At 34.6% G+C, this 72,089-nt stretch overlaps 3 protein-coding genes and 1 long non-coding RNA gene across 6 annotated transcripts in view; 2 read left to right on the top strand and 2 right to left on the bottom strand.

The window, feature by feature from the left end:
* Positions 1–4,075: 4,075 nt before the first annotated feature.
* On the top strand, positions 4,076–5,904 carry LOC128217633 (ADP-ribosylation factor-like protein 6). The gene has a single exon (XM_052924900.1). It carries the CDS (start codon positions 4,327–4,329, stop codon positions 4,897–4,899), a length of 573 nt encoding a protein of 190 aa, XP_052780860.1. The 5' UTR covers positions 4,076–4,326; the 3' UTR covers positions 4,900–5,904.
* Positions 5,905–7,599: 1,695 nt separating this feature from the next.
* Positions 7,600–29,741, bottom strand: LOC128217243 (mitogen-activated protein kinase 14-like). 2 transcript variants are annotated; one of them, XM_052924246.1, is made up of 12 exons: positions 29,513–29,741; positions 28,038–28,167; positions 27,499–27,557; positions 26,791–26,902; positions 26,224–26,253; positions 25,260–25,307; positions 24,775–24,889; positions 23,568–23,639; positions 21,257–21,336; positions 17,462–17,540; positions 16,722–16,895; positions 7,600–15,122 (listed from the first exon to the last, which is right to left on the bottom strand). In XM_052924246.1, exons 1-12 carry the CDS (start codon positions 29,635–29,637, stop codon positions 15,058–15,060), a joined length of 1,089 nt encoding a protein of 362 aa, XP_052780206.1. In that variant the 5' UTR covers positions 29,638–29,741; the 3' UTR covers positions 7,600–15,057. The 2 variants fall into 2 exon arrangements, with proteins under 2 accessions (XP_052780206.1, XP_052780205.1); XM_052924245.1 differs by lacking the exon at positions 21,257–21,336 and adding an exon at positions 22,959–23,038.
* Positions 29,742–33,446: 3,705 nt separating this feature from the next.
* On the bottom strand, positions 33,447–51,591 carry LOC128217829 (transcription initiation factor TFIID subunit 3-like). Of its 2 annotated transcripts, none has more exons than XM_052925234.1 (12): positions 51,514–51,591; positions 48,987–49,152; positions 48,597–48,685; positions 47,237–47,396; positions 46,144–46,312; positions 42,933–44,641; positions 42,231–42,607; positions 41,821–41,922; positions 41,299–41,501; positions 39,497–40,532; positions 38,657–38,757; positions 33,447–37,156 (listed from the first exon to the last, which is right to left on the bottom strand). In XM_052925234.1, the coding sequence occupies exons 2-12, from the start codon at positions 49,150–49,152 to the stop codon at positions 37,036–37,038; spliced, it is 4,233 nt and encodes a 1,410-aa protein (XP_052781194.1). In that variant the 5' UTR covers positions 51,514–51,591; the 3' UTR covers positions 33,447–37,035. The 2 variants fall into 2 exon arrangements, with proteins under 2 accessions (XP_052781194.1, XP_052781193.1); XM_052925233.1 differs by having other exon boundaries at positions 42,231–42,610.
* Positions 51,592–69,102: 17,511 nt separating this feature from the next.
* LOC128216481 (uncharacterized) overlaps positions 69,103–72,089 on the top strand; it is a 4,164-nt gene continuing 1,177 nt past the window's right edge. The window contains exon 1 of the long non-coding RNA XR_008258078.1: positions 69,103–69,242. This is a non-coding gene — a long non-coding RNA (uncharacterized LOC128216481). The remainder of the gene's footprint in view (positions 69,243–72,089) is intronic.

Consider the following 72,089-nt stretch of genomic DNA (forward strand, 5'->3'; position numbering starts at 1 on the left):
GTGAATTGGCCGATTTGCACGACAAATAACACTATTTTTCAGTGTTTCACGATCCTAGACAGATTATATTTCGGAAGAAAGGTCCACTTGTATACTAATCATTAACAACATGAGTGTACCAATCAACCTCATGTACACAAAGTGACCTCATGAATAACATGTAGCCTCGTGTGCACAAAGGAACCTCAGTACACCAAGTTACCTTATGTGAGTCAACTTACCGCATGAACACCAAACAACCTCATGTGTACCAAGTAACCTCATGCGATTCAAGTAACCCCATGTGAGTCAAGTAACCTCATGTGTACCAACACACTTCGTGTGTACCAAGTTACCTCATGTGAGTCAAATAACCTCATGTGAGTCAAATAATATCATGTGTACCAAGTAACCTCATGTGAGTCGAGTAACATCATGTGAGTCAACTACCTCGTGTGTACGATGTAACCATATGTGTACCAAAACACCTAATGTGTACCAAGTAACCTCATCTCCGACGTCGTTGCGTCACCGTTTCCATTCGCCAACAAGGCTATTTTCTACTCTAAAATGCAGCGAAAAATGCCTAACCTGGGGTGGGCGGTGTCGAAGATATCTCAGCATCCCTGCACTTGCCTCGGCTGGGACCAAATTTGCAATTTAGGGGACGCTCTACCCTACAAGATGCACCTGTCGGGGTGCCAGGGATGATATTTGGTCACCGGATTCCAGCGCGTCAGAGTATGACCAAATTCGCGATATTTCGTACTTTTCAACGTGCCCCAAACCTACCTGGTACGGGGACGCAAATCACGACGATATCTCCGCAACCACAAATGATAGGAGGTCCGTATTGGTCCTGAAATTAAGCACTCTCGATTTCCTACGTTACGCCACCGTCGGAGCATCTCTGACGTCATTGCGTCACCGTTTCAATTCGCCAACAAGGATATTGTATACTCTAAAATGCAGCGAAAAATGCCTAAAACTGGGTTGGGCGGTGTCGAAGATATCTTAGCATCCCTGCACTTGCCGCGGCTGGGACCAATTTTGCCATTTAGGGGACGCTCTAGGATACAAGATGCACCTGTCGGGGTGCTCGGGATAATATTTGGTCACCGGTTTCCAACGCGTCAGAGTATGACCAAATTCGCGACATTTCGTACTTTTCAACGTGCCCCAAACCTACCCGGTACGGGGACACAAACCACGACATTATCTCCGCAATCACAAATGATTGGAGGTCCGTACTGGTCTTGAATTTTAGCACTCTCAATCGCCTACGTTACGCCACCGTCGGCGCATCTCTGACGTCATTGCGTCACCGTTTCCATTCGCCAACAATACTCTTTTATACTCTAAAATGCAGCAAAAAATGCCTAAATTGGGGTGGGCGTTATCGAAGATATCTCAGCATCCCTGCACTTGCCGCGGCTGGGACCAATTTTGCCATTTAGGGGACGCTCTACCCTACCAGATGCACCTGTCGGGGTGCCCGGGATGATATTTGGTCAGCGGTTTCCAACGCGTCAAAGTATGACCAAATTCGCGACATTTCGTACTTTTCAACGTGCCCCAAACCTACCCAGTGCGGGGACGCAAACACGACGATATCTCCGCAACCACAAATGATAGGAGGTCGGTACTGGTCTTTAATTTAGCACTCTCGATTTCCTTCGTTACGCCACCGTCGGTGCATCTCTGACGTCATTGCGTCACCGTTTCAATTCGCCAACAAGGCTATTTTATACTCTAAAATGCAGCGAAAAATGCCTAAAACATTTGAAAAAGGAAGTATTTAGTGCCAACAAAATGAACAAAATGTAAACAAGAATCACCGCATCGTCGGGTTGAGAAGCTTCGCTCTGTCGTGTGGTATTTCTCGTTTTCTTCTTGGCAGGCCCAGTTGAGACCTGAAACCGACAAGGAATCAGGATAAAGGATTACTTACATTATGTAACCAATGAACTTAGTTACGGATGCGTGGCGTATCCGGCTATTTACACATTTCCAAGCAAAATTATAAATAAAATCGTATATAAGTCACCACCCCATTAAGCGAAATACTTAATGAATTACATATCATTAAATAATAAACAGTGCCCCCTTTAGTAGTGGTAGTGTTAAAAGGCTTATCATCAAGGGTGACGTCAAAGGCCACACCGCCTGTGGCCACTTTGGCATCCTGATCTAAATGGAAAAGTATGACGTCCAACTTGAACAAATCTTCTCAGTCAATATCAGTTACAGATATTTTAAAACAGGTTTACAGTGTGTTTTACTGCATGTCGTGTTGCTGTTTATTCAACCAATTTTAAAGGAACTACTGACTATATAGATATGATATAAATGTGTATAGGTAAAATCCAATCACATGACCAGCTCAGTTATCATAAAAGTGTCCCGGGTCATGGGTTCGAACCCGGGACGCAGGTTATGTCCATGGTTAAGTTTAATATATGCATTGGTATCTAGCATCGGATGAAGGAAAACATATATTTCTGACAAACTTTGCAGAAATTATATCATTTTGGATAACTTATTTTTCATTGGCGTTTTGTTAACATACATAAAGTAAGTTATATGGACTATACAAATATATATATTTTGTTCAATATTTAAGATATGATTTTATTTTGATACACACCTTTGTCAATGTCGCCAACCATTTCTTCGCCCTTCTTCAACTCCTCTTCCATGTCGCGATAGTTAACCAATGTGGACGACGGACGGAACTGAGTATTTGACAAAATAATGACAGAAACGTCATCGTTACGTTGCCTCGGATCAGGACCAACTTTGTTACTCTTTTTTTCCAAAACAATTTCCCATATTTTCGCTAGAAATTGATTTTATTGACGAAAATCAAGCAAAAGACAAACTGTCAACAAACAATTGCTACGCGTCTTTTTGGAAATGACGTTGTTCACATCTCGCGTTAGCTGTATACCTTTGCGTTTTTTTTTTTCTGATGTTTTACCAGTATCTTAGTCATTTTCATTAACCATTATTTATTTTTATATCATTCTGTAAATAACGAATCGATTGGTGTTGTACAATTTGCTGTATTAGTTTTCACGATTCACCATACGTCACATTTGACATCAGGCGATGTGACGTCTATTAAGCTGTCGTGCGTTTTATTTGCTTCAAAATCTATTGTCGAGACCGTTATTTGTATACCCAAAACTTACTATGCTGTTGTTTTAGTATGCACGGCACCGTGATGTCCCCAAATATGGTCAGTTATGTCTGGTCCGTAATGTCCATGGCCTATAATGGTCTAAAATGTCCTTAGAACCTGTAAGTTTGGGGTCACACAACACAAAAGCGTTTTCTTAAATTGACCCATTTGCACGACAAATCACACTGAATTGTAGTGTTTCACGAACCCAGACATAATATATTTCGGAAGAAAGTTCCACTTGTCACGGTACTAATCATTAACACCATTAGTGTACCAATCAACCTCATGTACGCCAAGTTACCTCATGTATATAAACCAAGTAGCATCATGAACACCAAGGAACCTCAGTGTACCCAGTAACCCTTATCCGTTATGTCCTGACAACGTTTGGGAAAAGCCCTAATTATAGTTTTACCAATACAATCCAAAACGGTGCATTTTGGGCGTATTTTATTTCATTTTTCTTCGATATTGACATAACAAGTAAACTTGGACGGGTTTAGGTGGGGGGGGGGGGGTGCGCACGCTGGGTTACCCCCTTACCCCCTTCCCACATTGGATCAGCAATGCAATCGCTGAATGTGCACTACTTAACTTTGTTGTTTTTAGCAATATATGTACCTATTATATGTTTCCTTCGAAAGGGGTGACATATATGTACAGGAACGTGAAATCAGCTGTGTAAATGTAATAATAATGTTTTCACAACAGTACGAGATGTGCAGTTGAATGTTCTTTTTAATTTCTTTTTAATTGTATCTGTAAAAAACTCAATCTTGATGTTTTTATTCCCTTAAGAATAAAGTTCTTGCAACTGAAGTTACATGACAATATAAAACTGAAATAGTTCTAGTTAGCCTACACTGGTAGTGCGGCGCCATATTTATTTTTTCGGTTGCCTTTTGTTTTCACCGTTGATGACATAAAATTCTTCTGTCAACGTCAAAACTAAACAAAATAAGAAGCTTTTTGGATCAAACAAAGACCATTTTTAAAAAAAAAAACGATTGTATGGGACATTATAATTTCCTTATTCGCTGTTAACTGTTATTGTTTAATTAAAATCAACGGTACAGAAATGTTACCTTTAGAGGTTTGAACTTTTCACACCTGGCCTGAACTTGTTTACACTGGATACCTGAGTCTATTGGAGTGAAATCATGGGCTTTCTCGACAAATTAGCCAGACTGTTCGGTTTAAGGAACGAGGAGGCAAATATTTTAGTGGTTGGACTTGACAACAGTGGAAAGACAACTATTCTGAACCAGATGAAGGGCGAAGATTCACGTGCAATGGACATTGTACCAACTATTGGGTTTTCGGTAGAGAAGTTTAAGGCGAAATCATTGACAATTACTGCATTTGATATGTCAGGTCAAGGGAGATATCGAACCTTGTGGGAGCAGTATTACAGAGACTGTCAAGGAATCATTTTTGTCATTGACAGCAGCGACAAAATCCGAATGGTAGTAGCCAAGGATGAACTTGATAGTCTTATGAAGCATGGAGAACTTGCGCACAAGCGTGTGCCAATTCTGTTCTTTGCAAACAAATCTGATTTGCGAGATGCAGTGTCCAGTGTTAAGGTATCAACACTGATGAAGCTAGAAGAAATTAGAGACAAGCCGTGGCATATATGTGCCAGTAATGGTTTAACAGGAGAAGGTTTACACGAAGGCATTGATTGGTTAACAGAACAATTGAAAAGTTCAATTTCTGCTAAGAAAAGGTGATTGACAAATGTAGAGCAAGCGAAGAGCAGTTTAATACCATCCATTTAACATATCTGATCTATAACAACATTCCAAGAAGAACAATGATTTGAAACAATTGTTAATTAGCTACATCATGACATGTATACAAGTCATGTACATTGTACTTGTTTTAAAAGTAAAATTATGTTTAACTTAAATGTCTATTAATGTTTTAATTTAATTAACTTGCTAAGAAATATCAGCATACATAAACGTAACGAACAGACAAGAGTAAGTTTGTGTGATATTCATTGTTATAAATGCCTTTTAGTTTCTTAATGTTGTATTCCGTCCACTTTGCATCTGATTCTGTGAAATGTGTTGCTTTATTTTACTGTATGAAAAACAAGTGTTCCAGCATGATCTGTATTACACATTATCACAAAATGTTATGAAGAGCGTATTTCTTTTAATATTGGTACTTGTATATCTGTTGTGTCATCTCATTTGTGTTTATTATATTATTTACGATCATTCATTCTCTTTTTGATATGAATGTTGCGGGCTTAGCACAAAACTGTTGTGATACTTTCTATTTCTTTATTAAGTAATAAACTTTTTTCACTAAGCGCACAATGTCTACTGTATTAGCCTTTAAAATTGATGAATATAATGTCTAAATGAAGGAGTTAGTACTGAAACATTTTAGCTGTAGGTAGGTCAATGTAATAAAGTATTCATTTTTTTCAAAGCAGTAGCTGGCTATTTTCTTTTCTAGATTAGTTTTGTATCAATACTGTTTAAAGTGCTAATTAGTAATAATTTTGCATATAGCTTCTCAAAAAATAATACCAAAAAGAATAAGTGTTATCATACTTTACTGATTCTCAGAAATCCATGTATAAATAAGTCAAATGATTGTAATTCTTATGAGATCTGTGTCTTTTTCTTACTGTTAATTTAGACAAAAAAAATCTGGATCATTGATTTTTACTCAGTACAGAATAAAAAATTGTAAGATATAAGAAGTCTTTTTATTTATGCATTATCATTGTGATCAATATGTACCAAATATAAGGTTTATATTATAAACATGTTTTGAGCGCTGACCAACATTCAAGTTCTTGCATAACATCCCTGCTGTAGTCCATTCGGAGCTCCTCGGCCTTTATTATCGAAAACAACCTTGGATGTATGCCGGTACATCAGTAGAAGTAGTTCATAATTTTTTTAATAATATTATTAATTAAATGTTGTGTTTAAGGTTGTATTTGTAGTTTAAGTTTAAATCCGTTGCCAGTGAAGAGTTTTATTTCAAACATAATTAAGAGTTCCAAGGCATTAATAAAGTTATTTTAAACTTATTTTACAATTGTGAAACAAGCTATTGCAACTTATATTAATAACTCTTGTTGGCACAATGTTGTGGGAGAGTGTGGTCTTGTGTTGTGGGGGAAACCGGAGTACCCGGGGAAAACCCACTTGTCTGACTTGATGACCACTAACCAAACTTACATGTACCCAGACTGGGAATCAAACCCGGGTCACCTTGTTGAGAAGAGAATGCGCTAACCGGACAACCAGTTGATTAAGTTGAACTGCTAAATTGAAAGAACTACGCGATCTACTTGCAGTGTAGTTAAAGTGAACCGATTTCTGACATAGCAAACCGTCCATTTACATCCGAGGTTGTTTTCATTAATAATGTCTGAGGAGTTCCGAATGGCTATAGTCATGTATCATCGCAAGTTATATTAAAAGAATTAACTTTCTTCAAAAGGTCTGACAAGCAGGAAATCAACGTCATAAGAATAAGATGTACCTAACTGCACAAGTTTCTGGTTAAAGCAGAAAAAAAAACTGAAATGAACATGTTCAATAAATGTTGCTATGTATTCACTTAGCTTGTTTGTCTGGGTTTTTCAGTCAAACAAAGGGCAAATCTTAACAATTATTGAAAGAAGTTGTGGGCTTTGCTTTACATAGGGAGCATGTTTACCATGTTTTATTTGAATATCTTGTACCTTTTTTAAGTTGTATGGCCACATTGAAGATTTTGCAGTATAATGCCGCTAACATATATAATAATGTGTATAATGACACAGAGGCTATCAAAATACCAATCCTTTTGAAAAACAATTGAATAAAAACAAGAGGCTCACAATGGTCTATGCTTTATTGGTAAGGATTTTTTGGATTAAGCTGGTTTTTCAAAGGAACCATGATTTAGTCAGTATCTAACAATTCTATAAGTTTAGCAAACATCTGGTAATAATTGAGTTGTCATAAAAAATAAACAGCTCTTTATGACAAGGAAAGGGAGAAAACCAACTGCACTCTCTAAGTACAGGTTGTCTCTTTTAGGCTGTAATTTTCATCTCTGACAGTGGCAAGGGAGTATATAAGAAAAACAACTGCACTTTCTGAGTACATGTTCTCTTAGACTGGAATTTTCATCTCTTAGAATGGCAAGAGTGAATAACAAAAAAGAAACTGCACTTTCTGAGTATAGGTTGTCTCTCTTAGATTGTAATTTTGCACTTGGCTAATAGCAGTTTTGATAATTTCAAGGGCCATAATCCAGCAGTGCTTGGGCAGATCTGGCTGGTTAAAGACAGGGATAGGGGTCTCATGGATATCTTTATACTGTAGGAGTTTGATCAAGATACATTGTACAATAGAAACTGAAGACTTTATCACCTTAGGTCAGTAAAGCTAATAGAAATAAGAATCAGAAAATTACATTTAAATGTTTATTTACTTATGCATGGAATTTACATTGAATGAAGATACATTATAATTGCATAACATGGATTATTTACCTAAGTTATATAAATCTACACTAAATTGGTAACAACAAATAAACTATTGCTTTTATACAAAACATACAACATTGAATGATTTGGAAATACAAATAGAGATATTAATAAATCACTACATATGAATAGTCTTTAACATGTGCTAACTGATTTCAAAGACTTGTATGATTAAGGTGACTTCGAGTTGTGATGTAGATGCACTATGACTGCAAATGCAATCGACTTTTTTTAAACTTCAAAGACAGATGAATTAATTGCCTATCAAATTAAAATGTACACAACCAATCTACATATCACGGATGATGTCAGTTGCTGCATTTACAAAACTAAATTTTGACTGATGAAAACAAAAATAATTTTTCGAAATGGCAACCTTCATACAATATGTCGCTAAAAAAAGTATCCGCAATAATCTTATACCATTTATTAGATGAAAGTGTTTATAGTCATATGTTTCAACATTTAATACCCTCCAGTTTTCCAAACCAGGAAATATTGACAAACTACAGATTTTTTTTTGGACAAATCACTAGAGCATGGTGTGAATAAGTAATGAACAGCATCTTTCAGATATAGCTCTATGATTCATTCCAAACTAAGGCCTTACAAACATAATTTTTAGTTTTTCAGGCACGCTTCTTTTGTTTTAAAATACTTCTACTGGAGCTATCATTATTTTTCATTCTAAAAATAAAATTTTCCATTATTTTTAATTCTTAAAAATTAAATTTTCCATTATTCTTAATTCTTAAAATAAAATTTTACAACAGTTTTACTCCAAAGTTATTAACTTAAGACAAAATATTTAGAAATGTTTATACTTGATGAACGACTATTATTATATATAGAATAACTTACAAAAGTCACCTTTACTTATATTCAACATTCAAAAATGAATAAGTAAAAAAATCAATACCTAATGAAAACAATAAGTGAAGTTGAATAAAATCCATGCTTATTTAAAAAAGAATTTGCCTGACAAACTAGATATTATCTCAAATTAGCCTAACTAACAAAGCAAACATGTACATACCAAAACAAAATCATGCATCATTAAATGATATTTTCCTGAAGCAGAAATGCAAACTTTACTACAAGATGATGAACTAACAGATTGATGAGATGAGATATGTGATACACCTAGCACGAAACACAGCGCTACGTGTGACATAATTTTATCTGATCATAATCTCTTTAAACAATGCCTTTAGATTGTTTCACATAAACACATGTAGATTATATTGTGAAGATGAATTACCAATTCTTGGTTACAAACATGTAAAATTCAAAATTAAGAGGCTGGAGCCAACCATGAGGGCCTACTGGCATGACATTTTTGATATTTTTTATCTTTAGCATGTACATACTACTAATAGGCAATTTACTGAACCTGCTTTCAATGTTAAGTTATCAGTGAACAAAATGGTTTACAAGGGCCAAAGGGAGATAAAAACTAGAAAACACAACTCTGTAAAAGTTGCCTCCCTTAGAGTATACTTTCGCTAGGGCTGCAACATTTTGAGGGCCATAATCCAGTCATGCATGGGCAAATCTGGCTGGTTTAACAAATGGAACCAAGCACATATGGATATCTACCTACTGTATAAGTTTAAATGAGATGCAATCAAAATTGAAGAGTGTATCCCATTCACAAGCAACTGTTTACTGACGCTGGACAACATGCCATTGTAGAAACTCTTCTGGCCTGAGGCCAGTGAAGCTAAGAATATATGTTATATATACATTAATTGCTTTTGTGTGTACAGTGATATTTTCTTTTAGTCAATTACAGTAACCAAATATGGATATATTCCGTACCACTTACAAAACTGGACATGAGTGGCAACCCGCAGAAATAAGTCTTACCGTAAAAATGATATAAGTAACAAATATCAAGTTTTTTATCTTAAAAAGAATGGCATTGCCTATGGCGCAATGTTGCTCTTTTTTTCCAGGCAACAGTATTATGTTTCTTTCTTCTGTAAAACATATTTGATTGGATGCCAAGGATAGCCGACTCATTTCTGCTTGACGCTGTACACATTGTCATACTACTTGCTCTGACAAATAAGATATGTAATATATGATTTTATATTGATGATTTGGTAAGTTTTGAAAAAAATGTGATTATTTTTATCATAAAATGTCATACATCAGTGTGCTACCACATCATTAAGTAATGTTGGCACCAGTTTGGTAAACCTATACTGTATAATACAGTCAGAGCTACATAAAGGGACATAATGGGTAAATTGGCTTTAAAATGAACCAATTACAATCCAAAGTCAAAACAATTGTTCACATCAGTATGAATACCAATTGTTACAAGGGTGTATCATTACTACAGTCAATTTACAACCATTTCAGGATCCACTGTTCTGACCAAATCAAAGGTGAACTATCATTTCGAATTTTGGAAAATGCTACTACTTTTGATTTTGTTTGGAGTGTTGTGGTTTATTGTGCAAATGTAAATCTGTAATGTCCAGTGTTTTTAAATAAGAAAAGTTCTACGATCAGAATCTAGCCTATGGTATAGGAAAAATACATGTATGTTTCAACTTTAATGTGCCAGTCAAATTAACAATCGTCATTACACTTGATTGATCGAAGCCAATGTAAACATTACACATTACAAAAATACTTATGTACTTACGATTAACTTTAAACAAATAGCTATCTGCAGCTGAGTATTACACAGAATTTTACAATCGGACAGGCACATTTAAAGTCTGTTTACCTAATGATTAATCATAAAGTCTTTATCATTTTATACATTATTTTATTCTTAGCTGCCAGATTTTTCACAACTAGTTTAGCACTACATGTATCAATAAGACTGATCTTACACACCAAAAATTGAATGTATCAAAACGTTTTGCATAAAACCCAAAAAACATATCATCATTTAAATACCAGGTACACTATCACATGGAAAGAGGAATGATATTGTCCTCTAAGAACTTCTATTATATAAAACTTGATAAAGTAAAGTCAAAATAAGCTACCTGCAGTTGAGTTAATTAACCAAATATTTGAAATATATGTACTTAGGCTAATTTCTTGATAAATCTTAAATAAATCAGGCTTGAACAGTTAGAACCCTTAAGGCATAATCTTCATAACCAGATTTAACTAAATATAAAACATAAATGATTACATTATCATTTTTGTTATAATGCTAAACATTAATTATTCAGTTGAGCTGTCTTAAACAGACTTAACATTGTATGATAAATTATTCGCAGGTATACGAGAAGAAACCATATAGCCTAATGCCATTGAAAAACAAATGATACAAAAAATACAAATGATACAAAAAATCATAAAAAATCAACATGTCATAAAATGTTAAAACCCTTTCTACAAGCATTTACACAAAGAGAAAGACATTTTTGAACAGTCAAGAAATGATATGTTAGCAAAAATGCCAAATAAACTGATAAGAATTGAAAAAATCCAAGAGAAATGAAGTACGAACAAGTGGACCCCACAGAGAACATCAACACTGGTCTGTTGTTTTAACTGTCCACCCAAGGGCGAAACTCTTCAATTATAAAAGCTTAAGTTTTTGGTCTTGCTAACCATATAAGTATTGCCTCTGGCAACATGAGTTCCAAGTTTCATTGGAATATCTAAATTGATTTATTTAGTTTTTGCCAAGGTTAGAACATTGGCTTTGAGAAGACCACACCGAGACACCAAGGCTGCAACAATAACTGAACATTTTTTCTTTGGAACACAGGTAAGCTAAAACTTAAAAAGTAAACTTAACCAACAAGGCAGTAGAAACCTTCCAGACGGCTTTAACCCTTTCTTTCATAGAGAAGTGGCCACATCAGGCACCCCTAGTTAATTCCCTTGTAATATATCTCTAAAGTAAAAATGCATCTTCATAATGCTTTGTATAGAAAAGTTAAAAGGCATATCTATGAAGAAATGGGTTTTAATACACATGAATATGCATACATCATGATAATGACACAAATATTGCTTTGTGATGAATAGATTATCCCTGAACACGGACAATAACATTCTCAACTCTTATCCTAATCTTTAATTCGGCGGAATCAAGAAAATGTTGGGTATTCCCGAAAAAAAGTCTAGACTGTTTTATTACACGATTTTGAAAAAAAAAAACACTTCTGAAAATAGAAAGACTATTTCAATTAAATTTACAAAAACTATGGGCATGTAAATATGACAGGTCAAGGTATCAAAAAAATACATATTAGAAATATTAAGATTAAAAAAATGGAAACAAAAAATTCTTTGTAAGTAATTTGTCAGAAAACCAAATAGACATGATGTTGAATCACCCTGTTATAATTATTCATAACTGTAAAACCATTTAAGAGGTAAACTGGTCATGTAATAACCCTGGTCAAACAAATGTATCTGGACTTCGATTCAATATATTCATAATTATAGAAGGTAATTATCGAGCATCTAAATTTTAAGTGCCATTTTAAGTATTTCAATAGATTGGCATGAACTAAATCCCATTACACGAATGTTCTACAGAAATATTATATACAGATTCCATTTAGAAACTATGTTGTGTACTTCAGATGGGTATGTTAACAAACTTCACAACAAGCAGTTCAAGGAACCAGAGTAAAGCCTACTAAGTGTAGCTAGTTTTGTAGGCAGAGCGCAGTACCACATGAGAGCCCTCCTTACTTAGGCAATAACTTCACATCATGTGTTTTAAAAAGCACCTTTGGTGACAAAATTGACAAACAAACAAAAAAGACTTAAAGATTAGGCTACACCTCCTGAAAATCCATGAATGTGGTTTTTAAAGTTCATTTTAGATGCAGATTTTTAATGCAAAGATTAGAATTAAAAAAAAGCGCTTTCCGTGATGCAGCAAAATTCTAGACAAGGAAAGCTCTCTGCAAACAGTCCATCAATGTAATAATTTGTTTTAAAGCACTTGAAAGCTAAAAGTTAAAGCAATGAACCTTGAGGTCCAAATTTCTGGAACACACTCAAGTCCCTTGTTACAGGATCAAGCTAAGCTCACTATGTTCGTTTCTGTTTACCAAAATACCCTGGGTCTAGAACGCTACGTTTATTAGGACACAGACAAAACAAAACAGGTAAAAAACTTAATACCATAGATTGGACGCAGTGAAAAAATGTGAAAATCAGTTTTTTGTCTTGACTTGTGAATTTTATTGAATCATGAAAAAGGCAAAGGTTATTGTAAACCATGGAATATTAATTACACGAGCATTATGTGCCAACACCTTTAGCTAACTATTACAATCATGTGTCACAGTGTAAACAAACAACACTGCCTTAATCGTAGAAATTTCCCATTTAAAAGAATTTTGAGATTTTTAAAGAAACTTATATGAGAAGTTTCGATAACCGTAACTGGTTTTTGTTATGTAAGATCCAGCATTAGGAAGTAATTTCGCTCAATAATATAAGATACTTAAACCTGTTATGCTTAAGTAGTTTCGAATCTGGTGCCAGATTAAACTAGTATAAAAAATGAAATAACAGTAAAGTGAGGTAATCCTTAACAAGTGTCCAAACAAATAATTTGTCAAATTATGCGAATGTCAAATGAAAATACAAAACAAAGTTATGATTTGTATATAGCATCGGATGTAAGGAAATATATAATTCTGACAAACTTTGCAGAAATTATATCATAATGTCATAATGATCATTGATCAGTATTCAAGACGTGATCAAATTACAGATGATATCAAGAAAATAGTCATAGAAGTGTGAGATAATTTTGTAAGTATTTTATATTTTGACAGTAAGAAATGACGTCCTAAATCTCAATGATTTTTTTTAGGATGAAAAAATTACATTCTACACATTTATGTAATAATGTAATTTTTATACATTTTCATAATAGTTGACACCAGAGTGTCTGAAACAAGAGTGTTAGAAACTCAATTATGGCTGCTATCTAAATCAATAAGAGTGGAGAATTACACCTGTAAATGATGCCATCAAAATCAATTACAGACAATTCGAAGATGACGATATCAAACTTAACTGAGATAAAATGTCAGCACACTTTGTTATCAATTTCTATTCAAGATTTGGAACATTATATAGGTGAATTTTGTCCGATATTATGCTTATAAAAAATTTCCACCAAGTTTGGTAATCATTAAATGAAATAATGGATGTGTAAGCGGACAACTTTACGGACTCTGTCTGACCAAAATGGGTATTTCCATAATAAGTCCAATTTGTTAAACAGGTGTATAAAATATATTTAAAAAATGATGCAGAATTTAAATGAACAAAATAAGTTTTCTATTTCTACAAACAATAGTAAAAAAATAGCACAATACAATTTTATTTTTTTAAGAAATCAAATGTTTTAACCATATTGTAATCTACAATGAATAGTGAAAAACATTGGCTTTTTCATAAATATCTCAAACATAATGACTTTGTACAGCTTGATCTATCATTAACAACTTCATTACAAGAACAACTATATTTAATAATTGGAACATTTACCTCGCAATCTCACTAACACAAAATGAAAGAATGTATCTTTTTTTTAAATTTCATAATTTTTAGCACCTTTATGTTGAAACTAACATATACTACGAACATTCCAGTATTCCATTTGATGATAATTCCCTATCAATGAAAAACTATACAATTATGCATATGTTGTTCTAAAAATTATGTGGCACTCTTTAAAGCTAAGTAACAGAACTTGTACTCCTCTACCATCAACCATTTTCACAGTAGAAATCATTCTCACAGTTAGAATCAATTTTCATTGAGGTATAGCACTCTGACAACAGTGTTATAGCCTGTTTATACATTTTCATAGATATTGACTTAAGGTATCTGATGCACAATGCGAGTTTTGTTTGATCATGTAATTGATCGTTATGTTAAATGTTTATGCCTGGTGTCCCCATATAATATTGGTATCATTTGAAAGGCGTTTTCTTACTTAATTCTAATACGGTATGTAAAAAATATTGACCGAAGAAAATTAACATAATTGATAATGATTAATGTTTTTGTTCTTTATTTCAAATGACATCAGACATCAACTGGTCAATTTTGCAATCTTTCAACATAAAAAGGTTGTTTGAAATATGTTATAGTCTAGTTTTTTTCATTTTCTTTCTTTTCATAACAAACCATTGACCAAACCAATATGTCCAGGCCGCATGCATCCAAAATTCAACTAATTGTAGAACAGATACCTTATTTTGTCAAGATATGGCATCTTACACATTTGCACAGAAAAATAACATTCAGATGAAACACTATCAGCAGCATTCTCTAGTAACTGTTGTCTGCTAATCCAGAAATTGTTGTCTGCTACTCTACTAATTGCTGACTGCTACTGTTTGAACTGAACAAAATTTTATGCAGTTTCCATGCCCTCCCCAGCAGGTTGAACAAAGGAAATCACTTCTTCGTAGACTAGCTCTGCAAAAAACAATGACAAAATTAATATTATAAGTATCTTCCATGGCCGAGAGTGTAAGATAGGTTCATTCCGACCCGAGCGTAGGGTGTTTTGCGGAAACGAGGTTTACAGAGTTTCCACAAAACACCGTGCAGGAGGGTCGGGATGAAACTATCTTACACGAGCGGCTATGGTAGATGCTTTTTCTCCCACCTCAGTTAAACAAAATTAATTAAAAATGTATTTTTTGCTGGAAATCTTTTGTGCTTAGTGAAAATAATTGCGTATGGATATGCGATACCACGTGGTTGTCATGGATACTTGCGCAGTGATCCAGTTAATGTTAATAGTCAAATCGGTCTTTTTAAATAGTTCTAAGGAAAATGAAGCATTATTTCTTGAATGGTGCGTGAAAACTGTTTTATGGTGACATTTGAAGCGAGAAATAATTAATTAGCGTTCTAAATATTACCATAAGACAAGATTTCCTTGATGCTACTGACGACTGTCTTCAACAAGGGAGATTATTATAATGTGGTGACCGTTAAAAAGGAGTTCCATACGGGCATTTTATCTTCACCCGTGGGCAAGATAAGAATATCTAGCATGGTTAAATTATTGGATCTACTTATCTGAGGTGGGAGAAAATATTTTCTTAATCCTCACCTCAAATCAATGGATTTTCGCCAAAATAAATGAGGTGAGCGGGCGCAATAAATTTCAATTTTTCATTTATGAATGTCATTTTTTAAAGTATTCTTTTATTTTCCCTTCTGGGCGTAATTGAAGCATATACCCCACATGCATTCATTTACTAACTATTTTAGTTTCCCAGGACTTGTCTGAGACAGAAAGAAAGTGGTTTTCTTGTCATTATTCGATATTTTGGTGAAAACTAGTGAGCAGTTGCTTGAAAAAAATGAAACTACTCGTACATTTTTTTTTAATTAATTAAAAAAACAAATTGTGCAATGAAAAAACAGTTTGGTGTGGCCTTAGGACAAGAAAAAATATTGTTGGTTTCCAATTTCACTTACAGATTATATTTCCATTTAAGCTTCAAAAAGTTGTTATAACATTTATTCATTCCTGCCCTTAAAGCCTCATCATTTCTTGTGAGGTGCTCTATAAAAATCATATATACATATTTCTTGCTGATAAAAGAAACTACCAAACAGGAATAAAAGATCAACAGTAAGTAAAAGACTGTCCAGTGGCAATAACATTTTTGGGGTCAGTGCTGAATTTAGGGAAGGTTGGAACCTATATTTGCTATGCCAAAAGATGAAAATTCAAGATGTCTTTTTATAGCAAAACTGTATTTCAGCTTTCATATTTTCAATCATGCTGATAACTCGGTTCAGAAATCAGATTAAGTAAACATACGACCCATTTTGCATATTTTAAAAGCCATACTTTTTGTTAAGTTATAATGTTCTCGGATAATTTTTTACATTTCCTTTTCCTTCACTCAAAATATGGGGTCACCAGGGATCCAAATTTCACACGTATGTGGGTTGTATTCCTTAAAATGACAATCAATGAACGACTAGATTTTTAAGTTTTTCTTAAACAAGCTATAGTAGCAACCTTATTCAGACATTTCAAATCACACATACTTCTCCATTCAGGTATAGAATACTCCATTGACTCGAAGGACTCGTCATATTTCGGCGCAGTGGGTTCGTCAGAAGGATCGGCATATTGGCTAAGGTACGGGTGGGCGAGTGCCTGCTCGGCTGTGATGCGCGTGTCTGCGTCCAGGTCCAGCATTCTCTCCAACAGATCTATGGCTGAAATATCAACATAATTTCAATAAAAACATGGAAACAACAGCAACATAAGCACATGCCAATGCTCGTCTGATTTTCTCAGTCAATAATGGGGCATTACTCAACAAATATATTTGACAGAGTTATGGTCCTTGTTACCAATATGCATACTCTCACTGGTAACATGTGTTATATGTTAAATGTTTATCTCTTACACTGTACACATGTCCAACATAAGATTTTTGTACTACAGAAATCCAAAAACATTTACAGGCTCAGCCCATGATGGTCATAATTTCTACTTTTATATTTTAGTTAGAGTTAGTGACCTTGCTATAAATGTGCATATTGTCACTGGTAACATGTGTTCTATTCGTCATGTTAATCTGTTACACTGTTTCATACTCGTACTTCATAAAATCTGTAACCGAGTCCCTTTAACCAGTCTGAAGACCACTCAACCAAACTTCTCATTTGTGAACATATTTTGAGATAAATGAGTTTATAGACTTGATTTATAAATATTTTTTTGTGTATTACTTACAGATAACTTGCACTTAATTTCTAGGAAGGACAGGGGAACTTACCCATTGGATTTGCTCCTTCAAAAACTTTCTTGAAATCTTTCTTTTCCCACTTTGGCAGTTGCTGAATATAATTTCTTGCCTGAAAAATAAAACACCAATTAAATGAAGAAAACAGCAAATATTATGATAAGGCATAAAAAATGTTTGTTTATGGTAACATCCCAAAAATAACTAGGAAGGGTAGGAAGAGAGTTTTTGTTCAAATAAACATTATGTCATGATCATATCCTTGCAAATAGCAATATTTCTTGCAAATATCACTCATATAATGCTGTTTTTATGGAGCTTTAATCTTTCAAAAATTAATGACAGTTGATGTTTCAAATTACATTTATGGTGGGAAGACCGTTTTTTTTTTTTTTTAATTACTAGGGACAAGGGCTTTTATAGATAGATTACCCGAAACAAACCAAAGAAATTAAAGCCTAGAAATTAAAGCCTAAGTAAAAGGAAGATCCTTAAACCTTTCACACAAGTACAATTATACTATAATATATCACTTGTTAAATTTTCTCATATAGCGGACATCAATGCTGATCTGTTTAAATTTGGTCATTCAAACATTGGTGACATGAGTATATGTCCAAAGTTTTGTTTTAATAGCTGGAACATTTGTTTACTTATAAATGTGTGTTTATATTGTGTACAGTAAATTATGTAAGTCACAAGCAGGGTTTAGAACCAATTATAGTACAATTGACAATGCATTTACTATGTTATCTTTAATAAGTAAACAACTATATGTCCGAAAGAAACCTTTGTATGTCGCCTTTATTGATTTTCAAAAGGCATTTGATTCAGTTATTAGACAAAAATTGTATGATGTTATTAGCCAGAATGGTGTAAAGGGAAATTTGTACAATGCTATTAATGCTATATATTCTTCTGTTAAAGCTTATGTTAAAACGGATGAAGGATGTTCAGATGTATTCACATGCCCTGTTGGTCTACGTCAGGGTTGCAGTCTTAGTCCTGTTTTATTCTGTATGTTCATAAATGAGTTATCTGTATTTATGTCTAATAATGATGTCAGAGGTATTCAACTTTTTCCGGATTATACAGAGATATTCTTATTGATGTTTGCTGATGACATAGCTCTACTGTCGGATACGATAAGTGGGTTACAAAAGCAAATTAATTTACTGCATAAATATTGTCTAGAAATGAAGCTAACTGTTAATATTGATAAATCAAAAGTTGTTGTTTTTAAAAATGGTGGTAGAATCGCCAGAAGTGAGAAATGGGTGTACAATAGCAGATGTATAGAAGTTGTAAATGGTTTTACGTATGTTGGTGTTTATTTTACAAGTAGATTGTCGATGTATAAAATGTCAGAATCTGTTGCCCTTAAGGCAAGACGTGTACTAAATCATATCTATGTTTCTCTGCAGAATTTGTGTTATGTGCCTTACTCGATGTACTATAAAATATTTGATACTAAAATAAGTCCTATTCTATTATATGGATCAGAGCTGTGGGGACTAAAACATATGCAATGTATTGAATCTGTACATGTTACTGCTTGTAAAAGATATTTAAAAGTCCCACCCAGTGCTTGCAATGATGCTATATTAGCTGATCTTGGGAGATTTCCTATGTTTATTATGTCTGCCAAAAGATGTTTGAAATATTGGATTAGAATCCTGAATTTAAATAATGACAGATATGTTAGGAAATGCTATAATATGCTTTTGTATTATGATAACTTGGGCATTGAATCATGGGTGACACATGTTAGAAAACATTTGTATATAAATGGTTTTGGATATATATGGGAATGCCAATCTGTTGCAAATGAGAAAGTTTTCTTGCATCAATATGTTCAAAGGCTAAAAGACCAATATGTGCAAACTTGGAGAGAAAGGATATTCTCGAATAGCAAGTTATTTCATTTTGCAAATTACAAAGATACCTTTGAAGTTGCATTATATGTACATGTTATTGATATTGTAAAGGTCAGAATCTGCTATGCAAGATTTAGAAGTTCTTGTCACAATCTTATGATTGAAAAGGGGAGGCATTATGAAATAGATAGAGACTATAGATATTGTCCATATTGTGAATGTATTGTCGAGGATGAATTTCATTTCCTTCTTGTGTGCCCCCTTTATTCTAAATTACGTGTTAAATACATATCTAGCATGTATCATGAGTTTCCAACATTGCAAAGATTTTATAATTTGATGTCAAGTAGAAATGAGCTAATTATAAGAAATACTGCTATGTTTGTATACCATGCTTTTAAACTACGAAATAATTATTTCCATGATTATTATGTATAGGCATATATTTATGTCATTGTGCATTGTGTATTAATCATGAATTGAATGTTATATCAGCATATGAGATTGATAAAACTTCTTGCCATTTTACGCATAGTATATCAATATTACCTTCATATGTGTTGAATTATAAGAAATGATGCACATTGTTAAATATGTCTAAGTACTTACACTGATATGTTTGTAAAATAGAACCAATCTATAATATCTATATTACGTTATGAATAATGAATATTGAATTGCATAATTTTCATGACCTGTCATACCTGTTGTATTGATTTATATATATATGTTTATGTAAATGATTGGGCCGGAGGCCATATATCATAATAAAATTATATATATATACTTATAGCCAACATTAAAACTTTTGCACAACAATGCCGCCACAGCTGATGCCACTAAGGCTATAACAATGCCTCAACTTTTATTCAAAAAGAAACAAGCTAAAAACATTCCTTGAACATAAAAGAATACAAAAATCTGGATAGAATGAGGAAAGTGAGGTAGAAATAAAACTCTAGCTTGTGTATTAAACAAAGGTTTTATATTAGTTTCATTAAAGATTCAATTTTTTTCCCCAAAATGAAAATTTTCATTTTTCTTAAACTTTTAGTTACCAAGGTTAACACCCCCCTAAAAAATATTACTGTAAATACAAATAGTTAAGCTTAAAAAAATGGAATTCATCACAAGACCTGTGACAAAGGTTAAAGACATGATTAAAGTTATGGAACATGGACAATGGGACCATCTTATCAACGATGGAACCCTGCGCTCACTTTTACAAATCAGTATCCCTGTAATGGCATATATTCCATAACAACTTCTAAGAATGAAAACTTAAGATAAAGATTATCTTAATTTGAAAGTAAAGCTTTCAATCAAAATTATAAACTTTCATATCACACATTCCTTGGCCCATAATAACGAATAGTCATAATAGTAATAATTCAGAGTCTACACTCAAACACAGAAAAACAGTACTAAATGATAACAAATTATTCTTTTCCCATTCCTCTTCAAATTTTTTTTGAATATTAGTAAATTTTTCACTTATGACGGTAATTCAGTAGTGTTCACAGTCGATGGTCTGCTAGGGAAAAGGTTGAAAAGTAACAATAAAATAATGATATGCAGTTTTGAGCCTTTAGTCTAAACTCAAGACTTGAGACTGTTCATATTCATAGGCCAAAGCGCCAGGATTACTAACTGTCTCTAGTCTGAATTTTCACTCAAGCGGCCAAACTGCAAATCTTTATTTTATTGTAACTCTTTCTAGTTTTCTAGTCGAGTATTGATGATGTTTATTATTTGGTAATCTTGCTCAATTAATTAACCATATTTTCATAAAAAATGAAAAAAAAAAAAAATATAATAAAAGTGCTTTTCTGAGTCCGATTTCTAGACTCCGATTAGAATGAGTCTGTAATCATGGCCTTTAATCTGACGATATTTTGCTGTACATTCATTGATAAGATGGCCCTGCAATTAACACCAATTATACAAGTACCTCCTCGCTACTGATCTTGGAAAGAAGTCGTTCATTTGGCGAGCCCGCAAGAGTTAGTATTTTTGTAAGTTGATCAATATCTTTACACAGTTAAGGTAGAAAACGAAATAAAATGTTATATAAACATATACCATACAAACCTACATTGTATATGGTATTATACATGAAAAACAGCGTATATGTACATTGAACAATTGAGTAAAAGCATGCAAAGCGAAGTCAAAAGTCATCCTTTTAATGTTTTATATGCAGTGGTCCAATCCAGGGGCCTGTTTCATTTTGGGATCTAAGTCGTAACTTCAATAATCTTAAATCTACATAAACATAACAAGATTTTCTTTTTAAATTTCCTTGACAGTGTGTTCATTTTCATTACTGTCTAAAGCTAAATATACACAAATATTTAGTAAAATAACGAAATTATGACACAAGATCTTTTCATTTTAAGACTAAAATCTTGATTGTAACAGGCCTGTACATTGTGCATCTTTTTTATTGCTTATAATAAAATGATTTCTCAAGTGTTTTTAGGAAACGTTTTAGAAAAAAATTCAGGCTCCTTGGTTGCCGATATAAAGAGATAATTTGTAAGGATGAATCAGCCAAAGAGTTAAGCACACAAAAGTGTATCGTTTAGAAAACTTTTAAGACCAACTTTAAGCATCCATTCACACTGTCATTGAATATTAAAGGTCAATACACAAAGTTTATTTAATATTTTTTCCAAATTTAGGTTGATCTAATTGAAATAAATGAATTTGACATTTGTGCCATCAAAATTATTCACATAGAGAGCCAAGTCCATATTTTGTTGTTGTTTGCGTAAAAGGGGCATAAGTTGATTATACATCAGAGTTATTGGCCTTAATAAACATATTAGTATTGACTCTGGCAGCATGTATACTAAGTTTCATTTGAATATTTGGACTGTTTTATTAAGCTAAGGCCAAGGTTGAAGTGTTTTCATAATGACAATGCCGTGACAACACCAAGGCTATGCCAGTACCTCTACTGTTTCTGAAAAACAGAGCTTATAGGTGTAAGCCAAGTAATTTAAAGCTATTTGAGTGAGGCAGAAAATGGGGAAGACTACAAGATAGGTATCTATGTGTGCAAGGTATGAGAGATGGGATGTAAAATAAGGGTTTTACTTTATAGAGCAGGATATCTGGATTAAATAAGTATATTTTCCACGAACAGAGGTGTGATTAAAAGTTGTTAGCAACAAAAATGTTAAAACCCAAAATCGCACCAACACGGTCAGTAACATCTTTCTGCTAAAAATTAACATTATTAAAGTGTGTTCTTTCACTATCAAAGCAAAACCATTTTAACTTAAATATAGATTTGGCGTTTCGGTGTTCTATCAAATAATGGAAATTTTGAGAGATAAAGAAAAGAAAAATCCTGATAAGCAATTTCCAGGAGCCTGTTTCATTGAAGAATGATTTAATGATCTTTGTCATAACTACAAAATCTTCAATCCTTTGGGGACATCACTGATGGCTGCAAGTTCGTTGTCTTTCCCTTAACAGTATTGTCAACTTTAATATTGGCCTTTTTCATACCTTCATAAAGCAAACTAATTTATGACTTGTAACACTAAGATAATTTACGACTAAGATCTAATGAATCAGGCCCCTGATTTTCAAACAAAATCACACCCCTGTTAAATTAATCAAAGCTCAAGCGTTTTAATTACCTCTTTGCTACTGATTTTGTCAAGTAAGGCATCTTGAGGAGTACCCACTAGCGATAATATTCGTGTTAACTGATCAATGTCTTATGAAACAATTAAGGAATGAAAATGATAAAAATCATTTCTCCGGAATCAAGCTAGACAGACACCGAAAGAAAAATTGTCACGCTTCCTCGTATTTTGAGGGAGTTCTTCTACCCAAAAAATCAAGATCTTCAAGAAATACCTATTACTAGTAGCAGGCTGTTATGTACAAATAAGCATTTTTTCTCACTAAACTACCCATTTCTTCATGGTAAAACCATGTTAAGTCTTTCTCATAATCTTTATTAAGTTCTTACTGCATTTATGGCCAAAAAAAATATAGATAGGCTTAGCTCAAACAAAAATGTGTAGTGTTTGTCATTTTATTTAATGGCAAATAACCAGAGACCATGTGTCATTCTTGCATACTTTTATATTATGACAGATTTCCATTGAAAAAGGCGTTAGGCCAAAACATCACTGCGTAATAAGGAACAAATATTTTAGACAGCTTATTCTCAGCTCAGATTCTTTAATCTTATCATCCCCCCCCCCACCCAACAATGATCATGAAACAATTAAGGATACGATCAGTGCCAGGAAAAAGCGGTCGTCCAGTTAGCATCTCCGCCATAATGCAGCCTATTGACCACACATCCACTGAAAAACAAGGTATAAACATGAACATATGATAGACATCGAACTTAAAGAAGACTCTGTGGAAGAAGTACAGTGTCAAACTTCTCCCTATTTTATAATTTTAACTTACTCTATACATGCATAAACTACACAAGAGCGCTGCGGAACGAACACCAACACTTCTGTTTTTGTAAGTGTTACAAGGGCATAACTCAACTATTATTGCCAGAGTGTATGGGCCTTGCTGTTCATGTGTATAGGCAACATGTGTACCAAGTTTCATCATACATCTTGGAGGTTTTCAACAGGGCCAAGGTTAAAGATTTTTTAAGGTACTGGGTATTACCGGTACTGAAACATTCTCAACTATGTGTCTCAATTTCAAGCATACAAGTACATGTATGTAAAAAAGGTTGTCTCTTTTGTATAATCCTCAAATAAAATGCATGTAATATCTAACCTTTTAAACAAGGTAGCAGGATAGAAATATCAAAAATTATTTTCTATTCAAATCTGAATTTAAAATGACTACAGTGCAAGGGGTTAGAAGGGTCCATGTGACCTGCTCAGTCACATTTACATTTGAATGAAAATAGAAATCAGACTAACCATACATAGCACTTTTTGACTTACTTATACCACGTTTGAGAGTATTTTGTTTGTTTTTACGTCTGCACAAAAAGGTACACAATAACGGCTGATGCCAAAATTATTTGTTTAATTTTAATGCATTACCATGTTAAACACATTTGACAAAAAAACATATAATTAAGGTACCGACAAATAAATATATGCAATATTTTGGCACTTTTTCAACTGGGGAATCTGTGGTTACATAGCTATCAATTAAAAGTTTCATTTATAAAGGCTAATTTGTTTTTTCATAATGTATCGGAATGATGACAAGTAAGAAGGGCGTAACAGTTCTATAATTACAGAGTGGACAAATTACAAGTCTATTCACTTATAACGCACACTTTTCATGTAACATTGCCCCTGACAACACTGCCCAATAAATTTGCATCTCTCACTACCCTTGTAATTGAATTTTTACACTGGCCCTAAAGTGCTGGTGCATAAATTCAATAACTCAGTAGTGGGTTCTGTAACTATGACAAGTCTCAGGCAATACTGATGACTACAAAATTGTACAAACCTGTTTGATTATAATGCATCCAGTTCAACATAATCTCCGGAGCGCGGTACCATCTTGTGGCCACGTAACCTGTCATTTGGTCATCTGTGTGTCGCGCCAGGCCAAAGTCTAATATCTGGAAGATTACGGCAAAATAAATACATGGAATTCTATATAAATGAAAGAGAACTCAAGTGTACATAGTTTAAAAGACTCAATCATGTTTGATGGGATCAGACAGGAGTGTGGTTGTGGGTACGATACCAACAGGGACACAGTTTCTGCCCAGGAAACAGACTCAAGAGTGATTCATATTAACTTTCGACTGTCTTCACAAACGCAAAATAAATTCTTATCAATCAAAACTTTTTATACTAAGCAGACACCAAAGCCACCAAGGCTATATCTTGGCTTCTGCCATCAAAAACAATGATTTAGTATATCAGTTATATCAAAAGCACTTCAAATAAACCCATAAATTAAGTATGACGTATGTTAAAACAAACCTTCAGTTCACAGTCTTCATTCACTGCTATATTGCTTGGTTTTAAATCCTGTAAAATAAAGGTAAACAAAAAGATCAGATTTATAATTATGAATGAACAGATTTCATACACATTAGCATATAACATACATGTACTGTACCAAATTTCTATCATGTATGTGACTTGTAACTTAGTGAAATTTTCATTGACCCAAGTACATTTTGTATATTTACAAATTATTTTCTGGCTTCATCAATGTTCTTATATAAAAAAAATTATTACTTTCCAGCGACTGGAAAACCCATGTGATATGAATAGGTTCACTTTCAGGGACTCATTGTGCCAACTGTATTCAAAGAGGTAAATAAAATCTTTGTTAAAGCTGCACTCTCACAGATTTACCATTTTTACAACTTCTTTATATTTTGTCTTGGAAAGAGCAATTTTTGGCATAAATACCTGCAAATCAATGATAAATGACTGATGACAAAAGATCAGATCGCATATTTTTATATTTCCTCTACAAAATTGATGTTTTATGCAGTTTTTCCTAAACTGTTAGTAAGTTACTGTTTAAGCCATAAAGAATTATATTTGGAATGGAAATATGAAAATCTGCGATTTGATCTTTTGTCAACAGTCTTTCATCACTGGTTTGCAGATATTTACGCAAAAAATTGCTAATTCCAAGACAAAAATTAAAAAAGTTGGAAAAACATTCAATCTGTGAGAGTGCAGCTTTAATATTTGCATGTAATTGATACAAATTTTGTCCCTGGCCATTTCTAAGAATGGCTCCTAGTTTGTATCTGATGGAAAATCCCGCCCCATTCCTTGCCCAAACACCGTGAGATAATTTCTCACCAAAAAAATCCTTTCCCAGGCATTTAACGTGAAAATGTTCTTTTTTGAAGAACATGGTACAAGTTACACAAATATAAAATATTCATATTTGACTGAATGGAAGAAATACAAGCCAACTTACTCTATGAATAATGCCAGCAGAATGGATATACTGAAATAGAAATAAGAAAACATAACCAATATTGACTACAAATTTTCATTGTAGATAGTATGCTACAAGAGATAATAAATAATTATGTCTGGGAAATATTGTGAGAAAAATTCAATAAAATCTGATTTCATTTTCAAAACATGATTTTCAACATCATTCTGAAACAGAATTGGAAAAAAGTCATCAAAAACAGAATTCATTCTATAGTACCCTTGCACTTCGAATTTTATTTCAAATTTGGAAAAAATAGAAGTTTTTGCTTTGGGAATAGCCAGAATTTTGGCTTGAATCGACCTCATTTCACTCTTTAAATTCAGCGTAAAAAAAAAATCCTGAAAAATAAATTAAATCCTCATTTTTAAAAACTACAAAATGTAATGTGTCAAATAAAGCATACATTTGGTTGCCAGTTCATATAATTCTAAGGAAATTTGTAACAGAAAAGTTATATAAGGCTTACTTTTTAAAAAATTGAAAATTTGTGAAATAAAAGGTTTTCTTAAATGGCAACTCAGGTAAGATGGTATATGTACAAACCTTCATTGCACGTAGAACCTGATATATTAGAAACTGTACATGATCATCACTGAGTCTCTGTGTTTTGATTATATTGTTCATATCCGCGCCCATCAGAGCTGTGGCCAGGTAACTGAGATACAAAGAATGTTATGTAACAAAATTGTACATGACGTACAAATAACACATATGATATCGGCCTAATTGTTTAGAATTTGCTTAAATTAACAAAATAGTCATTTTTGTTACTTTGAAATCTTTATTTCTCTGGAAGTTTCACAGATACACATATGCTCACCAGTGTTCCTAACAAGATTACAGACAATGTTTCAGTTGTAGTTGTTTTATTGAAATAAATGAGCACATCATAAAATATTTCACCTTTGAAACTGCCTCATTGAACCAAATTTTGATAAGTTGTATCTGGATATTTGTCATATCAGCCCCTATCAGAGCTATGATCTTTTGTCAATATTTTTTACAAAAAACATTGATCAAAACTTTTGTCAGCCAGTATTATTACCAAAATGTGTAGAATTGGTGCAAACTTCATGTAGGTTTCTTTTTAAGTTGAATGAAAAAAACATCAGTACCTTCAATTACATCAATTAAAAATACTGAAAATCCAAACAGTTCAATTTCCCATCATCAGATCTTTACGTTGGCAAGAAAGATCAGTAGTCTGATTGAGTACATGTTATATAAATATGCTTCAAAATATAAACTTACACTTCATCGAACTCATCAAATGTTTCTGTAGGTGTAAACACATCTAGAAGGCCGATTACCTTGAAATGAAAAGTGATAGGATGTTCATTTTCCAAAATAAAATTTCAAAAGAACGTTTTTTTTTCCATTTTCTGAGAAAAATTCTCAGAGTATTTTTTCAAACATTTTGGTAACAATGAAGATTTTTTTTAATAAAGCTGTATCAGAAGGAAACATCATTATTTTAATGAATTATGAGATTCTCAATATATAACAATAAATAACTTGGTAGTAGAGTAAAAAAAATCTTGGTAGAAGTAAAATGGGGAATTTCAGAGGCTATTTTGGGGAAAATTGTGGCCCTTGAGGAAGTAACTGGGTATCTGCTACGGCAAAGAAGGGTTAAAAGGCCCAGTATGCAATTATGAAATATTTGTTAATTGGTAGAAAATTCACTCAGTTTGGTAACTTCAACATGTACGGCATACAGCTAAATTTTTTTTAAAAAGAATGACTTTTATAGAATAGAAAGATGAAGAATATATAATCGCACAACTTACATTTTCGTGCACCATATGCTTTAACATTCTTATTTCTCTGTATGTTCTTTTGGCATGAATGGCCGACTGGAACGGCCTGGACAGTTTCTTTATTGCTACCTTCCTGTTAGTTTTTGTGTCAAGTGCAGAGCTGAAATAATATATCAAAAAGTTATTACAATTTAGTAAGATATTTTTTTCGATTTAAATGAAATAACCACCATTGGTGATACAGAAACTGTCTAACTGATTTCCAATACTTCATAAATCATTAGACAGAAATGTGCATTGTGCATAATTGTGTCAAAGAATAGATGAATAGACACAAAACATTAAACCACAAAAATACACCAAGCCAAAAAAAACCTTCATAATTTTAAACGAAACATAAAGGAACTTAAACATAAAAAGTCAATAAGAAAATATTGTGATGTGAGCGTCTATATCATTGTAAGAAACAGCCATCCAGTTAGTGGAAGTGGCCACTAATCCAAATAATTGTACGTTGACAGGAAGTTTTTTGCGAGTTTTGATATCGCAAATTCTTCACGTACAAATTGTTGTGTACCAAAAGTGGATAATTATTCCGATCGTGATTCTGGGTTAAAGCCTTAGTTAATTGCTTCAAGAAATTATCATAAAAATAAGAAATTTTACCAAATAATGTTATTTTTTATAAGTTCTGTACACAAAAAATAAATACCCAACAAATAATAATGAGTGTGATGTGTTTTTTTCATTTCATACTGTCAAAACATAACGATATATTAACAGGAAAGGCACCTGCAAATCTGCGGTTCACAGTTTTACAACAATCCGAACACCTCAGAGACGGTCGGGTTGTTATAATTGTATTTACCAGATCTATTTAGTAGTTTGTCGGAGATGGCCAAGATGTTACGATTGGCATAATTGTTGTCTGTTTAAGTCAAGTTTCGTTTTATTGGATAGGTAAATCCTGTGTTTTAATGCATGTATTAAGCTTGTTTTGTGCAAAATATCTTTGCACTTACATGGTAAAATATGAATATAAACCTTTATTTATTATTTCAAACACAAAATACTTCCCTAAATACAATTTCAATATTTTTCACCCCCCCCCCCCTGTTTTTGCACAAACTCTTTAAACGTTAGAGATTAGAAGAATCCTGTATAACATACATGTCTATTATTTTAGACTAATTTAGTGGCAACATGCTTGTGTTCATAGGATTAAGCTCCACAATAAAAAAGGCCACTCTCTTCTTAGTTTATGTCATTAATCGCAATAAACAATAATCTTTTTGTTATAATTACTTAGCAATTGTTATGCAGCCCCTGTAACAGTTCAATTAAACATGGAGGAAAGGTGTGCCTGTTACGAGGTCAAACCAATGGACACCAGACCACTATCATGGATTCTGAGTTAGCAAACCAAAGATTAGGTTCCAAGCCATTCACACACTGATACACAGTCACTATACAGTAACAAATGTGATTTAAGTCAAAGTGCATACCAAACTTGTCCATAGGCCCCAACACCAACCGGTGTTAAGCATTGGTAACGATTTGGAACCACCCAGTCGGTTTTATTCAACTCCACCCGGTAAAACCCGTCTTTAAGCGGTTTTTTGCCCGCCATTTATGCATACAAGGCTTTGATACACCGATATAACAAATAAAACAAAGGGCTTTGCAAAATTTTGCAACAACTGAGTAGAAATTTACGATTGTTTCACTTCCTGTTATTTGTCCTAGACTGGTTACCGTTATGAGGTATATTTAGACATATTTTCGCAGAAATGTGTGCATACAGTCGACTTTTGTGTCAGTGCTTTCGATTGGCTAAATATGGAAATGATAACCAATGACATTACCGTTAGCCTTTGAGGGGATTTTCTAGCTTGTAAAAAAGCTAGCACTTTAAAGGCAATCTAGTTTAAACTGTTTTATTTCCCTTTTTGTAACCCATACTGATAGATATGCATAGACATTGACGCTAGAACAATAGTCTCAGCACTATATTTCTTTTAAACCGTCCCATTCTGGAGGTCTCAAATTGATTGAAATTCTAAATATTTTTGTACAGGAATAGATCTAATTCGAAGGCAGGAATAAATAAGTTACCGGGAAGTTGAATTGTTATAAGTCCCAGGTTATCTTACCTGTCCTTCACACTGTCACAATACAGTGTTTATTAAAACTAGGTATTTTAGACTCCGATATTTATTCTTACATGTCTTGCAATAATTGCAGTACTTGACTTTCTCGATATATGCAAACATCGAATCATGCAGTAAATCAAACATATCGGGCTAAAGACAATGATTTTTACAATGCGACCCATTTATAACACAACCATCCTTTTTGACATTCTCAGGTACATGTGTGCCCACCTCCCACACCCTCCCCTTCCGCATTTTCCCAGTTACTGAATTAAAACACAATCTTCCTCACCTTTATGGAGGCTGCTACGACCCTGGCAAAGCAGATCACATCACATAACACTAGTATAAAACTCACCCAGAGCCAAACTGCCGGATGCAATCGAGACAGAGTCGTATCACAGTCGGTATACCATGCCAATTATCATGTTTGCGACATTCAATAGCGAGTGGATGAATAGGTCACGGGAGACTGAGCCATGTCGGCAGCCGATGGATCTACGACTCATGAATATCTTGGGTGGTATTCCCATGCCACTGACTCTCCTGATCCTATCGGAGTTGTGCAACAAAGGTCAGATGTGTTGTGTCCTCCGTCGGCCGATATGCTCCTATCGGAGCTGTACAACGTACCTTCGAATGTTTTTGCCCACCGTCAGCCGATGTGCTCCTATCACCGTCGGCCGATGTTCTTACATTGAAGTTCTGTAACAGTCCGTCGAATGTACAGTAAAACTGCGATCGCTCGAGGACGCCGGGTCCGAACTCAAACCTTGAGGGAACCGATGTTTCGAACGACGCGAGTTTCAATTTTCCAATCTGTTATGAAATATATTTCAATGTACTTTAAGTTGGAAGTCGTCAAACCGACTGTTTACTACGACACCGATATATTTTGCACCCTTCGTTTGCCGATGTTCTCCTATTGAAGTAGAGCAACGCATCGTCGGGTTTGTTGTGTCATCAGTCGGCCGATGTTCTCATATGGAAGTTGTGTAACGTACCGTCAGATGGCTTGTGTCCTCCGCCGGCCGTTTTATCTTCGGTCGAAGTTGTACAACGTACCGTCAGATGTGTTGTGCCCACCGCTGACCGTTGTTCTCCATCAAAGTTGTGCAACGTACCGTCAGATGTGTTTTACCCACCGCTGGCCGTTGTTCTCCATCAAAGTTGTGCAACGTACCGTCAGATGTGTTTTGCTCACCGCTGACCGTTGTTCTCTATCAAAGTTGTGCAACGCACCGTCAGATGTGTTTTGCTCACCGCTAGCCGTTGATCTCTATCAAAGTTGTGCAACGTACCGTCAGATGTGTTATGCCCAACGCTGACCGTTGCTCTCCATCAAAGTTGTGCAACGTACCGTCAGATGTGTTTCGCTCACCGCTAGCCGTTGTTCTCCATCAAAGTTGTGCAACGCACCGTCAGATGTGTTGTGCCCACCGCTAGCCGTTGTTCTCTATCAAAGTTGTGCAACATACCCTCAGATGTGTTTTACCCACCGCTGACCGTTGTTCTCCATCAAAGTTGTGCAACGTACCGTCAGATGTGTTGTGCTCACCGCTAGCCGTTGTTCTCCATCAAAGTTGTGCAACGTACCGTCAGAAGTGTTTTGCTCACCGCTAGCCGTTGTTCTCCATCAAAGTTGTGCAACGTACCGTCAGATGTGTTTTGCTCACCGCTAGCCGTTGTTCTCCATCAAAGTTGTGCAACGTGCCGTCAGATGTGTTTTGCTCACCGCTAGCCGTTGTTCTCTATCAAAGTTGTGCAACGTACCGTCAGATGTGTTTTGCCCACCGCTGACCGTTGTTCTCCATCAAAGTTGTGCAACGTACCGTCAGATGTGTTGTGCCCACCGCTGACCGTTGTTCTCCATCAAAGTTGTGCAACGCACCGTCAGATGTGTTTTACCCACCGCTGACCGTTGTTCTCCATCAAAGTTGTGCAACGTACCGTCAGATGTGTTTTGCTCACCGCTGGCCGATGTTCTCCATCAAAGTTGTGCAACGTACCGTCAGATGTCTTGTGTTCACCACTGACCGATGTTCTCTATCAAAGTTGTGCAACGTACCGTCAGATGTGTTGTGCCCACCACTGGCCGATGTTCTCCATCAAAGTTGTGCAACGTACCGTCAGATGTGTTGTGCCCACCACTGACCGATGTCCCCTCATCAAAGTTGTACAACGTACCGTCAGATGTGTTGTGCCCAATGCTAGCCGATGTTCTGCAAACGTAGTTAAGTCAAGTATCGTCGAATTCGTTGAGCCCAATGTCGGCCAATGTTCTTCCATTAAAGTTGTGCAACATACTGTCAAATGTTTTGTTACGACTGCCAAGCGATGTGCTGTTATTGAAGCACTATCGTACCGTCAGATTGTCTGTTCCCTACGTCGTTCAATGTTCTCCCATCGAAGTAGTGCCAAGTACCGTCAATGTTTTGTTTCCTCTGCCGGGCAATGTGCTCTCATCGAAGTATTACTACGTACCGTAATATGTTTTGCACCCATTTGTATTGAGGGTAAACAGGTCAGATTTGTTCTATTAGTAGAATACCAGTATAATTCAAGTATTGATGCGTCTTTGCTTCATTCATGCACTAGTATTTCATTTGACTCTAATTTGCGCTAAGTTACTATTAAAACACTGCCAGCCTTTATCTACTCTCTGGTTTTTAGCCTTTCTCAGTCCGTGTTTATTTCGCACTGTTTTATCTCGAAAAATAATTAAATTGGGTTGTACTCTAAAGTTCGGTCAGGTCACCGGGACTAGAATTTTATTTTTGCCTTACAAGGATTATTGCCACTGGTACATTCGAAACATCTACATGTGGTGGACTCTCCCGTCTAGCTGCTGGATGAACACTCAGCCATACCAGAACAATCAGATATGAATATGAAGTGGCAGTATAAGTCAAGAATGGTCAGTGTTTTAATATATAATTATAAACTAAATAAGCTTTATTTTTATACAGGGGTTCTAACAGCTGATAATTGTCAATCCTGTAAAATAGCCGGGGTTCTGTCTGTGTACGAGGGATTCTTGGTCATAGCGGGGTAAGTGTGCCCAGACCTCCTTTTGTTATCGTTTCCAATGTTATTTATATTCATTTCAAGGCACTTCCTACTATTTTTGATTTAAATGTCTGTGCAAACAACAATCTGTACAATAGTTTGAAGCTAAAATCTTTCATCCTGATTAGTATTAAGTTTATGACTTCTTTAAAATCACTACATTGATCATATAACCAATTTATCTCAATAAGCTTTCGCAAAGCATGAAAACGTTCCATTCATTTTTACATTTTTATTCACATTCTATGAATTGCACAATACACATACTTTGAAAAACATATTAAAACCGAAAAACAAATATATATTGAGCACTTGCCTTTATGTGGCCACATGTATGTACATAATCATAACAAAATAGCTACCAGCATTCAGTATTTAAAACATGATTTTTCAGTCATACAAAAGTACAAAGAGTGCAGGGGAGGGAACGCCAAAACATGTCTGTTTGAATTGAGTAAAAAAGGTGACTATAAATTAATTGCTAGATTTTTACATCCCCGACCCCTCTCTTCGCCGCCCCTTAAATGTTATTGATTCAAATAAATATGTTGAACTAGGGTCTGTATTTACGTATCGGTCCGGTCCTGTATGGAAACGGCGTTAAACTTTATTCATACCTATCTCGGACGTCCGGGACGTTATCACATGTATGCTATCATATGGTTTTGATGTTTTAAGATAGTGTTCGTGGTTCATCTAAAACACATGTATAAAGTCCCTAATGCAATAAGAAAGAGCATGAACACATACTCAATGGTGAAACAGTCATCTAAGAAAACAAAATACAATGTCACCGCCTGCCCCCATTTAAAAAAAAAAATGGATGAAAATCTAGCAATTAATTTATATGGGCCTTACAAGTAGAAAAAATAGCTTTCAGTTCTATCTGGAAACATGTAAACTTTCATCTTAAAGCTGCACTCTCACAGATTCACCATTTTTACAACTTCTTTATTAATTGTCTTGGAAAGAGCAAATTTTTGTGTAAATATCTGCAAACCATTGATAAAAGATCGCTGACAAAAGATCAGATTGCAGATTTTCATATTTCCTTTCGAAAATTAATGTTTTATGGCTTAAACTATTACTAACGGTTTAGGCAAATGCATAAAACATCAATTTTTGAACTTAAATATAAAAATCTGCGATCTCATTTTATGTCAGCAGTCATTATATAACTGGTTTCCATGAAAATTATCGTGAAAATTGGCTCATTTCAAGACAAAACATGAAAAAGTTGTCAAAACGTTCAATCTGTGAGAGTGCAGCTTTAAATGGTTTATGAGTCATGTCAAAGGTATTTTTTTGCGCTGTGATGCCAAGGACTCCATGGCTATCACAAAATGCAGACTTTTTTCTCGGAAAACTGACAAGCTGAAATGTACCCTTTTTCAATTAAACATAAATATATTTTTTGCATCTATGTTTTTGCTAGCAAAACAGTGCAGCTGTCCAACATCAACATATAAACAATGTTACTGCCCCTTGGCCTAGAGGTAAGATGCTGCCCACGAAATTTGACGAAGGTTCGAGCTCCACTAGGGGTTTGTTCTGATATGGTTGGTAGATGAAACAGCAGCTAATTCAAGAATGGCTACTCATTTTTTTCCAGGCTCCTATCATATAGATAAAGATGTTTATCAACGAAGGTGAATCACAAGTCCAGCAGATTGTCACTTAATTTAAAAGGGTGACACCATATAATAATAATAAACCAACTCAATTCTTTACAAACAAGTCCACCATGGTCCAAGGACCATACAGATAAAAAATATAAAAAATAGCACATATAATAACATATATTGCCAGTTTAAACTATTTAACATCTGTACAAGTTTCATGTAAATATCTTTAAATGTTGTAAGGTATGGTTGACTATTTAACATTTGTACAAAGTTTTATGTGAATATCTTTAACAGTTATAAAGTATGATCAATATTTGATTGACAGAACAACTACTCATTACAACATCTGATGAAAACAAAATGTAGTGTAGTGTACATTCACAAATTCCAAAAACAATACATTTTTTAAAAGTAGTAGTTCTAAGCAAAATCTCATGAATATTATTTTTCCTCCATTTCCTTCCTTGTTATATAATTATTCACACACTATTTCTAAGTCCTTCTTACAAGTGAATTATGACATAAAGCAATGATATAAGCGCCATTTATAGGACAATCATTGCTTAAAAAATCTGGCTTTTTCACAATTTAGTGTCACTTTTTTCACAAGCTGAAGAGCCCCGGCCTCATTCACAAAAGGTGAGAATAAGACACTGTCAAAATAACAAAGACTATTCGTTCCCATTAAAACTCCTTCCAATGAAACATGGGTCCATTTTAATCAAGACTTAAGTTGTAATTTTTAAGTGTATTATGTTCATTACAGGGCTACATATTTGTGTGAATTAAACTTTAATAAGTATAGAAAATAAACACAATATTCAGAAAATAAAATAAATCTTTTTGACATTTGTGACTTTTATACAATTTTAATATTTTTGATACCTTACAGGTAAGACCCTTTATATAATCATCTAAAATGGACCAAATATACATGTAGCACTAGATCTTGGTATTTTTGATGTACACAGATATAACAAATACAAACTTCATAACACTTTAGCATTGTCATTCAATTATCCAGCCTTAATAAAAGTAAAGTATATCCTCTTTATTGATTTAACTATCTCTAGTATTCCATTTTGCAATCAGAGGCATTTAAGCATGATGGTTACAAGTGTTATTAAACAGGGTTCCCACAAATCATAGAAAACAAAATTCCCTGACTTTTCCCTGACCAAACTTTTGGCACTGGAACTCGTGCTACCCGGCAACCTTAGCCTTGATACCTTCTTTCTTATTCTTTACAAATTGTTTCCACAACTCTCCATCTCATGTTCCAAATTTCTCCAACTTTTCCCGCACTTTTGCCCATTTCCCTAATTTCCCTGACCAATTTAACAATTCCCTGACCTCGAAAAACACTCATTTTTCCCCGACTTACCTAACTGTGGGAACCCTGTTCAACAAAGAAGCAGATAGTACATTTTTCGCTTCCACCTCAAAAATCCCTCTTGCTACTATTTATTCTTGGTTTGAGTTCACACTTTGACAATCTTTTATCTATTTAATAACATGCAAAATCCATGGCACCATCATCAAAGCACACTTCTTTCATTTACCTCACACTTTACTCCATTCAATAACCTGTATCAATATATTGATAAATGATACATAAATCCACTACATGTACTCCATTTCATTCAACTCACACTTCTAAATCTTGTAGCCCATTTTAAGGCCCCTCTTTCATTTCATTTAACAGTCACTGCTAGCTCTTACAGCCCTTTTTGAGGCCCCTCTTCTATTTCATTTAACCAACACTGCTAGCTCTTACAGCCGTTTTTGAGGCCCCTCTTCTATTTCATTTAACAGTCACTGCTAGCTCTTACAGCCCTTTTTGAGGCCCCTCTTCTATTTCATTTAACAGTCACTGCTAGCTCTTACAGCCCTTTTTGAGGCCCCTCTTCTATTTCATTTAACCAACACTGCTAGCTCTTACAGCCCTTTTTGAGGCCCCTCTTCTATTTCATTTAACAGTCACTGCTAGCTCTTACAGCCCTTTTTGAGGCCCCTCTTCTATTTCATTTAACCAACACTGCTAGCTCTTACAGCCCTTTTTGAGGCCCCTCTTCTATTTCATTTAACCAACACTGCTAGCTCTTACAGCCGTTTTTGCGGCCCCATTTAATAAACTATATCAATTTAAAGCTATTATCTCTATGTCATTTAACCGTCTCGCTAGCTCTTGCGACCCTTTTTTCGGCCCCTCTTGGCCCCTTTTCCCTTGCTAGGTTTCGAACACTTCGGACAGAACCAGGACGCGTCTTCGGCAGGCTCTGATTTAATACCAACACACTCCCTGAAGGAAACAAAGGTATGGAACTATAAAGACATGTCACATTTTCTGTGAAAAACTGTAACACCTAATATACAGCACAAAAGGACTACCATACATGTACTTGGACATTTTTGTGTTAAATAGTTATATGAAAACCTGAATTTATTTCTTGATAAATATCATACCCGGTAGTTGATATACTTTTCCTGTTTTATCAAATTTCGTCTCCAATTGTTACATCCTAAACTTTCATTATTTTATTCTGGTCTCAATTCACAATATACTGACTTCGACAAAGAAGGATTAAAATGCGCCACCTATAACTTTAGTGAATAGTAATAATAGTTATACAACAACTTCTAAAACATGTATTTTAATAATCGAATATTCGATCTAAAGAATTACCGAATATTAGAATATCGATTTTGCCATTCATTTGCATCCCTAATTTTTTAACTTTTTTTTTTCCAGGTTCATCTTCTTAAATGATTAAGAATGTTGAGTTGTTGTTTTTAAATTTATAGGTGTGCCCACCCCAATCAGCTGCATTACGGTTTGACCCCATCGTGTGTCCTATCACAACTCAGTGTTCATGCCCATGCCTTTGCCCATGGGATTATGAAAAAGATTCACTTTTAATCATTTAGATGAGACAGAAATCAAATTAAGCGGATTAAAACCACCAATCTTCCATTTCTAACAAAAACACTTTTATCAAATGAGTTATTTAGCAGCTTGCACACAGGCTAGAATAGAGGCATTGGATAGGAATTTTGCCATGAACACTTAAAAAGTTATTATTTATTTTTGGTCTTTTGAATGTTTAGTCTGCACCAGGCTGTGCCCAGCCTTCTGGCTTATTAAGTAAGACCAAAATCAAACTCTTACTTAGTGAATTTATATGCCAGAAATAATGTGAATTAGAAGTGAATGTGTTTCCCACTCACATTAGGATTACCAAGATAAATTTTACAACTTTTAATAATATATATATATAATCCCCTCGGAGTTAATTCAACCCAAAATGTGTTTCTATAATACATGATGAAATATTTTGAATTTCACTGACCATGGTTCATCATTGACAACAAGGTGACAAGAATCATTAGATCCATCACAGGATAAGATAATGGCCCCGAAATATATCATTTTTTGAGAGAGGGAGCAATTTGAATGCATGTCAAAAGTCAACAGAGATGATAGGCTTTTAGCTCTCTCATAAAGAGTCATGACAAAAAAGCCACACCCTGTTCTTTTCTGGAACACCCTCCAGGAATAACTATGGAATTATGGGCAAAGAAATAAAATATCTTATTTACAGAGCATAAACCTATCCTCTGAAATTTGCTATTTTGCTTGTACTATATATAAATACACATGTTCATTTATGTATTCATTATGCATAAAAAACAAAATTTACTAACATTAACCAACAGGAGATGAATATCAACCACAGACAGACAGGGTGCTAACTACAGGATATATGCAATTTTTTTGCGTAGCCCTAATTATAGCACCTACCAGTGATACCAATCATCGCAGGTGTCGCACCCAATCATAGGGCTGCCGTCGTCCTGCATTCCGCATGACGGGCAAATCCACACTTTCTCACCGGTCTCATTCTAGAAATAGATAATTTGAAATTATCATAAAAATGGCAAGTATTAACATTGTTTTGCACCAAATCATAGGGCTGCCATCGTCCTGCATTCCACATGAGTAGATTATTAACAATGTTTTGCACCCAATCATTAAGCTTCCATCAATCTGCACTTCACATGGCGGGCAAATCTACATCTTCTCGCTGGCCTCAGTCTAAAAGTAGATTACTTGAAATTATCATAAATATGGCATGTATCAGTCTGCATATGTTTCGCACCCAATAATTTAGCTGCCACTAATCTGCACTTCACATGACCTCATTCTAAAAGTGATTTAAGAGCTATTTAAATGGACCTTGGATGTTATCTTGATGAAATGTCCTATTATTGATATGAAGAGCAATTAGGCATATTCATGATAGACACTGTCTGAGGTTTTTGGGAGAATAGTATATAGAATATATATATATATATATTTGTGAGAACATTATCAATTGGCTCAGCGGTTATCTCAATGAGTAAAGTACAAATGTAGTAATTTTGACGTCTGCTTCACACCAAAAAGGTAGGTTTGTGCATAGTTGAGGCAACATATATACACCAAAATCAAGTATTTTTTTGTCTGTAGGTTTGAAAGGCCAACAATGACCATCATAAACCTTTACATAAACATTATTATATGTTCACTCTTATCTATAATGTGTCAGTACTATCATCAGACCCGTGATACAAATAAGTTGAAATATCTACAGGTACTCACCACAAAGGAGCCAACAGTCTCTGTAATAACCGTCCTCTGGGCCCTGCGCTGTGCCGCTGTAGGTGGCATGGGAGGTAAATCTGTGGGTGGCGGCATCTTCGGACGATCCGAAGAGGGTGTGTCAAATTCCTCATCTGTTGAGAACGTGCGGGAGTGCGGAGAAATTGGAGGGGTATTTGTGCGGGTGGGGAGGGCAGGAGTTGGTGGGATCTGGAAGTGGAGGGGGGAGTCTCTGGCTGGAGATGAAGCAGGAGAATACATTGGGGAGGAGTTATTGGAGAGGGGGCTCATACTTCGACGAGGAGATGGCGTACGAGGCATTGGAAAGTCTATGAATGGTTGAGATTTTGAGCTTGACGGAGATGGGGATGGAAATTTCTTTATTGGAGGTGACACTTTAGGTTGCTTCTTGGATGACTTTTTTGTGTTTGTCTTTATAGTGAGGGGTATGCTAGGTTTCAAAATGTCTTTGAACAATGGCGACTGTGGCCTCTGTTCCTTGGGTTTTGGTTTAGGTGGGGATTTTTTCAATGGGGCTGGGGGAGATGGAGGGGGTGGGGCTGCTTTAAGAGCTGGAATTGTAATTGGGGAGGGGACATTTTGGAGTGAGAAAGGAGACAATGGTGAGCCTTCTTTCCCTATGGATGAAAATGTATCTCCTTTTTCGACACCACCAAACACTCTATCTGTCAGCAATTCTTTCCTGAGTAGTGACATTTCACTCTTAGACTTCCCCTTTTTTGATGACCCTTTCTTTTTTCCTTTCTTTGATGGCTTTTTCATTATCTTTCCCTTAACAACAGAAACAGTCACTTCATCATCACCAGCTTTAGAACTACTATCACCATCATCATCGCTGTCACTGGTAAACTCTGCCTTTATCGAGGGTGAATGTACAAGCTTGGGGGAAGGTTTTGGACTCGAGAAAAGGGTGTCATGTTTAGGTGTGGGTTCTCTGGTTTCGTCCTTGATTGAAGAAACCCAAGATTGACTGTCACTTCCCTGGTCGGGCTTAGGTGGCAAAACTCGAAATTTTCTGAAAACAAAAGAATGACCATAATTCAAATTATATTACGGTATAACAACTTCTGTGAAAGCAATATCTGTGATTCAGGTTATATCAATATAAATAAAAAGAAAACAATGTCTTACAGGTTAATCCTATGTTATTTGCCAACCAGTTTTGCACAACTTTTTATAGAGCAAATTACAATAATTTTCATTATTTTTCTATTACAAATTATGTTTGAAGATACATTATTTTCAAACACCAATCTAAGACTGTGACAAGCTTTGTGACAAATGTCATTGACAAACTATCATAGTTTTATTTGCAAATCTTGGATACAGAGCATAAACATATTTTCAGAAATTTGAACAAAACCTTTGGACACCAAGCCTCTGGTTTGGGCAAAATCTTTGATACTGAAAGGGCATCGACTTGATTCAATTCCACAGCATCTTTTAAAATCTTAAAATTTTTGGGCCCCTATTTTAGAGCCCAAACCTCTGGCTGCTTGTGGGGTCATGAAACTTAACTTGGAAACTTGGGGGCATAAGTTGAAGCCACATGCTCTCTTAAACTAATACTGGACAAACTCATTTGACAGCCAAAATGTACCATCAATATTGCAATCCATGCCAACAACTAAATGATAATTTAACAGGCCCTCTGGCACTTCGTCAGGCAAGGATACTATAGACTCATGTTTGAAAGAGGCTTCAGGCTGTGATGAACTGATACTAAAAGTTTTTAAAGTCCAATCCTAGTTTAAAACAATCGGCTGCAAAACGATACTTACAATTTGGGAACACTCATCTCTGGCTGCTTATGGGGTGGTGAGACTTTGGGCTCTGGTTTGGGCGAGGCCACAGGCTTAGATGAGCTGATTCTAAATGAGCCTGGGCTTGAAGAAGAGCCTGTACCAATCTTGATTTTCAATTTCTGGAGTGGAGGGATGGAAGGTATCTCCTCTCGAGGCTCCTTCTCTGGCTTCTCTCTTGACTGTAAAAGAAATATTTTTTTTTTTGATTTTTTTACGTATGAATATGTCTTTGGTGAAACTCGAAAACCTGAAATAACTCTGAAGTGGGTACACATAGTGTAGGTTAGGGTTAGTGTAGGTTTAAGCGAGTTTTTTTAGTTTGAAACCACATATAGCGGAAAAAGATTTCAACTTTGGATACTGTAGTGAAGAGAAATTAATAACACTGTGTTTATTTTTCTTCCTTTTATGTGCAATTTTCGGTTGCAGACTATAAAAACTTACTTAAACCTATGCAGCTTCACTTTATGCGTATCCCCTGACCCTGTACATTATTACCTTATGTTTCTCCTTCCTATCCCTGTCTCCATCTTCCCGCTCTCTCTCACGATCTTTTTCCTTGTTCTTCTTTTTCTTCTTCTTTTTGTCCTTCTTGTGATCCTTGAATACAAGTATTTTTATAACAATTATTAATAGATTCAGTCATTGAAAAAAGATGTACGAAAGATTTTCAGGATTTTTTTGGAGTTTAAACATAAAATCGCCAAATGTCGTTGAAAATGGGAAGTTGGTGCAAATGGTTAATGCAATCAACATTGATGGAAGAAATATGAAGTATTTTATTAAGCACAAATACATCAAGTATACATTTGTGTTGTAATGGAAACAGGAAATTTAGATGCAGTGTTTTTTTTAATAGGCACGATTTTTTTGAGTCACTGTTACGGTCAGACGAGCATGCTAAGTACCTTAGATCTATCCCTATCCCTGCTGTGTTCTTTATCATGTCTATGCTCCTTTCTATGAGCATCACTTTCTGAACTTTTACTCCTTTCCTTTTCTTTTTCTTTGGTGTACTTTCCTCTTTCCTTTTCAAAAGATGATTCTCTTGAGTCAAAGTCATGTTTCTTCGGAGAGAAATCGCGAAATTCTTTCTTGGGGGAAAATTCTTTCTTTGGGGAGGGAGAAAAGTCTTTTTTGGGGGAGGGTGAAAAGTCTTTCTTCGGTGAGGGTGAGAAGTCTTTTCTAGGAGAAAGATGTTCTCTTTTCGGGGAAACTGTTACAGGTGAGAAACTTCTGTCCCTGTTTATTGGTGGGCTGAATGGTTCTTCTTTCACTGGAGTAGCTTCTGAAATGAATTTTTGGTTGAATTCATTTTTTTATACATAAAAGATGAAATGATTATACAATCTCTAAAACATTTTAGAATCATCGTAATCAAATATTTATGGGTATGGCGCTTTGCAAATAAGTAAATATTAAACTTATAACATAAAAGAAACAAATTAGAATTTCAACAACAAGAAACAAATTGCCTAGTTTAAAAAAAACAAATATTTATAATATGATTAATGACATCTGCGTAACTTAAAATACTATGTATTTCAGCATGTATTTAAGGAACAAAATAAAACTATAGGAAAATAACACATTATATTATTTAAAGATACCTTTAGGAGAAGAGGCCAAGTCAGAACTAGAATCTTGCTTTACAGCCGCACCATGTTCCGGAGTATTTTCCCTTGAAAGAGCCGGCTCAGTAGGCGCTGGACTAGACACCACAGATGACTTTTCATCCAGGGAGCCACTTCTACTACGACTTGGGGAATGAGGTGGTGACAATTTATCCCTCTTAGGAGTATTCTCTCTATCTGGGGACCTTGACGGGAATTCAAAAAGCGTTGCACCAGAATCGTCATTTCCGGTGTCAGACGAGAAATTCCGTGTAACACTTTCACGAGTAGCATTGGTATCCATGTTGTCTGGATTTTCAATAGTTCCAAATGGCAAGTTTGTGTAAGCTCCTCTTGGACTTCCGCCTCTTGATCTAGGGCTCTTGGAGCCTCTTGGGCGACCCCTGGGCTTTGGGCTCAGTCCTGTAGAACCTTTGGGTCTCCCTGGGCTTTTACCGCTGCCAGGTGGACGCCCTGGGCTTCTGTTTAAAGGTGGTCGCCCAGGGCTCCGATTCAAAGGTGGTCTCCCTGGGGATCTGTTCGCTAACGGTGGCCTGCCTGGGCTTCGAACCGGACTTCGGTTGGTCAATGGTGGTCTACCCGGTTTTCGACCTAGGGGCGACCTATGACCCATAGATTTGTAAAAGCCCATGCCGCTGCCTCTAGGCCTTCCCCTTGGTCTAGGCATGGGGATCCCCTGTTCAGCCTGCATCCTCATTAACATGTGAGGGGCCATAACAGTGGGATGGGGATATGATGGTACCTCTGACTCTTTGCTGGATATGTCCACTTTTTTATCATCATCAATATGATCATCAACATGATCATTAACATGATTGTCATCATCATCATCTTCTGGCCCACTGTAAGTCTCACTAATTGCACTGACAGTCCATTCATCAGACTTTGCAACTTTTTTCTTCTTCTTTTCTTTGAATCCACTGACAAAATACTCGGGATACTTCGACTCTTTTCCAGCCTCCTTCACTTTCCCAATAACCGAATCAATAGTATCCTCCATGTCTTGTTCCTGTTGTCTACTCAATGGCTTACCTTTAGGTGTATTATCAGTCGGACCACTTACAATTTCCGGTTTATTATCGCCTATTTTTACAACAGTGATATTAGGAGGTGGGGGTGGAGTAGATTTCTGGGACAAATCCAATGGTGACTGTTGTGGACTTGCTGGGGGAACTATCGGCTTCTCCCCAATTTTTGGAATTTTGAAACTTCCAGCACTTTTGTTATGAATCACTGAACCAAATGCTCTACCAGGAGACTTTGGCCTGCCAGGACCTCTTTTGATCTTAAAAGGTGGTTTTTCTAAATTTTTCTGCTTTAGGGGGAATTTTTTCTTCTTTTTCGGTCTATATTCAGGGTCACTTCTATCAAAACTCAGTAATGCTCCGCTGTCCTTCACATTCTCATCAACTTCCACAAATTTTGTTTTCTTGGATGGATCAGAGTTAAAATCTAGCTTTATGACTTGAGTCTCTCCTGGTGTCTTCATAACAGAAGCGTTTGACAACACAGGTCTCTGTTTCTTTATGATGTATGAGGTTTGTCTTATTCCGACTGGCGGCTTTTTAGTATCGGCAGCCTTGCCTTCAACAAGGGATGATAATATTCCACTGTGTGTCATAACAACCGTCTCCATCTCGTACTGTGAGGCACTTGCTTCCTCAGGCAGCTGAGATGCTATCAACCTGAAATAAGACAAAGAATTAATAAGATAATTTGATGACTAGAGAAATGAAAAGACTATGACCCTGGGTGATGATTTTTTATTTTTTTAGTCACTTTTAGTATTTTTTATCAACCATTTTGGGAATGACCTTTTGGTCGGGAATAAAGTTGGGAATTCTACTTTAACCTGGAAAAAAAAATGCTTTTTAAAAAGAAAGAAGGAATTTCTTTCTTTGTGGTAAAGTTTGCTTCTTTAAAAACGTATCAATTGTCCCACAATGGATTGGGTGTAACTTCATATTTGTTTGAAGATCAAAAATGGAAAATTGAGAATATTATTTCCACTTTTGGATAAAAGAAATAGTATCAGAAATAGGGCTGAATTCCGCCCATTAATAGTAAGATAACCCCTCACATGCTTTAAAAATACACTCTAAGGGCTTTTTCAGCAAATGTTGTGAAGTGGCCAAGCCTATAAACATGTGATTTTCAAAATTTTAGCATTTTGTCCAAAAAAAGGGATTTTTGAGTGCTGCCATATCAAAAACATTAAGTAGACTTCACTGAGGTGTTTTAAGAAATGATGAAATGTAGATGACCCTGGCCTTTCACCTACTGACCCAAAAACAGTAGGGGTTAAATACAACATACCATTGCAATTTCATGGTCTGAGGTCAAACTGTTCTCAAGTTAGTGTGCGAACAAAGTTATCATAACCATGTTGACCTTGGTGTATATTTGGTAAGACCCAAAAAAAATTGTTTAGGGTAACCTTCCCAAAATTTCTAGGTATGGTAGGTAGGGATTTTTTAAAAATATATATTTTTTTTTTTCAAAATCTGTTGTAAGTTCAGAGTGTTTTCTTGCACATGGCAGTCTTTCCTACATTACTGTCATTGCCTGACATTGTTTTATCATATAAACAATAATTCTGATTAAAATCTGCATTTATCCGCCCTTCGTAACTCTCTACTCGCTATGAATATTTCTTTTGCTCAGAAACGGAAAAAAATAGTTAGGGTCGGCACATTTTTAGAGGTAGGGTCAGGTTACCCGAAACGGATATATTTTTTTTTTAGGCCTAAGGGGTAATCAACCAATTAGTTTCATTATATTAGGTATTACCTTTCCAAATTAAAGGTAGACAAAGTATTAACAACACTGAACCTGACCTTGATCTTTGACCTGCTGACCTAAAAAAAATGAAAGGGTCTTCTTTTGGTCATGGCAACCTACCACTGAAGTTTCAAGTTCGTAGGTCAACATGTTTTCAATTTATTACACCACTAATATTTTCCAAATTACTATCACTGTGACCTTGACAACAAAAACAATAGAGGTCATCTACTCATTAATGGTATGGACCACTGAAGGGTCATATGTCAAACTGTTATCAAGCTATTGTGTGGTCAAGGAATTGTCTACTGACTGACCATCCATCCGCAAACATATATGATGCCCCATCTTAAAGTTTTAGTATAGCATATATTGATCATGTGAAAAAATCAGTGAAAAAAAATACCTTGGTCGTTTGAATGGCAGAGGTGACTCCCCAGGGCTGGGTGCGGGTCTCTTTTCCCCCTGTCCAGTGGGTGTGGGGCTAGGGCTTGACTCTGGGACAGGGGGCTCCACCTGTAACCTCTCTGGGCTGACTGGGGCAGCTGGCATACTGTTATCTTCCTCTTCCTCCTCTGAAATAAAGTCAATGTTTGTAGTTCTATTACAGCCCTTCTGGTTAAGGGATAGGGTCTGACTTTGGGACAGGGGGCTCAACTTATATCCCTGCTAGGGTTGGTCTAGGACTGGACTATCGGACAGAGGGCTCAGGTTTTATCCTATCTGGCTGGCTCGGGCCACTGGCAGAAAGCTATCTTCCTCTTTCACCACTGTTTACTGTGAAAATCATTTTATCAGAGATACATAAAATATTTACGCAAAAATTGACTCATTACAAGACAAAAAAAAAGTTGTCAAAACAGTCAATCTTAAGAGTGCAGCTTAAAAATGGTGATACTGAAATGCCTGACAAAGGTTAAACTGAGAACACTTTTACTAGTAAGTATTTCTTTTACCAAACAATCAAGGGGCATTGCTTTCAATCCTTTAAGCAAGAGTTAGCAGCCATGTCACATACTTGCATTTTGTTACTGGCTACATGAATACTTAGTTTTAACGTTTTCACACGGCCGACATTAAAAGTTTGACATCAAGAAAAAGATAATACCTGTGTGTTTTAGCCATGCATTTTGTGCTTTCTACTTTGGCTCTGTGACTCAGGTGATTCATATATAGGGCTGTGAAATCATACCTGACATCTTATATATATATATATATATATATATATATATATATAGGTCATGTATCACAAATAAAACAACCTTTTTCCAGCAGTCGCGGATGCTCCCTTGGGAATTAATTTGTTTTAATAGTAAAACGTGATCTATTACCTATGCACAAACAAACAACAAGACAGCTGTTGGTTTCCTTGGTAGATACCAGTACTTGTATCCTGTTTGAAAAGCCATGAGAAAATACCCTGCTGGTGAGGATCAACTCAATGAAACACATCTCAATTACTAGAACACCCTCCCCTCTTTACTCACCCGTTCACTCACCATTTAACTCTGGGTGCATGTACGGCAGATGTTCGGGCACAAAGTCAAACACCTTTCTCTGTTGGACTTCTTTGCTATCAGGATTCGGGAACTTCAGGTCACTGGGGCAGGGTATGGGGTAGGAGACCACTTCCTTTGCAAATGGTAGGTTGTCCACATGCTAGAATAAAAATTACAACTGTAACACAAAATCACCATTATACAAGTAAAATAATTCTTGAAATATTAAAACTCCTTGGAAAGTTCAGCTCACTGGGCCAAGCAGGGTATGATACAACCTCCTTCTTCAGAGAACGCCTCCTTTGCAAATGGTAGGTTGTCCCCATGCTAGAATAATAATTACAGATGTGACACAAAATCATCCTTATAGAAGTTACTCTAAAAGTAAGATTGAAATATTGGGAAATTCAGGTGATTGGGACAGGGTCTGGAGTAGGAGACTGCCTCTTTGGCAAATGGTAGGTTGTCCACATGCTCGAAGAATCATAACAAATGTAACACAAAATCATCATTAGACAAGTAACTAAAGCTTGAAATATTAAAAGTTGTTGCACACTACTAACAACTGAAATAAGGATAGCAAATGATGCACAAATAACAAATTATACATTAACAAGAGAAAAATAACTATGCAATGTAAACATATATACATGTAAACCGTTTCTTAAATTTTGCAGCAACAGCAACAGGTGACTTAATTTGAAGGAGCATCTCTCTGTATCATAGTTTAGACATGTTAAATAATTGAGAGTAACAGCATAAACTCAACAAAACCGTTTATGATCATTTTCGACAAATGTTTTAGAATGCAGGGTTCGAATTTAGACTCGCATACTCGCAAAATGCGAGCAACATTTGCAAATTGTGAGTGACTTTTATTCAAGCTCGCAAAATTCTGCGAGTGTTTTTTTCTAGACCACAAAATGTTAAAAGGAAAGTTGAATAACCATGATAGAGAAGACAGTACGGAGTCACGCTCTAGTAAGTTTTTAAAAATAGAACAGATACGGAAAAGGCCGAGTATTATCTCAAATCTTTCCGGGATGCTCCGAGGCGTGCCCAAAACAAAGGGAATACAAATGACGTAATCACCTAGCTCAATCATTAGCTAAATTTAGAGCTTTCGCGCACTATATGTTAACCCCATCAACTTTTTAATATATCTGCCAAACTGTCAAAGTGAATAAAAGAAAAAGCCATCAACAAGTTCTAGAAGTCGAGTCACTCCAGATTGATTTTTCATTTTGCGAGTTGCCTCAGAAAGCACTCGCAAAATTTTGCAAGTGCTCTTCAAAGTTAAATTCGAACCCTGTAATGTCCAGTTACTTTTTCCGCAAATATACCTTCCATATTTCCTTACCTTCATATAATCTTCCAGCTCCGGAACTTGGATGGCAAGATCTTCAAATGCAACAAACACATCTTCAAGCCTGGTCTCAGTTCTACCAACTGTAAACAGACAGATATCATAACTCTCCTACGCAGTTATCTCCCTTGAAGAGCAGATAAGATCTCTGCCAACAACTAAGAAAAATTGCTGGATTTTTTTTATCTCATTTATTTATTGTTTGTTGGAATATTTGGAATATTAAATGATTCATATCTAAAAGTTGAAATACACAGGATACATTGTCACATGATTTTGATTATCATCACATGATATGCGTGACAGCAATGATTACCAAATAAACTTAATAAAGATTTAGCATGATATGTATACTATTCTGTAACAGCTAATAGCTTTACTCACACTGTTCGGAGTATCTGTGTGTGTTCTTCCCCAGCTGCAGCAGGTATCTCTCTAGTACATCTGTGAGCAGCTCTAGTGGTGTGGAATGGATCGAGTTCCACCCAAGATGCTGACATATCTGGGCCACTGCCACCCTTAAGAGCGCTCGGCTGTACTCTTGGGACATCTGTAATAAGTTTGAGTAACTTAAGTTAAGAAAAGGAAGTGAATACTACTTCGATTATCTCGCATAACTTGCCCTAAATTAAGGAATTCTAATGCACACTCTACGTTAGGCCTGGATATGTGCTTTGTAAATGTTTCAACATACTGGCTCTACCATGGGTGAGCCAAAAAGTGTGGGTGTGCCAAAACTTGTGGTTGTGCCAAAACTTGTAGGTGTGCAAAAACTTGTGGGTGTGCCAAAACTAGTGGGTGTGCCTAAACTAGCCGGTGCGCCAAAACTTGTGAGTGTGCCAAAATTTGTGGTTGTGCCAAAACTTGCAATATGTTGGGAACTTGCTTCTTGGTAAACAAGGGAAAAAATGCTACTTCTTTTCTTCTTAATTTTTCTTAAATGGGCAATATTGCCCAGTCAGGCAACAGTGACGTAGAATCATCATCTTGAAATGGACTGGGACTGCTAAATATGAATATTGTTGAAAGAATTGATAAGAAACAACTTTGACTTAAGATATTAACAATGCATTGTGATGACAGGACGAGAATGCAGATATCACCTTATATATACCTTTTAAATGCATAAAAATCCATAAATTACCAATAAAATAGAAAATTGATGAATTGATTTGCCTAAGGAAAATGGTTCCAAATGTAATAACATGGACATTTTTAGACTGCACAAAAAGGGGGTGTTTTAATACTAAATCGGTCATTTTTGGAAATGAGTTTTTAATGGTGGCCGATAGCTAAATGGGAAAACCAATTATTACATCCTACCTTATCAGGCGCGTAGGAGCATGGGATGCACCAATATTCTTGCCAGCGCTGGAATTGGACCTCAAAGATTTTTTTACCAAAGCTATTTTGTATTTGAAAACTAGAGAAGCAGTCTTGACACTGGCATTCCCTTCTCAATAGAGTGGTTACGAAACTACCACCTTTGCATTTGATAGAAAATAGATTCACTATACCCAAAAACTTAGGTATGCTAACCTTGATTGACAATGTAAAGGAAGAAAACAAATCCACCAAAATGACCCAGACACATTACGTATGAGTACATAGTTCAAGTGGGTCTTGTTTTGACATTCACAGTAATAGGAATTACGATACGCTACAATTTTGTTTAGTATGCTCTGCCTTTTCTGGGACTGACTATTTTTCTTATGCCACTGTCAAGTAAAGTAAATGTCATGTAACCTCTCAATACCTTACTATATTGTTTGGTAATATCAAAAACATTTTATGTGACATCAACTAAATAATTTGGTCAATTTTGGACAAACCCAAACATATAGTTTCCTTCACTTTACTCTGTGAACTTTATCAGCCATCATGCACTGTCTCTCTTTAACAGGCACGTAGGAGCTGGGGCCGCAGGGGCCGCTGCTGCGGCCCCAATATTCTGGCTAGTAACGGCAATGGGGCCGCGAATATTTGATACCGATTTTCTTAATAATCGTATTTTAAGTAAAGCTACGCGCATATAGTTCAATACCAGTCTGACACGATATTGAATAAACAGGTCACCATGTCATAAGTAAACCTGTGACCATCTAGGCGTGTGACACAATGGCGTGAAAACAGTCGGCGGATTATTAAAGACGGGTAAGTGGAAGAAGAGGCAATTAGACAATAATTATTTGTATCATTTTTGATCTTTCAAAAACTGTAGTTTATTGTGATAATTGCAATTACTTGTTAAAATAGAATTGTCATTAAATAGCCAGCAATATGTTACTGTATTATTTCAAACTCGCCACATTAAAGTTTGACTTTAAAATGGACGTTCCAAATCAGCCTAAAAGTTTTAAATTTCCAAAGAGATCTTTTGTCACTAAAAATACTGAACACATGGCATTCAACTCACAATGGTTCCAAAGTCACTTGTGGCTTCACGATGAAGAGGTAAACTGCGCTAATTTGTTATTTAACATACATTCTGAGACTGCGCAAATATGAATAAATGCTACTAAATGATAATAGTTTTTATCTATCAACTATTTTAACAGAAAAAGGTTTAGATAAAAACATTAAAATAAAACCTGAACTCACTGGAAATCGACTCTTTCAATGCTTAAAATTGAAAAGAATATCGACGGTAGGGGACACCCCTCCCTAGCTCACCCTTTCCGCGGCCCCAATGTCAATTTCCTTTTTACGCGCCTGTTTAACCCTTAAACTTTGAGTAGATTTCTAGTATGTTGGCACTGCCAGTGTTGCACAGAATCCGGGAGGCACTGCAGTGCCGGGGCATTGTGCATGGCTATTCCCTTTTAAAATGCTTTTAAGACACCTCACTAATATTCTAAAATTTCCAAATCTATCATTGAAAGTTACACAAACAAAAATGACCGATACAAACCTTCAAATGATTGGTAAACCACTAAAAAATGGGAAACTTGCAATCCACTTCGATCACCTTCGCCATTGTTGATTGGAGAGTATTCAAAGTCATAATCTGTCAAAACGGTATAAAAACATACGGTTATTAAGACGAGTCAAAACATAATTTTTGTATCAAAATATAATTGGAAATATATGGGGCATGGCTATGTTATGTCATAATATAAGCTTGCCAAAACTCACCATGTTATATCAATTTTAATGTAATATTTTATTTATTTGCTCCGAGAGTTTATTTAATAGCTCGGTTCGCGTTAAGATTGAAAGATGAATATTTTCGAATGTTGAACCTCCACTGATAACTAATCTATACATATTATATGAAAACTAAAAAAGGTCCAGTTTGTGCAGTTGTAAGTGCTCTTGCTTCTCACCAAGGTTCGATACCCGTCCTGGGCGTATGTGAGTTTGCTTGGTGGCCACAAAGCTGGTCAGGTAGGTTTTCTCCGGGTACTCCAGAGTTCATATTCACTAACGTCTTGGGTCTGAGTTTAAGGCTTGAAACTCAAAACTTTTCATCGTACTTTAGTTGTAAAATTGCTTTTTCAAAAGCAATCATGTTTACAAAATGCTTCATATTTTTAAAGTAACATCTCCTCACACTGGTCAAAAGGGATATACTTTAAAATATGGACGATAAATTTCCTATTTTCTTGGGTGAATCTCTGGAAGGATATATTAACCAATTTTAATGGCAATAATGTCATTATTGAAACGTACCAATACATAAGCATTATTCTTATTTGACTTATTTTTATGAACAAACCAAACAGCAACTGACACATATTAATTCAATCAGAATTTTGTAAATCCATGCCTCATGCAGAATTTTGTATAACCATGCCTAAAATAATTTAATTTGCAATAGAGTAAATAACGATATTTTGCCGTATAAGAGCAGGTACAGTATGGTCGACATATCTAATGAATTCACCATGTCAGAGCCAAACACACTTGCTCTCGGACTGACACTGCTTCTTACTGTTTTAAGTCTTCTGTTAAACGTATTGGGCAAGGGCTGTATTAGTTCAATCCCATTGATATCAAAACAGTAGCGGCGTTGGATTTCTTAGTTATCACATTCCATGTTGATCGAAAACAAATCCTCTCCTTCTTTTGTTGAGAAAAGCACCAACCATGGCGGCCATTTTGAACATCAATGAACAATTTAATGTTGACTCTAACGACCAGCGTTAGAAAAGTCGTTACGTTACGATTACTTTATCACCGTCCGTCACGACTACTTTATCACCGTCCGTCAGCTGCAGTGTTTAGTTTGAACAAGTCATTTTTGTTTACGTTAAAGTTAACGTTACGTTTAACGTTGACAGAGGAACATTTAACGCCGATAGTAAACGTTCAATCCTTAACATGAGTTTTGAACAATAAGGCCTTTATGAAATGAGCTCTAACTTTGGTGATATTTCATCATGTGAAGACGTTTTTTTGTGTATCTGACCTTATAAAACGCAAACGAATCCCTTAAATCATTCTCCAAATTATTTACACATGTGTCTTAAAACGGTTTGGTTTCTAATAGATCTTGCCAGGAAAAAAAAGACTTTGTTATATATCATTTAGTATCAACATAACTTAATTATTACAGTACAAGTTTGTCGAATGATTTAACATTCACTTCACGAATAGCCGTTTCAATATGTGCGATAACATTTTTTATAATTAGTTTTCTGACCATGAACAAATGGACGAAAAATAGGTGTGTGCATTTACATTTAAATAATGTATAAATTGCGGATTAAACTAAATCACCCCAAGCTAATCCAAAGGTCACGTGGCCAATTGTTAGTCTTCCCTTGCATACACTCTCATAATCTCTTCAGGGATACTTGTTTGGAGATTTAAGCAGAATATTTCGCATTATTTTCCTCGAAACTCCCAGCCCCCCCCCCCCCCCCCCCCACATATATTATAACAATTTTAGTTTCAATTGACACCACGCCGATTACGATAAGGCTACGCCTACAGTGTCACGTGACCCTTCAGTAAAGGCCCTCCGACATGAACACAGAAGCAGACGATAATTATACAGAATTTATACTTGGCAATCAGATAAAAAAGCATGGAACATGGTAAAACATAGCATTAAAAGCTAGTATAACATTAAGTTAGTTAATTATTATAATTAATTAAATTCAATGCTTGATTCAGGTAGAAATAATTTAATGTCTAAACTTGAAATTATTAATTTCTAAAAAAACATCGAAATTTTGTTTCAGTAAAAAGGCAGTCTCTATTGTAAACCTCAAATATAGGGAAACCAAACATGTATTAATTTCCTTTACACTGAAGCATAAACTAACTTTAATAGGTCTGTGTTCAGTACTGTTTACACGGGGAAAATTGAAGATTTTAATTTGCTGTACTCTTTCCGACTTCCGAAAAACATGAGAATTTGACATTGAATTATGCTTGTTTGTCTAAACACAATATAGTTATACCAACATATCGCACACCATTTTAAAGGTAATTGACTCTTCTTTCCATGTCACTTATTTAAAAATGGATTGTTTATATGTTGGTTTAGAAATTTACATAAAACTGGACTCTACCGTGAAATCGGGTAAGTTTGAGTTACATACCTTGTTTCTTTTTTGTATATCAAAGACACTTACTATCTTCAGATGTGTTGTTTATCTCATTGTATGTACCCAAAATGGTTTTAAACAATATTTTAGTGACAAACAATGATTTAGATGCCTGTGTTACAGAACATGAAACTACAGGCTTTATTTTTGTCTAACATTGAGTATTGTATACATGTGTAAAATAAACACAAAGAAAGATATCAATTTCTTTTTAATAATCAGTCTGTAACAAGTAAAACAAGATGTTGAATATTCTATATGTTTAACAAGACCAGGAAACTGAGAAAACTAAATTTTTACATGGTAAAAAGTAAATTAACGGTAACATGTTTTAAAAATCACCTTTAAAACACAAACATGAGACGTTGAGAACCAATACTTTAACAGTTAGATGACAAAGAAAATGTGTTATGGGGTACCGTAGTGACATACTGACTTCATAAGAATATGACTAGATAACTGAACATAGTATCACTTTAAGATTTCAACATTAACTAGCATTAACCAGAAAACAAAACATATTTTCATGACATAATTATTACTGGCAGTCGGTAGCGGTTACGTCCCTTTTACCATTATCGATTGTTCAAATTTCACTTTCGATTGTCGCCGACGTAGGCCTTTCCGATCAATTGTCGATTATAATCGATCATCGGCACAACACTATGTAAAGATATATTATTTTATCCCTCCAATAATGGAGAGCATAAAATATTTATAACATATAAAACATGAATATACAGTTCAATATATGATCATATCATAGAGAAAAATAGGAAAATAGTATGGCGTATGCATGACATCAATTTCAGGGTACACAGCAATACAAATAATGCAATATGAATGACATGTCCCTACACTAAACCTAGCAGACAAATAGATGATTATTTTATTTCTGCATTTTAGGCAGACTTATAACAATGATCAAGACGTGATATTTATCGCAGTAAAGCCAGTGAAACAAATTAGTTACTTTTACAGAAGCAAACAAAATGGTGTTTGCACATGTATATCACAGGAATTTGACTCAGTGTTTGGTCTAAAATGATACAATGTACAGTATATGAAAGTCATCATATGACCAAATACTGACAAAAACAACAATTTCGGACAAAGACCTGGTCACTAATACTAGCATTAAAGATTAGTACTAGTATTTAATGATAGTATTACCAGGTCTTTGTCCGAAATTGTTGTTATATATCATTTTAGACCAAACACTGAGTCAAATTCCTGTGGCACTGCCCCCTGCGAATGCGCAAAGTAACTATCATTGACAATTAAGCAAAGGTGCCGTTTTCTGGAGGCAGTTAAAATTTACGTCATGAATCCGAATTGGAAAATAGATGTGTAATCAGCTATAAAATCGTATTGAGATATATTCAGTGCACAATTAAATTATTTATGTGACAATATTCAAATACAAATCTCATTTACGTTACGGCAATAAAAAATCTACGTACCTCTAAGAGATACACTTGAACAAGGGAAGATGTGCAACGACAGAATAAAAAAATATCACTTCTCCTATAACAAAAAACAACAACATTGGATATCATGAAATAACACAATTGGGAACATATACAGACACACAGCAGTGACGTATCTATATATAAAACTCACATCTATCCAAATGGTCGAAATTGCGCATTTTGAGAACAGATTTTTGTTTGTATCACTTTTAACAGAGACATATAATATTATTTTTTTAATTGTTTCCTATATATTCGTTCATATTCATGTTTATTGCTCTTGAAAATAAAAATATACCATATAGCCTGTATTTCAATATTTTTTATCATTAATATGGTGTTTGTTTTACGCGATTTCATAAAGATTTGGTAATAAATGTGGCCTCTTATGTTTATCCTAGCGTTTGGTATTCAGTGAATTATTACTTTTACTGAAAATAACTTGTCACCTAGATTTTCATCGCGAGGTATTGAAGGCAAACAAGTTTGGTAAATAAACTTGAACTTGAACCTAAATTTCAGCATATGCGACTTTAATTGCGTAAACAAGGCTTTGAACATTTTATCCAGTCCTTTAATTTTTGACCACACTAGATGATGATCCATACTCAGACATACAAATAGCGACAATTTCCAGATAAGTTCCAGGTCAGGCTAGAACGTGGCCTCTCTTGCTGGCAAGGGTTGTCAATGATATTTGACATAGTGAACCATTTCCTTACACTTCAAAACCCACACTCGAAACTGATCACAACCTTGTTTTCACAAGATTCACGAAAACTGGGAAGAAAATGTGGCTGCTACAGTATTAACAAGCAAATTCGTTGAATTGATATCCCACACAGGTGATGAGCAAAAAAAAGTCACTTGACCACAAATGCAAATGAATGACAATGTCTGTTTCAGTGATATCATTTGTTTGCCGCGTTTGTGGGATTGTGTTGAAAACGACATGGGGGCTGAAATTGCATGAGCGCCGCCATGACGGTGTCAAAACATTTACATGCTTACAGTTTTGCACCACGGAGAGCATGACGCGCCATATGTAAGTGTATTCTATTTTAACATTTTTTGTTTATATTATTCTTGTATTTTTCTATAATTAAGCAATTATCTACCGGTCACAAGCTTAGGCGTTTTTATTAAAGGTTACCGAAATATTGCAATTACAAGTATTTTCAATTCAAATACCAATATATATACTTTTAATGGCATATATGTATTTATACAGGGGCACCACACATGGAATCGATAAGTAGTTTCTGTGCCCGAAATGCATGCAGGAGTTCACCACAAATACGGACCTGAACAGGCATTGGTGAGGAGAAGATGGCACGACACGCTATACGTGCGACATGTGTGGAATTTCAATGAAGGAGAAAATAGTCCTGAAGGCTCATATGGACGGCCACACTGGCGAGAAATCATACAAGTGCGCTGAATGTGGGAACTGCTATCGGCATAGAAGTAGCTTGTGCAAGCAAAAGTTATAAAACACATCAAATTAAACATCATATTTTAGATTGTAAGTATCTTTCATGGCCGAGGATCATCCCAACCCGAACAAAGGGTGTATTGCGAAAACGGGGTTTACCAAGTTTCCACAGAACACCCTGCGAGAGGGTTGGGATGAAATTTGATCTCCAGAGGAGTAGAGGATTTTCTCAAAATGCGCAATTTCGACCATTTGGATAGATGTGAGTTTTATATCTAGATACGTCACTGCTGTGTGTCTGTATATGTTCCCAATTGTGTTATTTCATGATATCCAATGTTGTTGTTTTTTGTTATAGGAGAAGTGATATTTTTTTATTCTGTCGTTGCACATCTTCCCTTGTTCAAGTGTATCTCTTAGAGGTACGTAGATTTTTTATTGCCGCAAACTGAACAAATCCCCGTCGCGCGCTTTTTCTTTCCTTCTGCAAAAATTTGAAGACGTTTGGTATTTGTTTTGGTTTTGCAAACCATACACTGAATCTTCATCTTCGTTTCACCTGACATCTGCAAGAAAAAATTTGTTTTATGAATTATTAGAAATGATGTCAGGTTTCCGATCATTTACGCTCACCGACCAAAGTAGAGTAAATATTTTCAAGACGATACTACGATACCTACATTTTCTCAGCAGACCACACGTTCATTTTTACCGCAAGAGAATACGTTTATGTAAGAGTTCATTTTGGCGTCCTACTGAATATGTAGCGAATTCAGCGAGGCGGCAGGCCGAGAAAGCTCGCCCCATTTTCTGTTGATCGCCAAAATTAACTTATTTGGTGTTCTCAGTAAGTTGACCCACTAGCTCCGACCTTTGTATTGTCACGTGGTATTTAAATGTGAAAATTAAACCGCCGTGGCGTAACATGTAGTTTTATTAGGTGAGTGTCGGGCAATTGTAAATTGTCGAGATTTTGTGAATATGTTATAAAAGCAAATAAAATGGATTGATGTTTGTATGGAAAAGCACTAAAACATGAACGTTCATAACAGTTTTCATTTAAAAGTCAATAAATTGTAGATATTTAGATTATCAGAATTACCTAGGTATGTTTGCATATACAGATTTTTACTGGATGACCTCGTTAAGTTTTTTTATTCATAGTGATCAACTCAAGATTGCACATTTTGGTATTCAATTAGTTTGATTGGTTATATAATATAAAGCGCATTTTAAAGGAGAAACGTAGTCATAGTTACTTCTCGCATGCGCATAGGGCAGTGCAATCTATGAAAAATAGACGTATTACCAAATCATGTATATCGACAAAACACTCTCTACGAAAATAAATGTTTATATACACCATCAAATCTGCTCTACATGATATGTAGCCGCAGTAAATAGGTTAAATCCTCAATTGTCATTGGCCCACAAATATACATGTGTGAACACCATTTCGTTTGCTTCTGTTGGTTATTTCAGGATAAACAAAACGAAAGTTGCCTTATAATATTGAGTAATTCAACCGACTTTAAAACTATGAAAACATAGATAAAGAATTCTTATGTTAATTACTTTCATTTTTCTAAATACTAGCATAAAGATACCTTTTACAGTTGGTCCAAGTTCCTTTTTATCTGCTCAAAGAAAAGATCAACACACTTGTGATTTTTTAAAAATCTTTTTCAGAAAAACTATCGCGCAGTGCTATATGACTGATGTTTGCCTTACTCATGAATAAGTAGGCCTTGACGCTGTTACTGCGTTCGAACTAGAATCAGAGACATTTAATATTAAACCACAGTAGGTAAAAACGATGTTTTGTCTGTTCATTAAAACATTCCCGTACTGTACTGTACTCCGACTCTTTGTATCAAACGTGTGGTTCCTGGAATTTGACATTACAACAGCTGTTATAAATGTTCGAGATAATCATTTAACAAGCAGTGTTAAGTTGCATAGTTATTAGACTCTCTGTATGCCACCGGTATACCCGGATGTGAGTTTGTTCGTGAACTCTTGTTTCCCGCAACACTCCCACACAATAGCGTGCCAATGTTTGGTACGCATCATACAATTATATAACTTTCATTATAATGGATATTTAATAATAAAGCTGATGAATATCTTCAATATCTTGAACACATTTTCATTTTTAAAGGCTAACGAAATATACGTTAACTCATTATTATGAGATGCCTACGTACGTTTGCCATTTTAGGTAGACTACGTACGTTTGCCTTATGAAAACGCCAACGTGCGTTTGCCAAATTTGAAATGCTTCAGAAAATGCATTTTTGTACAAACTGCATCGCACAAAATATTTATAAAACAAATAAAAACCATTATTGAACAATTGAAAGTCAACAATTGAAAGTCAAACAATTGAAAAAAATGTGGCTTTTTATCTAAATATGTGACATTTTAACACTACCTACGTGCGTTTATATTCTTGGACAATAATTTTATTGAAGTGTTCTCGGAAACTATGCAGACATGAATGGTGACCAATACACCGATCGAAATACAAAACAGTGCATTCTTTTTTTGCGCTATGTCACTTGAACTCTCGCGTATAACAAAAATATCGATAAGAAACATACCTTGTTTGACGATCAATCGAGCCAAAATACTACTGGCGTTTGCATTTGTGGTCAAGCGACTTTTTTTGCTCATCACCAGTGTATCCTTCGCCTGATTAGACAAAGTGGATACAACTGGAAATTCAATGTTGATGAAATATTCGAACCGATTCAAGCAATACGGCTGCATAGTAACATACTCTTAGGAACGTTGTATATGAGATATTCGTTATTTTGCTAGTTTTTGTTTAATAATAGTTTTTTTTAAAAACCAACAGGCTTTAGAGATTTTACATAGTGACCTAGTTGTTGATCCCTTGTGACATAGTTGTACGATTTTCCAATATTTCATCTAGGCAAATATTCTGATTTAGTTTCATGAAGATTGGATCGTATATATTGCCTTAGTATTTTCCTAAGATTTGACCTTATGATCTAGATTTTATCCCACTTAAAGACTACCAAGATGACATCAAGGAGAACATTCTGACCACACTTTGAACAAAGTCTGACCAATCAATACCAATATTTGGTTTCGGACATTCATAGATTTGACCTAATGGTCCAGTTTTGTACCTCATGTGACAAAGATTTCAACAAGGACAACATTCTGATTATGTTGCATGAATTTTGGACAAGATATGTTACCTCTAATATTATGTTCATAATGTTTGTTTCTTATATTTGAATTAGTGACTTAGTTTTTAAGCCCATGTGACCCATTTAAGATATGCGGTGAGATTTCATCAAGGGAAACATTCTGTCAAACTGTAACTATAAAAATAGAGGATAAAAAATAATGCCTCTAGCGTGTACTTAAGATTTGACTTAGTGACCCAATTTTTTTTACCGGATGTGACCTTTTTTACACGCGGTTGAGACTTGATCAAGGGGAACAGTCTGGTCAAGTTTGAACATAATCTAAGAAATCCCTACCAATCTATGGATCCGATGAATTGAGTCCAGACCAAAAACATTCTAAGATTTGACCAAGTGAACTAATTTTTGATCGCCCGTGTAAAGGAAAACCTTCTGAATAAGTTTGATTAATATTGGACAAAAAATAATGCCACTGGTTGTTTCCAAAGATTAGACCTAGTGATCTATATTTTGACCCCATGTGTCCCACTTTAACCAGCGGTCAAAATTATATCAAGTGGAACAGTCTGACCAAGTTTGAACATAGGTCTGGGACAGAATAAGTGTGGCAGACAGGAACACGAACAGACAATAACAAAACAATTTCCTTCTCCCAAAACTTTCGGTTTATGGGGTATAACTAGCAAAATATTAACGAGGCGCATTGTATGACAGGTCTCTATTACTTATAATTAGCTCTACTGAGCTAAAAAGAAGAGGATTGTCTTTTTATTGGTATGTTTCATTATGAATTATGAATATTTTAATGGCATGGATAGCACATGCAAGGCTGGAAGGCAAGGCGAAGTTGCCTTTGCTTTAAAAATGTAATTGAATTGCATAAGTTGTTTTAATCAGTATTATATCCAATTATTTATCATTTATTAAACAATAAATTATTATCATTCAACAAACAATACGAAATATCACTCAAACCGAATGTATCATATTGATATTTATTATAAAGACAGTTTTCATTGAGAGAGAACGCAACGCATTGGATCATTCGTTTAGCTACGTGATATTTAAGTCATCGTATGTTGATCGTAAGTCAGGTATTATTTTTTAAAGAAATTAAAACTAGATTGTTTAATGATATTTTTCAGTTCACTCCAGGGATTTAAATTTTCGAATGAGGGCAGTTTGCCAAAGTACTGCAAAAACATCATTAAAGCAAACTATTCCTCAAAATCACAACAAACACAGCTTAGGTATTATTACATTTATTATATTCATACCATAATCAACAGTGTGATCTAGTTCAATTCATGATGTTTCAAACATGAAACTAGACAAAATGAGAAATTAGTGTTGTCAAAATAGGGTTCATCAGCTAAACGCTTGTCTACGTTTTATAAAAATTAAAAAGACCAAACAAAAGTAAAATTTGTAAAAACCAAAATTCTACTACACAAGTCTAACTAATTTCTTTATTTTGTATTTTGACAAAGACATTGGCGATCATTTTTCAGTATTTTATCAACTATTTGTCTAGTATAGTATAGTATAGTAGTATGGCCGAGAATTCCTTACAGAATGGTTAATAAAAAGCTTAAAACGCACAAGGCTGTTTATCAATCATGTTGATATGATTTATATTAATATCATAATAACCATGTACCAGATACATTGGTAAAATATAATAAATGTTAAACGTAATCAAGAACTCGAGGAAAGTAATTTTATATTTATGGGAAAATGGTAAAGATTGGGTGTAGAAAACAAAACTCTTTGAAATAGGCGCTGAATTATCACATTTTATGATGGGACATTTTCGGCGTACGCATGACCATCAATTTAATCAAATGTGGGTGATGGTTCGAGGGAAATCTGCACATTAAGCTGGTGAATTACAGGCCATGTAGCTATTAATTGAAAATCCCAATTTACGAAGGCTAATATTTTTTTCACCTGAAGACGAATCATACGCTTTTTTTTGCTTTGATGATGGAAACATAATAATACATCAAAAGTAATATGTTTCTTTTAAGCATCAATGTTTTCCGCCTTTAAGGTGTTTTATGAATACCGCACGGACATGTATTAAATATTGATCAGAACTGAAACAAACAGAAAGAGTTGTTATCCTAAAATATTTACGTCTTGTCCTTAGTATAGGTGGAACTTGACGTTTATATTGTTAAACACGCAAGGAGTTATGATGTCATTGTTTATTTATCAATATTGCGCTCCGATTGGATTAGCGCTACGTCATATGACCAATGATATAAGACGTTACAAAAATCCGCTTTTCTTTTAAACAAACGTTTGTTGTCGGTTACATGTCTTTAAGAATAAATACTCAATAGCAGAAGATAAGGCTAATTGTTAATTATAATAAATGATTATTTAAAATGTGAATATAAGGATTGATAGCATTTTTATTGCGTTTATGCTTTATGAACCCAGTAGGACAAGTGAGCAAACAACCAAAAAGCGCTAGCGCGCATCATGGAATTTGTCTGCGTGCCTACTTCGTTCATACAGCATAAACGCAAAAACCGGCTAACTTTTTAGTTTTTGAAAATATAAAACAAAATGGCTGTGCCCATAGTTAGACATGTATCTAAGCCGCAAACATACAGAAATGATTGCAGTTTTACATGATCCAAAAACAATTTTCTGAAAATGTCAAATTCAAAATAGTTATATTTTCCACTTGATACACCCCATTCATTTTGAAATGCTTAACAAATACAAATACCTTAAGGCCTCTATGCATTCCATATAAGGAAGTAAAGTTTGATAATCATAGACACAGAAAGCCTTTAAAAATGAATTGGATAAGAAACACAACACCAAAGAAAGAGAAAATCAATGGTAAAACTGAGAGACAGTATCAATTTGAAAAACATACTTGGTACGGCCCAAAAAGGGCGACCAGAGAAGTCATGGGTGAATGTAAAACGCAAACTTGCCATTTCAAAAGACTGAACAGCTGTGATCAAGTACGAAAAGCCTTGGTCAATACAAGACATAAAAGATTTACCAAATTAAGTTTAAATAGTCAGTATTTAACAGGCACATTAACATTGTTTTACATAGCTTCATCACATATAGTGTTTATTTAACGAATGGTACCATACTAGACAGCCAAGTCATTGATGCCCCAAATTCTAGTCTTTCTCTGTTACTATTACTGTTTGAAATTAAAAAAAAAGTATTTCAATATCACCGGTACATTAGATAATGCAATGATTGTTTTTCCCTAGTGGATACTTGGAAATGTCACTAGTTGTTCACTATTGTATATCAAATTATTGAAGCCAAATTTTGAATGTCTATTGAGAACTCCATTTACTTATATATACATTGAACTTCCTATCTAAAGAAAAGATTTAAAGGTAAAATTCATTAAAACAATGTTGCTCATGAATAACAGACAATTATTCATGTGCAAATCGATAGAATATTTCAGTTCTAGGGATACTGGTCAACCGAAAAGCTTGAAATATTGATAACTATATGTTGTCCTGAGTGAAGGATTTTACCTATACTATTTCAATCTAAATAATAATTCAAAGTTTCAAAGTTTATTGGCAATCGACATAATATGCCTTTGGTCATTTACAAAACAATCATTTTATAGCAAAGACAAACACATATGTGTAAATATAACCAGATATGTTAGATGTATATAATACTATACTATGATAATGGTATTGTAAATTTTGACAATTACATGTGTAAAGTATATATTATTTGCTAATATGCTTAGTAAATTATTCTTTATGTACTGTATATAAAATATCAATGAAAACACAGTATATATTTAAACCAAATATGTTGACTGTACAGATGAGTATTTCTATAATCAATAATGATAGTATTCGACACTTACTTTTGCGTAAACTGCATTCTTTGTTAGGAAATGATATGTTCACTAGCTTTTGTAAGCTAAGCTTTCAAAAGCAAATTGTCGCGATGTATTCCGGTTTTACATACTTAAATCTTACCGATGAATTACGGGTATCTCTGTATAAGGTCATTACAAGATATTCGCATTTACTTGTTAAACCGTTTGTGTTCCTAAAACAGATTTAGGACATTACATTCACGCAGCATTCAACTGTGTCAGTTTTGTGCCTGATTGTCAGAATTCTTATAAATCATTTTAAAATATGTGTGAGCCAAACATTTGTCTAATTTCTTTCGCTTTCGTCTCAATTAAACAACATGAAATTGGTACATTTTCTTTGTGAAAAAATAAACAATAATACACTGTCTAATCATTTTCGCTTTCGGCTGAATTAGGCTACTTCCATTAAAAATATTTATAATTTTACGAAATCATAATTTGCAATTCAGTTATTCCATATGTAGTAATAATGGCAACACGAATTAACTATCACAATTATTTTCCTTTAATCTATATATGTATTGTTTAATCATAAGTACTTGTACATGCATGTAAATATATTTACTTATAGACATTGGAATTACATTATCATTGTCTTATAAATCACATGTAATTGAGCCATACAACTATGCTACATGTATATGTACATACTCGATCACACTTATAAATATGTCTATGTATATGTATTATGTAATGCCATGTTCAATCTCTTCTTCAAAGGAGGAAATAAAGAATTATCTATCTATCTATCTGTTAACAGGTTTCTTATTTTTACTACACGTAAGGTACTTAAATTTGTCAGTGTTGGCCAGGTTGATTTGATACAATATTTATTTCTTAGATGTTCATAAAACTTACAGCATAACATAAAATGGTATTCTGATTCTACAGTGTTTTGAGTACATAACTTACAAGTTCTATTTTCCCTCACGCTATTTGTATATCTACCAGTTTCTATCTCTAAACAATGGACAGAGAGTCTGAATTTAGACAGTTCTTTTCTGTATTTATCACTCTTAACGAAAATGATATAATCTTCAAACATGAAATCTGTTTTCAACATACAATAATAATGCATTTTTGTTTGATTTGATAAAGCTTCATGTCATGTCTGACCATACTGATCTCTTATTCTTTGAGTAAATATATGAAGATAGTTAGCAGTATTTTCAGGATTGAAAACATTAACAATATTACCAAGACCTAGACTATATATTTAACTAATGAGGCATGTCATACACTATTATTACGTGGGATATGTATACCGATGTCTCTTTGTTTAAGAAGGACTATATGCATAAGCGAATCTGGAATTTTCATTACTTTAAGCCAGTACTTCAAAGCTCGTTCCTTACATAATTTATCAATGATAAGGGAAACCGTCCAAGTTCCCCTCAAACTGCAACATTAGATGTTTGTGATTTAACACCAAGTACTTTTTACAGAATTTCATATGTAGTAAGTCTATATGTTTAAAATCGCATATATACCATACAATAATATTGGTACAACAAGAGAATCAGACAAAGAAAGTATTGTTTTAACATCAAGTGATACTCTACTAAATATGGAAAGTTAATGATTATAGGCCCTTAGAGCCTGTTCACGTAACATTTTACGCATTGCGCATGTTACCAGTATAAGTAAAATTAATTCCTAGGTAACAAAAATTATCAACAACCACAATAGCTTCATTGTTTATACACCATCTAAAATTTTTAAACAGTTTTCCTACTTTCAAATATACATATTTTAGTTTTATTAGTGTTAACTTTCAGCCCCCATTTACACGAATACTCATAAACAGAGTTTAATTGGTGTTGTAAGCTAACGGGGTTTGTTAAGAAGAGAGAAATATCATCGGCGAATAAAAGCATAAAGATTGATAACACTTATGTCTTGCTCAGTCATATCTGTAAGATTAAATGAGTCCTTTACGTCATTTATAAACAAAATAAATAAAAGTGGGGAAAGAGGTTCCCCCTGTTTTACACCAAGTGTGATATCGAAATATTTAGAAAATGACATACTGCTAAAGTTTTTAATACGGAACTTAACATTTCTGAAGATTGATTTTATCATATTTATCATTTTGGAACTAATACCTGACAGAACTAACTTGATCCATAACGCATCGTGTATTACAGTATCAAAAGCCTTTTCATAGTCTATAAATGCACAGTACGTTTGTTTTTACTATTTATAACATTTTGAATCAACAGATGACGAATGTATACACAGTCGGCTGTACTCTTATTACTTCTAAAACCGAATTAAGAATCATTAAAGACTTCGTTATATTCACACCATTTATATATTCTATTGCGTAATGTAAGCGAAAACACTTTAGCAATAACATTGACTATGGTAATACCTCTATAGTTCGAGGGATTTTGACGGTCGCCTTTTTTGTGTATATGCACGATTGAACCTTTACACAAAACATCCGAGTGAATGTTATTATCATAAATAAAATTGAAAATCTGGGTAAGATATGGCGCAATAATATCCCTCGAGACTATAAAGAAGTCTGCGACATTACCAGAAATGTCGCAACTTTTATGTCGTTTTAGGCTTAAAATGGTTTTATATATTTCTTCAGGTGTGAACTGACTATCAAGTTCATCAATAGTAACATCAGCAGCAGTTTCACTATTAAATTCGTCCGCATTAAAAGTACTGGGATGCGGGGTATTAGACATGTTTTTTAAATAATTGACAAAATCATCAATTCCAATGTCATTAAAGTTCCCTTTTGTAGATCCTTGAATTTTGTTCATGTATTTCCAGAATTTTCTGGAGTTTGTTCTACTTAAAGAAGAAAGAGTAGACTTCTCCTTAATATAATAAAGTCGTTTGACTCTTGTCTTAGCGGAGCAACAATCTTTTCTAGCATTTAAAAACAATATGCGATTAACACCACTAGGGTTATTTTTAAGTAAGCGTTTCGATTGACAAAACACGTCCTTGCACTGTTTCCGCAGAACACCGTGCGCGAGTGTTGGGACGAATCTATCTTAGACAAGCGACCATGGTAGATGCCTTTTCTTCCACCTCAGTAAAACAAAATTAATTAAAAAATGTATTTTTTTCACGGAGACTCTTTTTGCATATAATAGTGAAATAATTCGCGTATAGATAATTTGTGGATGTCATAGATATGCGCGCAGAGATTCTTAATATGTTAATCATAAATGTGTTATTAAAATACATGTAGACCTGAGGAGAGTGTAGCATTATTTGTTAAATGCAGCGTGAAATTTGTTTTGGTGCTATAAAGCGAAAAATGTTTTATTTGGATGTTTAAAGCTGCACTCTCACAGATTGAATGTTTTGACAACTTGTTTAGTTTTAGCCTTGGAACGAGCCATTTTTTTGCGAAAATCCTTGGAAACCAGTTATAAAAGACTTCTTACAAAAAATTAGATAGCAGAATTTAATATTTAAGTTCAAAAATGGATATTTTATGTTTTTTCTTAAACCGTTTGTAACGGTTTACGCTTTTAAAACATTAATTTTCGAACGGATATATATGAAAATCTACGATCTGATTTTTGTCAGCAATCTTATATCAATGGTTTGCAGATATTTACGCAATTAAAATTCAAGACAAAAAATAAAAAAAAGTTGTAAAAATGGTATATCTGTGAGAGTGCAGCTTCAATAATGCCATAAGACAATGTGTCCATGATGCTACAGACGACAGTCTTCAACAAGGGAGGCAATTGCGTGATGACAATAGAAAAGTAGTTCAAAAGGGGTATTTTTATCCTTAGTTATGAGAAAGATAAGGATGTCCAGCATGGCCAAATATTTGGATCAACTTATCTGGGGTGGGAGAAATTGAAAGTTTTGACGTCATCGAAGAAAATACCACCAACGAGAAACCTCGAGTTGTGATGAATTGGACTGCATTAAAATTTATTCCAGTGTAAAAAAAAAAAAAACGTAACAAAAAATAAAAAAAATGCTCTATAATTAATGCACGCTTGTAACACTTAGACATTCTTAAAAAGCTCAACTAATTACAGCTATTTTAAACCCCAAGATAGTTTTGTCACAGATTTCCAATGTATTGTTATTTAGAGTTGAATGTACAAAAGCCATGTGAAACCACAATGGAATATGATTATAGGTATGTTAACAACACCATGACTATACTATATTATTGAATTTCGTTTAAATGTACCGGTGAATTTGTTAAATTGAAAATCCATGTTAGAAAACGCAAACAACTAAAAATAGAAATTTCAATAAACCGGAAACAGTATATAATATGACGTAATAATTACGCCGGATATATTAATCACTTCATTATCATAGTTGATAATTATGTTCTTGTTAATTCCATGTATATTTGTCTGGTTCCAAGCCTACTCTGCACAACAAGAGTACCGATAATAAAATGGTAAGGGCATGTAACCCAGGCTACATGTATATTTGCAGACAATTGTAGTTGTTTCGTATAATAAAATAAATATCAGATGCCTGTCAACCTCGGCAAACGCCTCGGATGACATTAACGTTCTTGAGTTAACATTATATGCTATCAGGGATCACCCTCCATGGCATCTGATATTCATATAATAACTTCACAAACAAATAAAATGGTTCCAACCAGTATCACATATATCTTGTCTTCCATTTGAATGTGTTTATCACTCCGTCAATTTATCCACCTTTTGTTAGCATTTGGTAAAAAAATACGTGGGCCGACTCCGTCTCTTACAGAGGGGCAATGGATATTTGGGACATATATCACATGGAGGCATACCTAGGATATAAATTTAACATTTTAAAATTGACCAAATGGATGGGTATACTTTTATTTCAATTAGAGATAATTTAGAATAATAGTTTAATGTTGAGATAGTAAAGTAAAATAAAATGAGCATGATATAATACATTTGAAAAGCCTACAGATTAGATATCAATAACTCATGTGAGAACCCCGTTGAAGTCACGGGTTTGCTCACCCTGATACTGCGTGATATATTTTCTGAAAATTATTGTTAACATATCAAGTGAGTGGATCATTTATTAAAGAAACACATTAGAGCATAAGGAACTCGGACCTGTATACCAACTGGAAAAGGTATACATTTATTAAAGATAAAAATAAAGCAATTGACATAGGAATTTAAAGTATTTAAATTGATTATCATATATTTAAATTCGGCTAAACTATTCAAGACTTACGAGACTTTCGTTTTATCTATCGTAGAATAATAAGGTCCTCTATTACTTTCTACCCGATAAATGTTTCAAATTTGGTTGCTTCAAGCATGTTGTTACAATGTGTGTTTATTGAAATTTCGTAAGTGTTATGTAAAGGAAACGTAATAAATTATCGAGTACTTAGAGGTTTCGGTTTTGAAATAATGTAATGGTTTAGGGTTAGTTTTGAATCCCATCCATCATTTCAATAACGCGAAAACATTTCCCATAAAAAGTTCAACCTTTAAATTAAAAATAATACTAGTAACTTGATTAAAAATATATTATTTTTGCAAATGTCAGGTGAAAAAAAAAAAAGGTTTTATAGTGTGTTTTGCGAAAAACACACATATAACATCAGTCTTATAACCTTAGCTTCAGAAAATGAAAATCGCTTGCTGGCGACATGTACAGATAGCAGCCATAGCAATGTGTGATCATAGAAACATGCGCAATGACAGCGAAACCAACGTTTTATATATTTTTATTGGAAATCATGAAATAGAATCCTTGTTAATATGTACATACTTACAATGTTTTCTCGGAATTAACCTTTATCAAAATGATTGAAATTGCTGAGAAATTCCTCGATTATGCTTTGTGTAAAAAGACAGATAGTGTTAATGAACACATTTTTTTGCTATATCCTCCTTTCAAAACGTTACGACTGTTCAAAATAAAAATGTTCCAAATGGTTTGTAAACAGTATTTCAATAATTTTTACTAATTTATATGGTGTTTGTTTTAGGCGATTTCATAAAGGTTTGGTGTCCGAGCATTTGAAACACAAAGACTCTGTGATTTGATCAAGTGAACAACGATTACTTTTACTGACTATGACTTGTCAGCTAACTTGTCACCTAAATTAACTAAAGGCAAACAAGTTTCGTAAAGACCGTGGGTGAAATATAAGGCCTAAATAACCTATAAGTGTTAACAAGGTTACCGGAATTATAATATTTGACCAGTGTTTTACCCTTTATGACCCATAACGAACGTAACCTAGATTTCATACATACATTCTGATGAAGTTTTATAAAGGTTAGATGGCAATGTGACTTATAAAGTAGCAACAAGGTATTTGGACATTTACTCAAATGACTTGAGTTTTTGACCAGATAAGATGATGGTCAATACTCTAATTTTACCGTCAAATGACCTAGATTCCAGTCATGTTCCAGGTTAGGTAAGAACGTGGCCTAAGCGCTGGCAAGGGTTTTCTCCGATATTTGAAATAGTGAACTATTTTCTAACCCTACACCACCAATAATAGAAATTGGTCAAGCTCAGTTTTGATAGGGACACCTATTCTGAACATATTTATGTTCTTTGGAATTTAACTATGTTATAATACCGAGTGTTAACAAGCAATTGGCGTTTTCAGTGTTGAGTCTGTGCATTTCGTCTGGTTATGTTATAATTGTATCAAGAACTGGCATAAAAGTTACTTTTTCCTTGTAGCTTAGTCTTTTACCTTTCCAACAGTGTAAAAGTTATAGCATTTCGTCAAATAATTGAGAAAATACTTGACATTGTTCAGGGCAACTGAGGTTATAGGGGTTATAGGGGATTTCTGAATATGGGAACCTTGTCTTATATATATATTATTTTTTTTCAAGTTATACCCTTAGAAATTTATTGAAATGTCATTTTATTAATTTTAATTAGTTTTTACTAATTTTTAAACAATATCAATGTACTGAAGGGCAACATTTAAAAATATTTTTTAAGCAAATTATCTAACGAGTAAAGGGCCATATTTTAGTGACCAAGTTATGTGACGATCACCTGTGAGTTTCTCGAATAATCAAAAATTCATTACACGGTTAACTTCTTTTCAAAATGTGCGATAACATTTTTTTTATATTTAGTTTTCCATAAGCAAATGGAAAAAATAATTGTGTACATTTACATTTAAATGATTAATGAATTGCGGGTTAAACTTAATCACTCCAAGCTAATCCATAGATCATGTGGCCAATTGTTAGCCTTCGCCTGCATACACTCTCATAATCTCTTCAGGGATACTTGCTTGAAGTTTTAAAGCAGAACATTTCGCATTATTATCCTCGAAACTCCCTGCCCCTCCACATATTACAACACGTTTTCAAACAAAATAAGTTAGACGTAGCTTTATTTTAGTTTCAATTGTTTATGGGTACATGTTATGTTATATTTGAATTATAATCATTCCATTCTCTGAAAATGGATTGTGTTTGTATAACCTGTATACATTTTTATGCATTCGTGTTGCTGTATGTTGTGTTCACTGTTACAATTACCATCAGTGCGCGTAGTTTGTGTGTATTGCTACAATTATGGCGGTTATGGCTGTTACACTACGTAGTTGTTAATAATTTGTTACGAAGATGTTAATTTCGTGGTCAGTTTAAAGCTTACCTACTGTGGTTTAAAATTAAACGTCTTCGATTCTAGTTTAAACTCAATTGCAACAGCAAGCCGTATCCATGAGTAAGGCATAAATCCATTCGGAGCTTCTCGGCCATTTTTATCGAAAACAGTCTCGGATGTATGTCGGTACATCAATAGAAGTAGTCCGTCAACTACTAGTCATGAACAAATAGCATACCAAGTAAGAAGTTCCTGAACCCGAAGGATCTTTAATTATTGAGCGGAAACTGTTTCTTCACCTGAAGGTCACGACGACTTTGACCTTTGGCCTAGTGATAACAAAATCAATAGGGGTCATCTACTAATCATGACC

This window comes from Mya arenaria, chromosome 14 (assembly GCF_026914265.1).
Source record: "Mya arenaria isolate MELC-2E11 chromosome 14, ASM2691426v1".
NCBI lineage: Eukaryota > Metazoa > Mollusca > Bivalvia > Myida > Myidae > Mya > Mya arenaria.

What these genes read in the sequence shown, in the direction of transcription:
- LOC128217633 (XM_052924900.1), top strand. Translation starts at nt 4,327, where the DNA reads ATGGGCTTTCTCGACAAATTAGCCAGACTGTTCGGTTTAAGGAACGAG.
- LOC128217243 (XM_052924246.1), bottom strand. Translation starts at nt 29,637, where the DNA reads ATGGCGGGCAAAAAACCGCTTAAAGACGGGTTTTACCGGGTGGAGTTG. An exon ending in CCAAGATCAGTAGCGAGGAG is followed by an intron (nt 17,541 to 21,256) that starts GTACTTGTATAA and finishes TTTATTTTTCAG; the next exon opens with GCAAGAAATTATATTCAGCA. An exon ending in TTCTATACCTGAATGGAGAA is followed by an intron (nt 15,123 to 16,721) that starts GTATGTGTGATT and finishes TGTTTTTTGCAG; the next exon opens with AGCTAGTCTACGAAGAAGTG.
- LOC128217829 (XM_052925233.1), bottom strand. Translation starts at nt 49,152, where the DNA reads ATGTCCCAAGAGTACAGCCGAGCGCTCTTAAGGGTGGCAGTGGCCCAG. An exon ending in CTTGGCCTCTTCTCCTAAAG is followed by an intron (nt 42,611 to 42,932) that starts GTATCTTTAAAT and finishes AATTCATTTCAG; the next exon opens with AAGCTACTCCAGTGAAAGAA. An exon ending in TGCGATGATTGGTATCACTG is followed by an intron (nt 37,157 to 38,656) that starts GTAGGTGCTATA and finishes TGTTTCCTTCAG; the next exon opens with GGAGTGTGTTGGTATTAAAT.